Here is a 64,998-nt window from a genome sequence, read left to right as displayed (position 1 = left end):
TGCAATAAGATTTGTCTGGCATGATCTATTTTTGACAAACCCATGTTGGCTTTTAGTAATGACTTTGTTTGCCTCTAGGTGTTCGTTGATTCGTTGTTTGATTATCTTTTCCAGGATCTTCCCAGGTATTGAGGTCAGGCTGATAGGTCTGTAATTTCCTGGGTCCATTTTTTTTCCTTTTTTGAGGATGGGAACTACGATCTGGATGATTAGTACTGGTACATGTTTGGATCCTATTATTAAAAATAAGTGATGAAAGAGGGGAGCTTTGTAACAGTTTAAAAAATATGGACATTTAAAATAAATGTGTTTATTTAAATGCTTGTTTGTTTAAGAGGGAATAATATAGTACAGCTAGTCCTTGACATATGACCACAATTGAGCCCAAAACTTTTGTTGCTAAGTGAGACATTTGTTAAGTGAGTTTTGTCCAATTTTATGACATTTCTTGCCAAATTTGTTAAGTGAACCACTGCAGTTGTTAACTTAGTAACATAGTTATTAAATGAGCCTGGCTTCCCTATTGCCTTTGCTTGTCAGAAAGTTGCAAAATTCATAAATATGAGTCAGTTGCCAAGCATCTGAATTTTTTTTTGAAACAAATTTTATTGGTTTTCAAATTTTACATTGAGTATTCGGAAAGCAGCATGGTGACTGGGTAATCAGTGGTTCAATAACAAATTTTTAGTACATATTTCAGGTTACATCATCAGAAATTCCTTCTCTATTTCCCTTAACATTTGTTATATCACATTTAGGCTAATAGATTTTTAATTATAACAAAGTTAATTAAAACCTTTATCAATATATTTTTGCTTATACATACAGTATCCCTATCCTGTTTCTAAGTTTTACCTAATTTTTTATTTTTTATTACAATATTCCAATTTAACCTTTAATATCCATAGTGTTTGAATTTCGGGTAATCCAAATTTCCTTTATTTCACTACATAAAAGTTATCATATCTAGAATATACATATTACTTACTTAAATATATTCTTACCTTATTTCATAAACATTTTCTATTTCTCATCCTAATACATCATCACTTACTGATAGAGTGTCCTTTATTGTCTCAAGTCTACTACTATTGAGCAAGGTACCTCCTGTGCATTTGGTTTTTCTTGCCTAAATGTAGAACCTTACTTTTTTCACCATTGAATTTCATTTTGTTAGATAGCGCCCAGTGTTCAAGTCTGTCCAGATCCTCCTGTATCTTAAGCCTGTCTTCTGGAGTGTTGGCTATTCCTGTTGTCTGCAAATTTGATGATTTCCCCATCTATCCCCTCGTCCAAATAGTTGATGAAGATGTTGAAGAGCACTGGGCTCAGAACAGAGCCCTGGGGCACCCCACTACACACTTCCCTCCATGTAGATGCGGTTCCATTGAGGACCACACGCTGAGTACGGCTGGTCAGCCAGCTATGGATCCATCTGGTGGTGATGCTGTCTAACCCACATTTTTCTATCTTATCAAGTAGTAGGTTGTGATCTACTTTATCAAATGCCTTACTGAAGTCCAAGTAAATTATATCCACAGCATTCCTCTGATCCACTAATTTTGTAACTTGGTCAAAGAATGCAATAAGATTTGTCTGGCATGATCTGTTTTTGACAAACCCATGTTGGCTGTTAGTAATGACTTTGTTTGCCTCTAGGTGTTCGCTGATTCGTTGTTTGATTATCTTTTCCAGAATGTTCTCAGGTATTGAGGTCAGGCTGATAGGTCTGTAATTTCCTGTGTCCATTTTTTCCCCCTTTTTGAAGATGGGAACTACATCAGCTCTTTTCCAGTCTTCCGGTAGTTCCCCAGTGCTCCAGGATCTTTGAAAAATATAGTTCAATGGTTCTGAGATCACATCTGCCAGTTCCTTGAGAACCTTGGGGTGTAATCCATCTGATTCTGGTGATTTGAACTCATTTAGGGTGGACAGGTGCTCACTTACCATTTTCTTGCCTATCTAACTTGCGTTTCTATTCTGTTTTTTATGGCACTATTTTTGGTAGGTTGGTCTGTTTTTTCCCTTTGTATAAAGAAAGATGCAAAAAACGAGTTAAACAGTTCTGCTTTCTCCCTGTTGCTTGTCACCTTCTTGCCACTTTCACCCACTAGTGGACCAATCATTTCCTTCACTTTTTTCTTGTTTTTTTACATGTTGAAAGAAGCTTTTTTTTTTGTTATTTTTGACCTTGGTCGCAAGCCTTAGTTCCTGTGGCTTCAACACCTTCTATCATTTCATCTCTGTTAGTGAGAATTAGATCCAAAATGGCTAATCCCCTAGTTTCCTTCTCTACTTTTTGGGAGACAAAGTTGTCTGCTAGGTTTGCAAGGAATCTGTTTGATCTTCCACTTGATGCAGAGTTTGTCTCCCAGTTGATGTCAGGGTAGTTAAAGTCCCCCATTACTATTGTGATGTGCTTCCTACATACCTTAATTAGCTGACTAGCAAAAAGTTCATCTATTTCCTCTGGTTGGTTGGGTGGCTTGTAGTATACACCTATGGCAATGTCATTTCCCCCCCTTTTATATTGACCCAAATGTATTCAAGACAGTTTTCATCACTGTTGTGCTCTATTTCTGTAGAGATGTAGTTATTTCTTATATAGAGAGCAACTCCGCCTCCTCTTTTATTTGGTCTGTTTCTTTTAAATGATTTAAATCCCTCTAGCTGTGTGTTCCATTTGTGGGTTTCATCCCACCATGTTTCCGTAATTGCAACAATATCATATCTGCCCTCATTAACCTGAATTTCTAGTTCACCCTGTTTGCTGTTCATACTCTGTGCATTGGTGTATAGACATTTGAGTCATTTATGACTGACCCTGTGTTTACTTTCTACGTAACCTGTGTGGTGCCTGAATTCCCCTATTGTCTTACCACCTATTTGGTTAGTGCACTTTGTGTGGCACTCGCTATTAGAAGCTTGATTTTGCTTGACAGCAACGTTGATATTCTTGTCCACACACACATATCTATGTTACATGCACTGATAGTCCTATAATTTTTAGATTGCCGGGGACAGGGATGTTCTGTATCAATTAACTCACAGTCCCCGCTGTTTAGTTTAAATATTCCTCCAGAAAATCTGTGAATTTATAACCGAGTAACTCAGTCCCTTTCTTTGATGTGTGCAAACCATCTCTTTTGTACATTTTTTCATTGGACCAGCTATAGACATCGTGACTAATATATCCAAAGCCTTCCCCTTTACGCTACTCCTTTAGCCACATATTGAATTGTGCTATACGCTGGCCTTTTCCAGTTTGCTCCTTATATACTGGTAAATAGGCTGTTGTCCTGGTGGCTCCTTCAGTACAATTTGGTCATCTTGTTCCTCAGATTTCCTCTGGTTTAGGTAGAGAGTCACGTCCGGCTTTAAAGTTGTTATTTGGTTATCTAGGTTTTCAATATGCTGTATTTGTTGGTCTTTAACAGCCTCCATGTTGGTGTTGCTTTGTTCCACTTCTGTTGCTTTTTGGGTTGTAAGTTCTTTAGTTGCGGTCAGGGTTTGTCTGTCAAGGTTTTTAGTAAATTGTATTTGTTGATCTTTAAGTTCCTCTGTCTTGGTATTAATTTCTTCCGCCTCTATTGGTTTTTGGATTGTAGGTTCTTTCGTTGAATTCAGAGTTTCATTTTGTAGGTTTAAGCTGGCGCATTTATCTTTCAGTCTGGATTTAATTATCTCAGTAGCTTCAAGGATTTTTTCAAGTATGAGTTTATAGTTAAGTTGTTGATGGTCTTCCTCCATTTCTAACACAGTTATAGATAGTCCTTTAGTGAAGGCTATTTCTTGGATGAAATTCAGTAAATGTTCACCTCCACAATTCCTAAAAACCAATTTTACTGTCCAGCTGTTCTCCCAGCTTTTTATCTCTTTTAGATAGTTCCAAGGACAAATCTGGGTTGTAAGCAGGTCTCTTTAACAAGAGTATTTACTTGCTCTATCAAATTTCACCACAAGATATCCCTGACAGCTTTTAAAATCTTTTTCAAGACCAGGGATAGGTTTTATGCAGTTTAAGTTCTTGTTCATCTTTTTTAGAAGTAGATAAGGTGACAGATTCCCGTGAAAGTAGGAATTTTTGGGTCCCCAGATATCAAAGTAGTATAAATCCAGTTACTTAGCTGTATTTTTTTCAGGGCTTTGTTTTCCCTACGTAGTCAAAGACCGCCATTTTGGAGGGTGGGAAGAAAACATTTCCTTCTCTCTCCTCACAGGGGGAAGAAGTTTCAGAAGGCTTTTGACAGGAAAATACTTGGGATACAAGAAGGTAAAGTCTCACCTAGTTCCTCCGCGGTGCTTTCAGTGTGCTTGGTGGTAAATTTTGCCTCGGCACATAGCGGCTTAGTGATGGGCCATGAGAATGGCCGATCTTTCTCCGTCAGTCTGAAAACCTGCCCCGGATCAAACGGAAGGGCTGCTGCCCTTCTGTGATCAATCAGGAAGTCCTCTTCCTCGCTCGTCGCCCCTCCAAGGTGACTTTTGACCCCTTTCAGTGTTTCCCGGCAAGAGAAAACCGGATGGTGGAGGGAGCAATCTCTCCGCATATCCACCAGCGCCGCGATCCGGAACCAGAAGCCCCAAGCATCTGAATTTTGATCACATGATCATAGGGATGCTGCAACAGTCATAAGTGCGAAAAATGGTCATAAGACACTTTTTCAGTGCCTTTGTAACTTGGAATGGTCACTAAATAAACTGTTGTAAGTCAAGGACTACCTGTACTATAAAGCAGAACATTCCAAGACTTATTTTGTCTGCCTTTTAAAGTAGACCAGACTAGCACACCAGAGTTATGAATGATAATACTTTTATTATAAGATTATATTAATAGAACCTTGTAAGTCTGAGTGCACTTCCCCCCCATGTTCCCTTTATCTTTATGAGAACTAGGAAGGTTATGTCTGAGACACTTTCTGAAAATAATTTTCTGTCCCAGACAGAGATTTCATTTTTCTGACCATTGCCTTTGTTGCAGTTCTACATCTATTTCTCCAGATTATTACTATTACCCATTACATTATTCTGCCTTCAATGAGATTTAAGGAAAACTGTATTATTAGTAACTAATTAGTTACTTAATGGAAAATTTCCTATTACCTGAATTACATGGATGATTTTAATTGTACTTATGGCTTAAATTAAACTCGTGGTTTTTGGTAGTCATTTGCTGCATTTGATGCTACTATGTGAAGACATTTGTAACTTTTGCCAGCTTTATTTCATTGCTTATAATATATCTAACATTTGTTGGGTTTGGCAAGATAATTTTTTTGTTAAGCACTCAGGCTTAAGTAATTTTCTTTGAACCTGGAAGATGGGAGAAATCACAGAAAGATACACCAAATTAGGTTTTTACAGACTAGGATAGATTTATTCTTATTTTAACTTGTTCTATCAAACATTATATATTCAAAATATTTTATTATTTTTGGATTAAAATCTGTTAATATTTAGGTTGCTGTATCACTGCCCTTATCAGACAGATGCTTCAGAATTCAAGTATTCCCTTAACTATTGTTGGAAATGTTAAATTCAAGTACATTTTTGGGTGCCAATTTTTCTTCAGTATTCATATCACAGATTACAGTCGCTATTTCTGACTAAAGTATTTTTTTGAACAAAGGTATATTTGAAGACATTTATGCAACTTTGTGCTCAAGATGCATTCTATCTTCAAGTCATAAAACCATATAAAGTTTTATTTTAATGTTAATTTATTAACATGTTAATTAACATTTGATAACTTATTAATTTATTAAATTTAATATGTCTAAATCAGTGATGTTCAGTGTCTGTATCTCTTATTTTATAGCTTCCCTTCTACCAAGTCAGTAATGTAGTAAGCTATGTACTATACTTCTGCTGAATTGCCAAGACAATGAATGTTGAAATCTTGGATTTTTATCAGTGTTTCCTGATAAATATATTTGGATTAGTGGAATAACTCTGTACAGGCAAATATGTATAGCTTAATTCCAGTTAAAAACACACATTCCAGCATGTGCACCTTATCTTTTTTGCTCACTTGGTTTTTTATAGTGCTTGATTCAGTATCTGTATCTGAACTACGTTACTGTAACTCGTTCAAACCACTCTTTCCCTATTTTTATGAATTACAGCACCATCTGTGTTTTATATTGATCTTTCCTTGTTCTTTCTGTTACAGTGGTCTTTCAAGCTAATTTATCTGTAGAATAAATTTGTGAATGGCAGTTTTAAGATGCTCAGATTACTCGAGTGTTCCAAATAGCAATAGCACTTAGACTTATATACTGCTCCACAGTGCTTTACAGCATTCTCTAAGTGGTTTACAGTGTCAGCATATTACTCCCAACAATCTGGGTCCTCATTTAATGACCTCAGAAGGATGGAAGGCTGAGTCAATCTTGAGCCTGTCAGGATCGAACTGGATGTAGGCAGAGTTAGCCTGCAATACTGTGCCATCACGGTGCTAGAATTGCTAGAAAGATACATGGCATTAAAAATGTAGTTTTTCTGTTAAAATAATTAATTCAAAGACTTGGGTTAATTTCAATTCCTCCTACCTCCTCCAAACTAGTATATTTTTAATCTGAATACCAGAATTTCTTGAGCATTACATGCCATCAGTCTGAAATCCAGTGTTATTTTATTTAACAATCTGAAGCCACACTGAGAGCTTTTCCATTTATTTATTTACTGGACTGATCTCTCACCTTATATTCAAGAGCTCAAGATAGCATAAGACTACTATTTTTCTCAAACAGAATTGGAGGCAGGCTGGGCTGAGAGACAATTAGTAGCCCATAGTCACCCTGGGAGCTTATGTGACTGAGAGGGGATTGATTACAACCTGGTCATTCCGTTCCTCATTTAATCTCTTGTGTCATATTAAAATGCTTGCAAATAAATTTCTGTTGTAATAATTACAACTGGAATTGATTGCAGATAAAGTTTAAATAATTTTGTGTAGTTTAAGTCAGGATTTTTCTAATTGAATTTTTCATTAAGTAAAGCTAATGAAATTCAAAAGTAAAGCAAAATGTGCAAATGGATATATAAAAATAGTTACTAAAACAATACAGAGTTCTTTTTAAGCTAGTAAAAGGTTTTAATTTTACTTCCTATAGCAGTGATGGCGAACCTTTTAGAGACCGAGTGCCCAAAAACTGGCCCCGCCCCCATTCCACCCCCACCCCATCCTCCGCCCTGCCTGCCCGCAGGGCCACTCACCACCTCCAGGACCCGCCGCAGATCGCCCAGGCAGCCCAGCAGCGCCATGGCGGCCACACCCTTTGCCCGCACCCCGCAGCATCAACTGTGCGTGATGGGGCGTGAGGACAGTCTTGTCTACGCTGCCTGGCTGCCATGTCCTTGGCTGCGCTGCTCCGTGTGGGCCACGCTCGGGGCTGACTCTCCTCCAGGGGGGCTACTGGTGAGGTGGTCGTGGGGGGAGGCAAGGCTGGGGTAAAGGCACGTGTGCCCACAGAGAGGGCTCTGAGTGTTGACTCTGGCACGGGTGCCATAGGTTCGCCACCACTGTCCTATAGTTTACTCCATTAAATTAATTTTGTATCATTTTCATTTGCTTAAATATTGTTTCTTTTTCTCTAGTTCTATTGACAAGCCATCAGATTCTCTCAGTATAGGAAATTGTGACAACTCACAACAGGTAAGATCCTAACAAGAATGTTTCTGAATTCTATTAGTTGCATATTTTTGTAATTATAACTAATTTGTGGCAAAAAGAGCCCTGCTTTCATATAAAAGTATATACATTTATAATTTAAACTTGTTATAGTAAATACAGTAGCTTTTTTTCCTTAGCTGCCAAATTTTTGGAAATGATTTAAAAATTACCTATATACTTCTGAAACGCTTGGGCCTGTTTGATTGTTTGTAACCCTCAATTGGGCAAAATAGTGGATCATAGGATAATAATTTTTGAATGTACATACCTCAAATGGACTAACTTACAGAATACATCCAAAATCCAGGACTTTTTTGTGGTTTTGAAATTTGGCAAAGTTGTGGCTGCTTCAATGCATTTCCAATACTCCCTGCAGGTTTCCCAAGGAAAGTCAATGAGGAAGCGGGCAGGAAGTTCGAAGTCATTTATTTTGTTTTATTTTGTTTTTGTTTTGCCCACCCATGGTCATTCCGTTTCTCTGTTTAGGTAATATATCTGAAACAGTGATCCAATGGGTCATGGGTTATCTAGTAAGCTGATAAAATTATCTTCTTTTAAGATTTTTTTATTTTATGGTTGTAGCATATTTGCAAAACTGAATCTTATTTTACCTGACCTTTTCCTTTCAGATATCAAATAGCGACACACCATCACCACCTCCCGGTTTATCAAAATCCAATTCAGTCATCCCAATCAATTCATCCAATCACAGTGCACGTTCTCCATTTGAAGGAGCTGTAACAGAGTCACAGTCCCTCTTCTCAGACAACTTTCGGCATCCCAATCCAATTCCAAGTGGACTCCCCCCATTTCCTAGCTCTCCACAGACGTCCAGTGACTGGCCCATGGCACCAGAGCCACAGAGTCTCTTCACATCAGGTAATATAGAGTCGCTCTATGAGGGAGATCAGGGGGATGTTTATAAATATGATAAATAAATATAATATGTAGTATAAGAATAATTATTAATAAATATTTGCACATTGTAATTTGAAATAGTATTTTGCCTTAATTTCACTTTTTAAGTAAATCATGATTATTAAAAGCCATGGTAATACTTTTGTAAAGATTTTCTGTGTGGGTGATGATAAACTTTATTAAAGAAATGAAAATTCTATCTTAAATTAACATAACTTTCTTAAAATAAAATTTCACATATTGTGCTTGAATGTAGTATAATTTAACATCAGAATTAGGTAGAATATTTTCCTTATAATTACAAACAGTGATTTATTTAATTTATATATCATGGGCTTTGTTACCTGGCATTAATATATTTAAATATAAATGAGTAATCATGCTTCTATATGAACAACATTTCCAAATTGATATTATACATGCATGCATTTTATTAGTTTAGAGAGTTGATTTCAGGATATAGGAAGTCCTTGACTTGCAACCATTTGTTTAGTGACCGTTTGAGGTTACAGCAGCACTAAAAATTGACTTATGGCTTTTTTTCACACTTACGACCAATGCATCCCCATGGTCATATGATCAAAATTTGGCTGCTTGGCAACTGACATTGATGGTTGCAGTATTCTGGGGTCATGTGATCAGTTTTTGTGACCTTTGACAAGCAAAGTCAGTGGGGAAGCCAGATTCACTTAAAAACTGTATCACTAACTTAACTGCAATGATTCACTTAATAACTGTGGCAAGAAAGGTCATAAAATGGTGCAAAATTCACGTAACTGTCTTGCTTAGCAACAGAAATGTTGGGCTCAATTGTGGTTGTAAGTCGAGGACTGCTTGTACAACTTCAGCTGGTACAGATTGTTCAGATTGTTCCCTTGTTGAAAATTCATCCCCTAATACCATACAGTATTTCATTAGAGGCTAAAATAAACAATTTATTTTAACAAATTTAAGATATTTGTGTTTTATCATGAAAATAATAAAGAGTCTCATCCCAATTATCACCTAAACTTTGGTAGATCATAGTCAGTGAATGACATGGACAGTGTCCTATATAACAATAAATTGATTATTTTTTAAAGACTCTTTGTTTTAATCTCATTAAATATAATATCTAATATAATATCTAATAAGAAGCAGCTATGGTGATTTATTTGCTATGTAATTTACTGTTAGACTCTCTTATACATAACATGAAGTAGTAGTTTGTTTATTCTATATGTACGTGACAGGAAATAGAGATAGTCCTTGCTGGTTGATGGTAATTGGGACCCGGAACGCGATGTGACCATAAAGTGTGATATTACATGACCACATCAACTTATGGCAATTCTGGCAGTCCCAATTGCCATCATTAGGCAAATCTATGCTGTTGTAGCACTGCACATTATGTTATCACCATTTGCAACTTCCTGTTGACCATGCCTCTTGGAAGCCAGCAGTGAAAGTCAGAAAGGATGATCATAGGACTCTGTGACCTTGTAATTGTGAGCCAGTTGCTGACCACCCAAATTGCATCGGTCATAAATCCCCCTTTTACAGTTCCATTGTAACTTGGAATGGTTGCTGAATAAGTGGTAGTTAAATGACTACCTGTATAGCCATTTTCCTGCTCTCTGCATTTGTTTCTAAATATGTTACAAATATAATTCTATATACCATAAACTAAGTTCTGCTAGTGTCAATGGTATTTAATAAGTATGTTTTGTACTAAATATTTTATAGTTATCCAAATGACAAAAATGCTAAAGTTGTTTTCATTTTGGGGAGTTAACAAAAAGAAATTATGACTCCAAATTTAAAGATTTTCATGCACAATAGAGATGAGGGTAAGAAAACAAATACAAAACTTGTAAATAGTTTGATATAGGTGGTTTGAGAAGACATTTATCTCTCCTCTCCTCTCCCTTCCCCAGAAACCATCCCAGTATCCTCCTCTACAGACTGGCAGGCAGCATTTGGATTTGGTTCATCCAAACAGCAAGAAGATGACTTGGGATTTGATCCCTTTGATATCACCCGCAAAGCCTTAGCAGACCTGATTGAGAAGGAACTGTCAGTTCAAGATCAACCGTCTCTCTCACCAACATCTCTTCAGAATCCTTCCCCACACACTACAACTGCCAAAGGGTCAGGATCTGGATTTCTGCATCCTGCTACACCCGCAAATGCCAATTCTCTCAATAGCACATTTTCAGTCTTGCCACAGAGGTTCCCACAATTTCAACAGCATCGAGCAGTTTATAATTCCTTCAGTTTTCCAGGCCAAGCAACTCGCTATCCTTGGATGGCCTTTCCTCGCAATAACATCATGCACTTGAACCACGCAGCAAATCCCTCTTCAAATAGTAATTTCTTGGACTTGAATCTCCCACCTCAACACAGCACAGGTCTAGGAGGGATCCCCATAGCAGGTAAGTGCCTTGAGTCAGGCAATACATTTGAGTCATATCTTCAGCTTTTCTAAACCAGAGTAATAAAGAATAGGAGGGGAAATTTATTTATTTATTTATAATACTTGCTAGAGGACCCCAATTAGAAAGATTCTAGGTGGTGCACAACTTGGAGAAAATTGTTCATCAAGCCTATTAAAACATAAAGCCTATTAAAACATACAATCAGAGGGTCACCTGCAATTGCACTTTAAGTCAATCTCGCATCAAAATGAAATGATTTTCGGGATCTTCCAGAATACAAGGAGGCTTAAAACTAACTGTACTGCTGGGTTAAGTATGCTCCATAGTGTGGTGGGTACTACCAAGAAGGCCTGCCTTCCAGCCCATGCCTGGATGGTTGTTACTGAATAGTGGTATAACTGTCATACTGGGAACATGTCTTTTTGAATTTAGCCTTCTAATTATGAGCTTTATAAGAAAAGTGGAGTATTCCATGTCCAATAATTAATATTTCAGAAGTTTTATAATTTGCTTTGACTACTTAGTAGTGCTGTAGAATTGATTTTTATTTATAGTTTGGGGTATATTTCAACATCCAAACATTTGCCCTGACTACTCATTACACCTGGAGAACATAATAGCAAATCAGTAGTCATATCATTTACCTTTTTCATTATCTGAACAGTGAAATCTAATATTGTTGAGATGGTACAGACAAGTGAATAAGGTGGTACGAAATGCTTTATGAATATAATTATGCTATATAATGTCTCTACTGTTCAGTTTGACATTCAACCAGAAAATTAACCATCCTGATTTTTATTTATATATCTTTTCTATTCCAAATTGCACTGAAAATGTTGAAAGTAGAGAACATTCTAATTAACATACACAAAGAAATATGATTGGCAAATCATGATTTTGTTGAATTTAGAACAAAATTTGGTGTCTTCAAATCATAATTCATAATGTTTTTAAAAGATATTTTGTCAGTAGCAATTGCATCCTGACTTAGGAGTAATATGACTTGGAGATAACATTTTATTTTTCTAAGCTATTTATCATGAAAATCTTGGTTTTCTTTCTCTATAAATATTTTAAAATAACTAGGAAAACTAACATTTTTTACTTAATATCATTTTATTAGTAATTGAAACATTCTGAAAAGTTTCAATTTTCCAGTATCTTTGTCTTCACTTGCTTTGCCTACATGTTCTTTGGTACTTTAATTTCAGCTTTTAGATCGCCTCATTTTTAAAAATCAGTATCGACAGTGCATATAAAGTCTACACACTCCTGTTAAAATGCCAGGGTTTTGAGATGTAAAAAAAAAAACCCTACACCAAAATAAATCACTTCAGAACTTTTCCCATTTTTAACATATAAGTTGGACAATTCATTTGAAAAGCAAACAAAAACATTTTAGGAAAATAACAGCAACATGGTTTTACTGTATAAAGATGCTCACCCTTAAACTAATACTTTGTTGAAGCACCTTTTGATTTTATGACAGCATTCAATCTTTTGGGGTAAGAGCTGTCAGCATGGCACATCTTGCCTTGGGAATCTTTGCCAAAGTAAAGGTCAAAATCCTTGAAAAAGTGCTCCAAATCTGCCAGATTACATGGGCATATACTGTGCATAGCCCTCTTCGGGTCACCCACAGATTTTCAATTGGATTCCGGTCTGGGTTCTGGCTGGAAAAACTTCCAAAACTTTGATCTTCTTCTGGTGAAGCTATTCTTTGGTTGATTTGGAGGTAAGTGTTGGGTAGTTGTGTTGAAAGATGAAATTCCTCTTCACCTTCAGCATTTTAGCAGAGGCGTGAAGGTTTTGTACCAAAATTGACTACTACTTGGAAGTATTCATAATTCTCTCCACATTGATTAAAGCCCCAGTTCCAGCTGAAGAAAAGCAGCTCCAAAGCACAATGTTGCCCCTGCCATGCTTCATTGTGGGTACAATGTACTTTTGGTGATGCACAGTGGGGTTTTTTTGCATCAAATATACCTTTTGGAATTATGGCCAAAAAGTTCAACCTTGGTCTCTCCAGACAATAACACATTTTCCCACGTGCTTTTGTCAGACTGGATGTAGGTTTTGGAAAATGTAGCTGGGCTTGGATATTTTTCTTTGTAAGAAAAGGCTTCATCTTGTCAACCTACCCCACAGCCCAGACATATGAAGAATACGGGACATTGTTGTTACATGTAGGATATAACGAATACTTACCAGAATCAATGCAGCTCCTTTAATGCTATTATAGGCTTCTTGGCAGCCTGTTAAACCAGTTTTCTCCTTGTTTTTTCATCAATTTTGGAGAAACATTCAGTTCTTGGTAATGTCACTGTTGTGCCATATTTGCCCCACTTGTCGATGACTATCTTCACTGTGTTCCATGATATATCCAAAGCATTGGAAATTTTTTGTACTCTTTTCCTGACTGATTACATTCCAACAGTGAGATCCCCTTGATGCTTTGTAAGCTCTTTGCAGACCGCAGCTGTTGCTATAGAGGCAACTGAGAAAATGTCAGAAAACTCTTAATAGAACAGCTGAACTTTATGTGGGCTTGATCAGAGTCATTTTAACTGATGGCAGGTATGTACTAACTACTATTTAATATCAGTTTGAATATGATTAGTTAATTCTGAACACACTCACATCCCTATTTATAAGAATATGTGCAAACTTATGCAACCACGTTATTGTAACGTTTTCATTTCCCCCCCTGAAAGATTGTTTTTCAGTTGAATTGTATAAACATTTTTGAAGTGATTTATCTTGGTCTGATATTTTTTTTACATCTCAAGGACCTAGTATTTTAATGGGGTGTGTAGACTTTTTATATCTACTGTATTTTATTCCAGTATCCAGTCTATATAAACATAAAAAAAGAAATCATGTGTTACAGAGTGATTGCTGAGAACCCTGTCCTAATGAAATAAGATTTAGAAGGAAGGACTGTACCAGAAATAAACACCAACCTGAGTGGAATAGGCTGTGTAGAACCTGTCTCAGTGTCACCAATAGTATACTCAATCCTGAGTTGGGATATGATATATCACTTCCAGTAATATTAAAGGCAAAGTTAGGGGAAAGGTGTTCTTATGGGGCAATATTTTATATATTTGTTGATTCTCATTTGGACTTAACAAAATTTATTGGACCATTATTCCTCAAAATAAAAGTATTATATTTAAGAAGCTTGGATAATTCTAAATCCATTTGGCAAAAGAAATTTACATGTACTCTGTATTTTAAAACTGCTTTTTATATCCATTGTACAACCATACTTACTTTTATTTGCCATCTGCCCAGTATAATATATATGCGGTTTCCCCACACATTTAATCTTTCCCAAAATAAACTGCATGCAATTGTTTTCTGCAGTGCTATATGTTTTGTATTGTCAGCCTTGAATTGTCAAGAGTTGTATCCACGTCTGAATCAGGGTGTATTATAGCGTTTCAATAATATGTTGTTCTTTGCTCCTGTCTGGAGGACTCCAGACTTCTTTTACATGTGCATTCATTCCTTAATTTGTGTTTTATTGTTTAAAAAAACCAATAAAATGTGATGAAATAGATACAAATCATTTACATTTAAAAAGTATTTCAATCTCTTTGTTCTTCCCCTAGTGCAAAATGTTAGAGATGCAGGATTTTTAAAAATAGGCAAGCAAAGAATTGAAATTATTTTCTTCACTGTCACTCATTAAGAACTGTTCCTTTTAACCAAGATGAGAAAAAGATTCTCTTTTTCTTGTAGAATGTAAACTTTATTTTACAGATTTAAAGGTTTATGTCAAGATTATACAATCTTAAATTCCAGTTATAATTTAGCCATAATAGATTTGATTCTTGAAAAAAATATGAGGAAAAGTGCAATTCTGATCTCTAATATAATCTACTGTAATTTAATGCCATTAATGTATGTTTGACCACATTTATTCCAGGTTAGACATGGGTGTTTTTGTTCACCAGGGAATTCATTTCCCTTGGATTTATGCTGATTTCCACTAGAAAGAGTGAAGCTACGATGAATTGGACAATAGAACATTTAATTGCTATCTTTTTTATGGGCAGTCACATCACTATTTCTAGTTCAAGTTCACCATTAAAAAAAACCCCTAATGTTACATTTCACAATATATCTAGTATGACTCTGTGACAAATTCATCCGCTATGTTCATTTGATAATATATGCTTCATAAAGTTCATATTAAGGAGCATGAGACCTACAGTTCATCTTTTGTAATGATTCATTTACTGTGTGGGAAAATTTATTATATTGAAAGTAGCTTCTTTTCTAGAGGAAAAATATAAAGGATTTTACAAAATTCTTACAAAATATACGAGCTCCTAGCATGCTTTACTATTCTTTTACATAGTATTCATATTTCAGTTAAAGAAGTTTTCAAAGCAGTTTTGAAAAATAATAACAAATAATTCATATTAATTAACATAAGTTACATTTCACTAATTTTAGTAAGTGAATTAAACTTGGTTTTATTGATTTAAACTTTCAGTATTGTGTATTTCAGGTATATGGTTTTGTTGATCCATATAGTTCCAGATTCTTCACTCTTAGGAATGAATCTACATAAACAATACTTTTTCACTTTGAGGAATTGTTCTCCTACTTAATTAATCTGTGGATTTCCTTTTTTTCCTGTCTTTTTTCTTTCTTTGCCCATTTTATTTCCAAGACTTCTATTTTTCTTCAGTTCTCCTGTGAAATTTTTTTAAAGCTAAATAAAAGTACTATATGATCAAAATATTTCTGCAATGGTTTAGCAAAATCAATTTTTTCCCCTCCATTTTAATAGTATTGCCAAACGTGTCAGCACACCAGAAATCCTGTTTAGGGACATGAAAAAAAAAAGTAATCGCTAAGAATTGATACCAAATTGATGGGACATAATCAATAGCTATTTACATGGTAACTAAACAGACCCTTTAACAATGTTCAGAAGTGAAATCTGGCAGTTTTGTATTTCACACAAACAATGTTCAGAAGTGAAAAGTGGCAGTCTTGTACTTCACACAAATTTCCAAGACATCTATTAGAAATCTATGCTGCTGTCTTTAGTTCACACTTAGATTTTAAGGCAGATAGGAAGTAGTTTGTTTCTTTTTAAAAATAAATCATTAAAGTTTTACAAACCATGTAAAAACTAACACAAACTATTAAGGAGCAGAAGCAAAAGAGAAAAAAATACAGAAAAATCAAGAAAAAAATCAGGAAGAGGGAGCTTCCACTGTCCTTTGCAGCAAATATAAATATGATTACAAAATTATCTCTTACGCTGTAATTACAAAAGAACCTCGACTTCTTTATTATCTAATTTCTTTTCTAGTCATCAAAGCCACAAATTATAAGTGCATTTTTTTTCTGTTTCATGGAAAGTTTCATACAAAGGGTTTCCAGGCAACCATAAATGTAGGTACTGTTTTTTCTCTGATCAAAGCAGTTAATTTAGCAATCTCTGCAAATTCCACTATCTTCACTAACCATTCCTCTGTTGTAGGTAATGATGAGTCTTTCCACTTTTGAGCATATAATAATCTTGCTTCAGTTGTCATATATAAAACAATGTTTGGTGACATTTGTAGTTGTTTGTCCGTTTATTCCAAGAGAAAAGTCTCAAGTTTCAGTTGCATTTTAACTTCTGAAATCTTTTGAATTAATTCACACATTTGTAGCCAAAATGATGTCCACCAAACATGATAGAATGTTGTTCACATTTCCAGCGATTCAAAATATCTTTATTATATTATATATTATAGATAATACCACCAGTGACAGATATCAATGATACATTATTTTATAACACTAAATTTTGTAAAAATTCTCTTTAAGACTAGAACAAAATGTAAATCTCAATCCTTTCAACCACATATTTTTCCACTTGTGCATTTGTTTATTATAATCAAAATCTTTAGCCTATTTATTGTACATTCTTTCAGTTGTTTTTCTTGTCTCATATTTCAACTAAAATTTATACAATTTAGCAGTGACCTTTGCATCGTTAGTACATAATTCTTTTTCAAATTCAGAAGTAATTTGTTTCTGAGGAGGAGCTTGATGTTTTCATTCCATGCTGGTCTTTGAGCAATGCCTGAAAACTTATTTTATGCAACTGGAATTTTCCAAAAAAAACACTTGTCTTCTTTTAAATCTTCCTTTACTTGCCAAAAATTCATGACATTCTAGACCTTGGTTGGCTTCTGCACCAAATATAAGTAGGAGAGAAAAGGCAATAATTCAAATCCATACTGTAATCTTCAGCAACTTAATTATGTAAGTTGGAGAAATCATCAATATTTCATTAGCTCTTAGTTGTCATTGAGACTGGGATACATCTATTTGGCTATTAGCTATGTGCAGGTTTAAATGTTAGCAGATGTTGGGCAGCATCTAATTCATTACTTTATCATAAATGACTCTAAAAGAGGGGTGCTATCTTAACTGCTGGAGCTTAAGATGTCAGAAAGCAATTATGTTTCTAGTGTAGTTATTTAATATTCATGCCTAGTGTGTATTAGATACTACATTGACATAATGCTGAACATTATGTAATGTCATCACTAAATAGGGAAGTGTGCCAGAGTAAAGCATCAAACATGCATATTCATCTGCCCATTTTGTCTAGGCATAAGATGTTGACTAAATGTTATATAACTATCTAAATTTATGCTACAGTACTTAAAAAGTATATAATTTCACTAATTATTTTACAATTTCTAAAAACTAGCATTCAAACATTGCTCAGATACAGGCAAAATTCCAGTTCAAGAGCCAACACACATTTGTTCATTTTCTACCGTTCATCCTTAGGGCAAGTATTTATTTGCTGGATCGTATTGGTGGCCAATTGATGCATGTGACTCTAAATGTTAATAAGTCTTATTGCTCTGGAAAACTTGCATATCAATAGAAATATTAAAGTTCATTTAATAGGTTGACAACACAGTTATATCCAGTGCCTGCACAAGCTCTAAATGTAATTTATAGTATCCAAAAGATGAATATTTTTAATTTTTGTTTGTTTGTGAATGAACTAAAGCTGCCTGCTCTTACTTGCCTACAGAGTATATAGCCTTTACAATTTACAAATAATAAAATGCATATGAAATCATTCAGTTTGAATCAGGAGAAACAAAAACCACAAGGAGACTCAAGAGACAAAACAAAATCTTGACTTCAGATCCCTTACATTGTGTCAAGGTTCTTTCCTTTAACTGGTTTTATACTTGACACAGCTTATTAAGAATTCTTATTGCACACTAGATTAAAGCCATTTTTTATTTTTGATAGTTGATTGTCCTCTGTCCAAATAAGGATGAAGTTTCTTTTTATATTTTCTACAGATTAAACCTGGTGCTTTTTCTCCTACCTTATCCACAGGTTAATGAATACCTTGCTTTGTATTTTTCATACTTAGTGCTAAGTGGCATTAGTTATTGATATAGCAAGCATTCTGGCCCTGAGGAACACCAGCTTCCAATATATCTCCCACACCATTCTTTTAAAGCAAACATTAACTATTTTTAGATCATGGGTATCTCACATCTTTGTAATGGATGTAGCTTGAATTAAATAATACATTTTACCAGAATTTGCAGATAGCAATAGCAATAGCACTTAGACTTATATTCCGCTTCACAGTGCTTTACAGCCCTCTCTAAGCAGTTTACAGAGTCAGCATATTGGGTCCTCATTTTATATGCCTTGGAAGGATGGAAGGCTGAGTCAATCTTGAACCAGTGAGAATCGAACTGCTGAACTGCTAGCAGTCGACAGTCAGCAGAATTAGCCTACACTACTGCATTCTAACTACTGCCCAGCACAGCTCCGATAATGGATTTGAGAGTATTAAATACTAAAATTGTTGATTTTAGTGTCTTACAGTGGGAACCCATAATTGCATTAATATAAGCTATGCTGAGTGAATTGCTAAAAAAAAGGCCAATTTTATATGAATTTTAAGTGATATGTTAATCTTATCTTGGTGATGTCTTAACATCTTTATCACAAAAATGTACAATATAATTAAACATATGATAATGTTTCTCCCAATGCTTCATCCCCCCCCCCAAGCTCCATAGTGTTCAGCTTCGCTTCCTTTGATATTGGCAAGTACTGCTGGAGGGATGAAAAATATTGAATTTAGGCCTCATTTAAATCTAGGCCTCATACAGATAAAGCATTTGCTTCACCATATTAAGCTTCAGTTTCACATTAGTGTTGGTATGTTCAAGCTATCTATGAGAATTACTGCAAAGAGAGTTTAATTTAAAAAAATCTCCATGACTTTTTCTTCTGTAGCTCTTGGAATACTTGCTTTTAAGGATGCACCCCTTCAGATTCATTCTAGGTTTTAAAACACAAAGTTGATACAGATAAATAGCACTATCTATACATGCATATGCTAACTTTGGTGCCACTCAAATATATTGGACTGACCTCCTTAATTTTCACTCCACATCAGAAAAATACAGATAGCAATGTTCTTGATCATTTTAGATGTTGATGTCCTTTACCATTTACAGGTCCTTATCATTTTATTCAAATAGAGAATTCAAAGATTCGCATCATTATCCTGAAACATGTATATTTGCCTTCATTCGTAATTCAAAGACTGCCTGGGAAGTAACTCTTTTGTTATGTGTCCAAACAGTTCAGAAGCAAGTGAATGCAAATTATCAATGCATTAGGAAAGTTAAAAATAGCCATCACTGCTTGCTGCATGATCGCAACAATAGTGCAAAAATGTTTTAATATCAAAATAACTGGAAAATTGTGAGATGCGTTTATGTACATCTTTGATGAAATTGTTCATGATTTTATATTTGGTAAATGACCTTGGGATGAGAATGGAAATTGGGAATACTGAATACTTTTTAAAAAAATATATTTTTTAAAAGCCTTTTCAGAATACAGAAAAGATGGAGGCCTTCTAAGCACTGTTTTGATGTACTTGAAAAATATAACATATTAGCCTTATATTGCTGGTGCATTTATGGTAGCAACTTTCTTAATGCTGTGCTTCCCCCCCCCCCCCTTTACTTCTTTATGTCTGTAAAATTAAAGACTGTGAAAAAGATTTTCATCAGCTCTCCAAGATGAAATCCTTCTAACTGGAAATGTTGGGAACTGGAGTTTTAAATTCAGATGAGTGCTATAATTGAAACCTTCCACAGTTTTTTAAAATATAGAATCTAGGTCTCCCTGACATTATAAGTATTATTGATAGATTTTGCTCTTTCTCTGTCATTTGGACCAGTCATTTCCTTTAGCTCAAAGTGTGCCTGATGCAAAGGTGAGGATTGTGCCAAGCCCTACTAAAATTAAATAAAAACAGTTTTGAATGATTTTCTATCAGAGGTAATATGGGATTTCTGTATTAATGTATTGGGAAGTGACAATGTTAAATGAAACATAGCAGATAAATAAATTGCAGGATCCAATCTGGGTTGGTCACTGGGACCAGAAGTTTAGTCTTTCGAGCTTTTGGACTCGTGCTGGAGCTCATCCTCAGGGAGCTTCTCCCTAGCAGAGTTGGGCATACTTGTTGTTAAGTGAATCTGGCTTCCCCATTGACTTTGCTTATCAGAAGATTGCAAAAGATGATTACATGACCCTAGGATACTGCAACTTTCATAAATATGAGTCAAGTGCCAAGCGTCTGAATTTTGATCACATGGCCAAGAGGATACTGCAACCATTGTAAGTGTGAAAAATGGTGATAGGTCATTTTTTCCAGTGCCATTGTAATTTCAGATGGTCATTAAATGAATGGTTGTATGTAGAGGGCTACCTATAACAGAGGTAGTCCTTCTAGTCCAACCTCCTGCTTAAGCAGTAGACTGTATATCCATTTCAGACAAATTGTTGTCCAGTCTCTTCTTAAACATATTCAATGATGGAGCACCCACAACTTCTGAAGGCAAGCCGTTCCACTGATTAATTGTTCTAACTCAGGAAATTTCCCCTTATTTCTAGGTTGGTTCTCTCCATGATTAATTTCCATCCATTAGTTCTGATTTCAGATACTTTGGAGAATAGGTTGACCCCCTCTTTGTGGCAGCCCCTTAAATATTGGGATTGCTATCATGTCACCCACAGTCCTTTTTTTTCATTAAACTAGACATAACCAATCCCTGCATCCATTCTTCATATGTTTTAGCCTCTGGTCCCCTAATCATCTTTGTTGCTTTTCTCTGCACTCCTAGAGTCTCAACAAATATTATCATATTGGTAATTGTGTATAAAACAGAGGATAGCAGTGGGATCTTTGGTGCACTCTGAGTTTGGTTGTTTTCTTGCAGATGTTTCATTATCCAACTAGGTAACATCATTGGTGCTATAAGAATAATAAAGAATATAAAGAATTGCATTCAGCAGAATTAATTGATCCATTGTTATCATTCTTCTATTGCAGTTCTGCTTCATTTAAAAAAAACCTTAGCACTTTAAAATTGTTGTCATCTCTGCAGAATTTTTTCCAGAATGTTTTGTAAGATTCATTAAGAATCAGTTCATGTATTTTTCACTTGTACAGTAAACTCTGCTTATGGTCTAATTGCATAAACTGTGTTAGATAGTGCTGTGAGATGACAGATTTCTTTCTATGACTCAGATTTCTTTCTATGACCCTATCTGGGACAGCATAATCTATGATATTTTCCTTTGGCAGCACATTGCTAGTTGAATATTGTTTAGAGTTTTATTCTCCTTATTTATTATGTTTTTCTTTCTCCTAAGTTTACTTTTGTATGCCACAAAGGCCTTCTGGAGAGAGTGGCTTATAAAATTGGGTGGCCAGCCAGTTAGCTAGCAAGCTAGGCAGGCTGGCCACCTGGCAGGAAATATAGACTAATTTACATCAAGTTATCAGCAAACCTCAGCTGAAATTAATCAGGAATCATCATTTGTAGGAAAAATGTATTTTTCTTGCTTACCATAACATGAATGCATATTTTTTTAGCAATCAGAGATATCGACTGCATTTTTAGAACATACATAAAATTTAAAGCAATTATTTTTTCATATCAATTTAGTTAATTAGCATGTGATGTGATTAGATGCTGAGCTATCTTCAATTGATTTAATTGGAGTGGACATTGGAAGGTATTTTTGTCATTATTTGATATGTGCTAAGAGAACAACCAGTATTTCAAAATGTTACTCATTGCCTTTTTGTTTTGTCTTTGCTCTTTTAGTATTTATTCATCATATTTATATAGCTACTCATCTGACAAACATGACTCTCAGTCACACAATAAAAAGTATAAAAGCAATCAATAAAAATTAATGTTACGATTTTTAAAAGTCAAGGAGAGAGTCACAGATATTAACAACAGCGAGACCACCTCAACCACTCACCATTCCCTTGGGGCCACTGAACCTAATGGCACAGCTAAGTCTTGGGGAACTTGTGAAAAGTTAACAGGGATGAAGACAGCCTGACCTCAGAGGAATGATGTTCCATAAGGTAGGCACCATGCAAGAGAAGGTCCATATCCCGCATCCTGCCAGATATAGCTCTTTAGTAGACAGGACCTGCAATGTACCTCTTCTGCTGGGAATTGGGAATGATGTAATTGAGAAGAAGCAGTCCCTCAAATAACCAAGCCCCATGCCATTAAGAGCTTTAAAGATGAAAACCAGCACTTTGAATTGGACCTGGAAGAAAACTGGTGACTAAATGCAGCTCACAGAACAGAGATGTAACATATTCCATTCCATGAGCACACATAAGTTCCCAGGTCACTGCATTCTGTACCAGCTGAAATTTCTGGATACACTTCAAGGGGACCCCATGTAAAACACATTGCTATAATCCATTTGGGAGGTTACCAGGGCATGAGTGACTAAGCAGAACCTCCTGATCTAGGAACAAGAAGCAACTGGGTGCACAACATAAAGCTGTGTGAACATCCTATTAGCCATGGCTGCCATCTGCTCTTTGAGTAGGAATTGAGTCTAGAAGAACCCCCAAGTTATTAGTTTTAGTTATTAGATCTCTTAATTTAACCTTAATTCCATCTCATTAGCAGAATGGAAAAAAGCCAGATAATACATTAAAGCATTTCTTTCTAATATATGTTTTTCACTAAGTTTAAAAAAAATTAGATTATGAAATCTACTTTAAGAAAGACTGAAAATAACACATTTTTATATTCTGAAACCCTTCCCCCATGTAATGATAAAATCTTAAGATCATTACAGATCATTTGCTTAGATCATGTATGACTTGAAAATGTTTTTTTCTACTTTCTGGGAGAATCTTGTTTTCAGAAGAGAAGGGCAAATGAATATTTTCATTGCTGATGGGCTGTGTTTTCCTCTTTTGTAGAGGTTGGCTTGACTAACCTACACATGAGTGGTGGAGTTGGTAATTGTACATTTATACTTGCAGAATACTCTGAAAGCTACAAAGAGAGCAGATCATAAAATGAATTCCTATAGACTGCTTTATTGAAAACAATTTTGAATTTGATATTAAAATATGCCAAGAATTGTATTGATTATGGCAAGATACAAATATAAATGAATAAATTAAAAAATATTAATCCCAGATTTTACTGTATTAGTACTAATGTAACATAATTTTATAACGTGTAAATAATCTTGCTAATCTTAATCATTTGCAAATAAATCTACCAAAAGATACTTTTAAATTTTGTAAATTATAAATTATATTTATATAATTTATAAATATATAAATTATATATTTATATTTATAAATTATAATTTGTACAGAAATCAAGTTATAGGCAATCTTTTTCATCATAGGGTCTGCAGTTAAAAAAAATCTGGCATCTGAAGAGAGATTATGTCTGTTCTTCTAAGGAAAATGTTGCATTCTTTGGGGCTAGTTTAAGGTTGTATGTGTGTATACACACATTTGAATGTAACACATGCATAAAGAAATAACCAATTCAGAGCTGTGGCTAGATCACTGGACTAGGAATATGGAGACTCGGGTGCTAGTCCTTCTGTAATTGCAGAAGCTGATTGGATGCGTGATTTGGGGCCTGTTCTCTCTTAGTCTAGACTGGAAAGTTTAAAAAAAACCCTGGATACAGCACTGATCCACCTTGGTAAGCTACAATCTATAATCATCAGTGAGGAGGTTTCCATGCTATAGTGGGCTGATTCGAACTGATGATTTATTCACATATGTGTTTGTGTGTATGGCAATTACAAGCTACTCTGGGGGTTTCAGATTATAAATTGCCCAATCTGACTAAAGCAACACATTAGATAGTCAAGAATGCTAAAATATTTATTCATTATTTGTTAATCAAGTTTGTATAGCTGTTCATCTCACTAAAAGGAAATATCTTAAGTTTTAACTGGAATTGAAGCAAGCAGATTCCCTCAGACACAGAAGGAAGTTTATGTGACAATTTTGTTACTTATAACAATAATTTGAAACTTCTTATGTATTGAGCACAAAGAAAGAAAAAAACATGCCCGTGCAAGCTTCAACCTTTTGACTATAGAAAACTCTCTTCTTAAAAAAATGGTGTAACACATTTTGTGTTAAAGAATCACTTGGTATATATTTAACGAACTATCCATTTAATTTTCACCATTGTATTTTGTAGGAACCCTCTGTATGGTTTTGCTCATTTTGCCTAACTGTTCCAATATGTTGCTGGGGTCAATGGCTATTCTGAGTGTATGATGTATGTATGTAACATACAATCAATATATATTATAATTAATCATAACGATAAACCAATGCTTGGATCACATCACTTTTAATTGTTGGCACAAATGTTTGATGATCAATGATAAAAATCTTCCTTGTTGAGAAAGAATTTTATATATAGTAAATAAAAACTTAACTTTTCTTTCTGACACCTACTCCATGGGCAAAATTATTAGGCAAGTTGTATTTTGGAGGATTAATTTTCTTAAAGTTTTTTTTAAGTTTTATTATTTTTTTAACAGAGTTCAATAATAATTATTCAACAAAAGCGTGTTGTCTGAGTATCTTATTCACTAATACAAATTAAATTCCTAATCCCTAAATCTTTTCTCTAACCATTGATAAAATAGGTTCCAAGTTTGAAAATATTATGTTTCTTCTTTTTCTTTCAACCTTAAAGTAAGTCCATTTCCGCACAGTCTAATATTTGTTTGATTATTTCTTCTGGTGGTATTTCTTCGTTCTTCCAATATTGTCCAAATATAATTCTTGCTGCTGTTATCACATGTAAATTCAAATATGTACTTTGCTTATCAAGTTTTTCTGGCATTATACCTACTAAAAAAATTTCAGGTTTATAGTCTATGTCAGGCATGTCAAACTCGCGACGTCGTGCGACATATCGTGACTTTTTCCCCATTGCGGGCAATAGAGTGGATGCGGTTTTGGCGTGACGCATCCGGCCCGCAGGCCGGCAGTTTGACATGCCTGGTCTATGTGTTTCTCTAACATTTTTTTCTAACCAAGTGTGGATTATTGTCCAATATTCCCTTGCTTTAACACATGTCCACCACATATGATAATAAGTACTTGGTTTGTGTTTATATTTCCAACATTTCTCTGACATGTTTTTAAACATTTTTGCTAATCTTGGTGGCAAATGCCACCCACAAAACATTTTATATAAGTTTTCTTTGTATGAAGCTGACATTGTCAATTTATAGTTTCTTTCCCACAAAGTTTGCCACTTTTCTAAGTCTATATTATATCCAAAAATCTTTGCTATCATTGTCTCTTTTACTTGTTCATCTTCCATTTTGAAATTTAATAAGAAATTGTACATTTTTTATTAACTTTTCATCAGAAGTTAATAATGTCTGATCAAGCATACTCTGTTCTTTGTAAAATCCATACTGTTTAATATTTTTATCATATCTGATTTGCATTTGTAAATGTGACCACCATGTTAAATCGATGCCCTGATTTTCCATCTTTTACCTGGATTTTAAGTTTCCTTCAGAATTTAGAATATCTTTGTATGTCCATATTTTATCGACACTGATTAGATTTGGATGTACGCATGCTTCCATTGTTGAAAGCCATCCTGGAATTTTCAAATAAATTTTATGTTTTATTTTTTCCCAAGTTAATAATAATGCATTTCTAATGTAGTGGTTTTGGAAGTATTTATGTATTTTATTTTTTCCGTACCGTAGAAAAACATGCCAATCAAGTTGCAGCCCATGTCCCTCCAGATACAACAATTTTTTATTTTTAAGAGTTATCCATTCTTTTATCCATGTTAACACTGATGCTTGGCTTCTGGTTCCGGATCGCGGCTCTAGCGGACATGCGGAAAGAGCGCTTTCTCTGCCGCCCGGTTTCCCTTCATCGGGCGACCCTGAAAAGGATCATAAATTGCCCTGGAGGGGCAACGACCATGAGGAGGACCCTTGACCGATCGCAGAAGGGCAGTAGCCCTTCCATTTGATCTGAGGCAGCTCTTTTGGACCGACAGAGAAAAGATCGGCCATCAACATTGCTGATCACTAAGGCGTACCAGCCGAAAGCCAAAATCACCACCAAGCACAACGAAAGCACCGCGGAGGAATTGGGTGAGACCTTACCTTACCTTGTATCCCAACTACCTTCCTGTAAAGCCTTCTGAAACTTCTTCCCCGTTTTTAACATGGCGTCTGCCTACCTTGGGAAAATAAAGTTTTGAAAAGAAAAGAACAACTAATCTAAACAACTAAATAACTGGACTTATACCTTTTGGATATTTGGGATCCCAAAAAGTCCCTATTGTTACAGGCACCTATTACCCTATCTATTTGTTAAGTTGAATTTTTTTTAAAAAACTGGATAAAAGCCTAATGTCAACGCTGCAAATACTGTATATTTTTGCTTTGACAATATGCAGAACTGTCTGTTGCCTGATTTATAGTTAAATCAGGCAACAGGGAAAAGGGAGGAGAATAAGGATAGCCCAAACCGGAAGTAAATCACATCTTCCAAGTTAATTGGAAGATGTGAACCATGACCTCAAAATAGAGGCAGGGAAAAATGCTTGGAATGTATGCGTAACGGAAGAGAAGCCAGACCTAAGCATTTCCACCATGCTATACTGACGTCTCTGTAACCTTAATAAATGCTTTTAGGAGAAAATATGCCTGAAAGTCCTTTTAAGTGTTTCGTTAATCAGACACATGACACCTAACTTGTGTCTGGAAAAAGATTTTATATACTATTGGGGACATCTTGTGGCGAAGCCTGGTAGAGCGAGTGAATTTCTTTGACTGTGAGGCCTGCTTACTCTCTAGATTTGTCCTTCATACTATCTAAAAAAGATAAGAATTTGAAACAGCTGGGTGGTGAAAACATCTTCTAGGAATAGTGGAGGTGGACATCTGCTGACCTTTATGAAACATAGCCTCCACTAAAGGACTATCTCCAATCACCACAGAAATGGAGGAATTTTACCCACAACTTAACTATAAACTCATACTTGAAAAAATCATTGAAGCCACTGAGCTAATGAATTCCAGAGTGAAAGACAAAGATGTCACCTTAAAATTACAAATTGAAGCCCAGTTTTCAACTGATGAACTTACAATCCAAAAAACAACAGAAGAGGAACAAATTAATATCAAAGAGGATCCCACACAAGAAGTACAATTTATAGAGAACTTTGACAGTCAAACCTTGATTTCAATTAAAGAACCTGCAATTCAAAAAGCAACAGAAATTGAAGAAAGCAACACTAAGATGGAGGGTGCTAAAGATCAACAAACACAACATATTGAGAACCTAGATAACCTAGACAATCAAACAACAACTACAACACCAGACATGACCTCCTATTTTAGCCAGATGAAACTGGAAGAAGACCAGACCGAACTGATGATAAATATTTTAAATCAAACATGGAGATTTGAACTATTAGGGCAACAATCTAATGATAAAAAAGGGGCCAGTTCCTTTGAAAAATTGATAACTGGATGCTCTCCCTTGATTCAAATAACATATGTAGGAATGAAGGGAGATCCACCTGAGGATTTAAAGGCACTGATATGGAAGCCTGCTTGGCATAAAAAGAAAGCTAGAGTTAAACTTAAAAAATGGGAGTTTCTTTCTCTTCCTTTTTTCTCTTTTTTGTTGACTGATAATGGAAGAGCTTAAAATCTTACTTAATGGGCTAAGGAGATCTTTAAAGATATTGATTGATTTAATATTTAGGACTTAGATTTATAAGGGAAATAAAAATTAGCCATTAGATTATAGTTTTGAATTGTAATACGGAAGTTGGTTTGTGACAATAAAAGATATTTTATTAGTAAATGATGAGGCACTAGGATGAGAAATAGAATATACTTGTGAAATAAAGTAAGAATGTAATTAACTGAATAATATGTGTATTTTAGATATGACAACTATTTTGTAATGAAATAAGGAAAATTTGGGTTACCCGAGGTCTAAATATTATGGATATTAAAGGCTAAATTGGAGCACTGTAATTGAAATTAGGTAAAACTTAAAAACAGGACTTAGATATGTATAAGCAAAATTATATTGACAAATGTATTGATTGATTGAGCTGTAATTAGAAATGTATTAACTTGAATGTGATATAATAATTAAGGGAAATAGAGAGGGAACTTTTAATGACGTAATCTGAGATATGCACGAAAGATTTTGTTACTGGACTATTGATTACCCAATCACCACGCTGCTTCCTAAGCATTTGGATGTAAAATTGAAAAATTAATAAAACTTGTTTTTTTTTAAAAAAAACAACAACAACACTGATGCTTGATAATATAAAACCCAATCTGGCAAGCCAAAGCCTCCATTTCCCTTGGCTTCTTGTAACATTTTCAATTTAATTCTAGCTTTCTTTCCTTGCCAGATAAATTTTTGAATTAGAGAGTTTAAATCTTCAGAGAATTTTTTTCTCCAATTTTATAGGTATCGTTTGAAATAAAAATAATATTTTGGGTAATATATTCATTTTCACCGCAGCAATTCTTCCTAACATCGACAGTTGAAGATTCTTCCATTTTTCTAAATCAAACTTTATTTGGTTTAACAATTTAATGTAATTATCTTCTTTTATTGTTGAACATCTTGCTGTCAAATATATTCCCAAATATTTGACCTTTTTGACTATTTGCAAATCTATTTTTTCTGATAATTGCTTTTTTTGTTTATTTGTAAAAAATTTAACTATCACTTTAGTTTTTTCTCTATTTATCTTTAATCCTACCATCTCTCCAAATTGTTCTATCTTTTCCAACAGTTTAGGAATCGTCTCTAAAGGTTCCTCTAGAATGAATACCAAATCATCTGCAAATGCTTGCAGTTTGTAGGTTTCACCTTTTATTTTCAATCCTTTAATTTCTGGATCTTGCCTAATGTTTCTATTTAAAACTTCCAAGGTTAAGATAAATAGCAATGGGGATAATGGACATCCTTGTCTTGTGCTTTTTTGTATATCAAAATTCTCTGTGTAATTCCCATTTACAATTACTTTTGCTGATTGTTTCTGATATATCGTCTGAATCGTATTTATAAAGTTTTGACCAAAGTCCATTGTTTTCAGTTGTTGAATCATAAATTGCCAAGAAACATTATCAAATGCCTTTTGGGTGTCTAAAAAATACTAATGCCAGTTGTTTCCCTGGATGAAGTTCATAATATTCCAATGTATCCAGTATTACCCTCAAATTATTTTTTATTTGTCTCTTTGGCAAAAATACATTTTGATCTGGGTGTATAAAATCTTTTCAGCCTCTCAGCTATTATTGGTGAAGATTTTATAGTCCACATTCAATAGTGATATCGCTCTATAGTTTTTGATCTGGGTCAGATCTGAATCCTCTTTTGGTATCAAAGTAACATTAGCTTCTTCCAATAGAAGTTCATTACATACATTTTTCAATGGCGAACTTAATATGTCTTGTAAACATTTATAAAATTCTGCCAGGAGTCCATCTGGTCCCGGTGTTTTGTTTTGTTTTTTTTTGTCTTTTTATTGCCTCTGTCAATTCCATCATTGTTATTTTTTCATTTAACATAGTCTTAAAGTTTTCTGGAATTTTTGGTAGATTATTTTCTTCCATATATTGAGTCATTTTATCCCATGGATATTCTTCCTTTTCATATAGTTTCTCATAGTATTCTTTAATTATCTTTTTTCTTTCTTCATTTTTAAATTGTAAACAGCCTTTTTCATCTACTAAATTGTTTATCATTTTTTTCTCCTTCTGTTTCTTAAGTTTATAAGCTAACCATCTTCCTGGTTTGTTTGCATTTTCAAAAAAGTTTTGCTTTGCCCTTTTAATTTGTTGTGCCAATTTTTCTGATTCTATTAAATTTAATTTATGTTTTATTATTTCCATTTGTCTTTTCAATATTTTCTTTTGTGGGTTTATTTGTAGTTCAAGTTCTAATTTTTTTAATTCTTCTCTTAACAACTGACATTGGTGTCTCTTTTCTTTATTTTTCCCCGCCATGTATGTTATCGCTATGCCTCGAAAATATGCTTTGGCTGTATCCCATACATTTTGTAATGTTGTATCTTCTATTTCATTTTCTTTGAAGAAAAATTCCATTTCTTTTGTTGCTAAGTCTATAAATTCTTTCTCTTTTAATATAGATTGATTCAAAGTCCATCTTAATTTTTTCTGCATTCCTTTCCACACCATTTTTAAGGGGTTATGATCTGCCCAAGTACCTAATTCTATTTCAATTTCCTGCATATTAACCCTTTATATTCATATGCATATTAACCCATTTATATTCACTGAAAAAAATCCATTTTCCTTCTCCATTTTGGTTTACTTATATTTAGGTCTTGTTGATCTCGTAATCCTCTGCTCTTTTACTATTCCCTCATCCTCTTGATTCATCTTCTCTTTTTCCTCTTCCATTTGTATAATTGTTTCCTCTATTGTTTGTTCTGTCTGTTTCTGGCTTTTTCCATCCTCTTGTTGATATTGTGTTCTTTCTCCCAGAAATGCTCTATATCTTTCATCAAAATCCTCTGCCTTCCACACTGAGTCCAAACAATATCTTGTGTTATTCCAATTGATTAAAATCCCTTCTGGCATCAGCCATCTAAAATTTACTCCTTTTGCAATCAGCTTTGTAGTCAGGAAATGATATTGTCTTCGAGTATCCCTTATTCTCTTGGGAATCTGTTTCAGCACTACTCTTTATCTTTATATTGTAATGGATCATCTCTAACTCTTCTTAATATCTCATCCCTCATTGTTTTCTTCATAAATCTTACATGGACTTCTCTGGGCAATTTGTGTTTCCTTGCATAACTTGAATTCATTCTAAATATTTCATCCACTACTTGCTGCATCTCCGGTCTTTCCATTTCTAGGGCCTCTGCTAATAGATTAATAATCACTTCTGCTATATTGTCCTCTTTATCTTCGGGTATGTTCTGGAATCTCAAATAGTGTACCGCCCTTTCCATTTCCAAAGCAGCGACAGCTCCTTCTAGGTTTTGGTTTGCTTGTTCTAATCTTTCATTCTCTGTTATTAGTGCTTCAATTTTCCCCCCAGTATCTTCTGATTGATCTTCCACCTTCTGAATTCTTTGTTCATTTTTAAGGATCATTTGTTGGTGAACCTCAACTTGTGTCTTTATGTCAAGCATTTGTTCATTTAGCTTATCAAGGTTGCTTTTTGTTTCTTGATGATTCTTCTGCACATTTCTTGCATTAATTGTAAGGTTGCATGCATCTCTTTTTGGAGGTTGTTTGGCTTCTCTTGTTGTAACATTGCTTCAATAGATCCCTGACTTGCTGGACTGGATGTTCCAGAAGAGGGCGCAGAAGCAGGGTTTTTTGTAATTTTAGTGAGATTTTGTGCACTCATTGTACAATCAGGCAAATTTTGTAAATCCACAGTAAGAAGAGGGGGGGGGGAAGCCAACTGCTTTAGGCTATAATCCAACTTTAAAAAGGAGCCAACTATTTTAGGCTGTAATCCAAGTTTAAAAGGGAGCCAACTGCTTTAGGCTATAATCCAGGTTTAGAAAGGAGCCAACTGCTTTTTAGGCTAATCCAAGTGTTTTTTTTTTTTTTTTTTAAAGCCAACTACTTTAAAATGTTCCTTGTTGAGAAAGAATTTTATATATAATACATAAAAACTTAACTTTTCTTTCTGACACCTACTCCGTGGGCAAAATTATTAGGCAAGTTGTATTTTGGAGGATTGATTTTCTTATTGAACAACTGCAGTGCTCTCAGTCAATCCAAAATGTTAATAAATCTCAAACCTGAATATTTAAGAAAATAAAAATGAGGTTTTGGCTTTCTTAGGAGAATATCTATATGTGCACAATTATTAGGCAACTATTAGTGTACAGAATTATGGAACTAAATGAAAAATTAAAATTTGCCCATCTTTTATTTGCATCGGTTAAAGTGAGAATAACAAACAACTCAAAATGTATAAACATTTCTGACATTTCAAAAAAAAATCAGTGACCAATACAGCCACCCGTCTTTTCAATAACAGTCATAAGCCTTTCATTCATGGAGTCTGTCACTTCCTTGATCTGTTGACGATCAGCATTTTGTGCAGCAGCAACCACAACCTCCCAGACATTGTTCAGAGATGTATACTGTTTTCCTTCACCGTAAATCTCCCATTTAAGAAGGGCCCACAAGTTCTCAATAGGATTTAGGTCAGGTAAGGAAGGGGGCCATGTCATTACTCTTTCATCTTATTCTTTTCATGCCTTTACTGGCTAGCCATGCAGAGGAGTACTTTGATGCATGCGATGGAGCATTGTCCTGCAAGAAAATCATGGTCTTGAAAGATGCAGATTTCTTCCTGTACCACTGCTTGAAGAAAGTGTCTTCTAAAAACTGGCAGTAGGTTTCAGAGTTGATTTTGAGTCCGCCTTCAACCTGAAAAGGTCCAACTAGTTTATCTTTAATAATACCTTCCCTTGTACCCCATCTCCACCTTTCTGGCATCTGAGTCGAAGTGGAGCTCTGTACCCATTACTAATCCAACCACGGGCCCATCCATCTGGTCCATCAAGAGTCATTCTCATCTCATCAGTCCATAAAAATGGACTGTGAAATGGACTGTGAAAAATCTGTCTTCAGATATTTCTTGGCCCAGTCTTGCCGCTTCAACTTATGTGATGGTTAGGTTTAGTGATGGTTGCGTTTCAGCCTTCCTTACCTTGGCCATGTCTCTGAGACTGAACACCTTGTACTTCTGGGCACTCCATGTAGGTTGCATTTCTGGGATATGACAGCACTGGAGGATAATGGATTCCTGGTAGCTTCACTTTGGATTCTTCTCAAATCTTTGGCAGTTAATGTGCATCTCTATTTCTCAATGAACGAATGTATTAAAATCTAATTCTTTTATCTTAATGTTTATAGAACAACCGTGAAACATTATTTGTTATAAATTCATCTATCATAAGAATTAGTTTGCTTGTCTATTGTACTAGCCTTTCATTAATAATTTGTAGGAAAATATTCCTATAGTAAATTGTTAGATCACTTTATTAACACTACCGTTCTCAGCATATCTGAAAGAAAACCTTATTCGGATTTAGTTAGCATGTCAAAAATTGAGCTACGTTGTATTTAATTTTAGCAGATTAAGTTTTCAGTGCAGATTGTTTGCAAGATTTTTGTAGAAATGTAAAGAAAATTTAACTGTGCTTCATGTTTGTCAACTTATTGGCATAGGTTGTTCATATAAAAATAAATATAAATATGTTTCTACTAATGATAATTAATTTAATAAATCAATTTTTAAATGGTTGTTCTAGAATGAGAACTGTTTTTGATAAGCTCAAGGATTTAACTTAATAAATCATTTCATAATCTTATTCTACTATACTGATACTTTTTCCATCTTAAAAATATGCATTTTATTTAAATGTAGCATATTCAATTTAGAATATAGCAAAACATTTGCTATATTTACATTTTCCTTACTCATTTGCTTCCTAATAAAATTTTTTACCATTGAAGTGCTTTTTCTTGTCTCCACATTTCTATTTACAAAGAAAATGTTATATTGCTACTTAACTAGATATAACATACACCTTCAATTTCCAGTAGAGTAATAATAGTAGCCTAATTATTGTCAGTAGATTCACTGTTTATTTGTTTCAAGTGTGTTTCCTAACAGTTAACAGTTTCTTTAAAATGATTTTAAGACTAGACATATTTTATTTCTACTATTTTTGGATATAATAAACGTACCATTATAAGTCAAGAACAGCTTTTTTAATTAGTTAATACAGTAAATAACGACTACACAATTGTAATAGTAGTTGGGGACGAGAATATACTTTTATCAAGAGATCTTTAGAATTTCCAGAAATAATCACAATCCTAATAAATATATACGAAGTGCCAAAGAATCCAGACATAGTGACTTCTGACCCACTGGCATTTTTTTCTCAAAAAGCTTTGAATATTGTGTGTTCAGTGATAATTATAAAATATATTTTAGTACAGATTTGTCTCCTTCCTAACATTACAGTTTTTTACGTACTGGGTGGGGGACTACATGGTTGGTCATAGGTTACAATACAAATAATGATGATGATTTTAGAAAAAAAAATTCTCCTTTTTTAATGCTGTGGAAGCACGGCATTAAAAGGAGGTCATTCTAATTTCTATTGAAGTACTGAGGAGAAATGAGCAACACTTGAAAGAACTAATTTTTAAAAACAATATTGATTTCAAATTAACTGGGTTTCACTTAAGTACCTTTTATATGACTAAAAATTAAAAGGAATATCAATATAATATATTTGTAAACAAAAGCATATTAAACATTGTGCATGTTAATACATAAAATATGAATCATAGTTATTTAGAATTAAACTGAACAAACTATAAAAACATCAGCTATAATTTGTTGATTTAAGTGGATTTAATGCTACTGCAATTTCTGATTCTTTTCCCTCACTTCCCAATTTATAATAGTTGAAGAAAATGTATTCAGATGTTTAATAGCAGTGACTTACTGCAAAATATAACTATATGGTTTTGGTTCTCACTGTAAATTTGTGATAAAGATACAGCAGTGTTTTGGGGTGAGTATTAGCACAAATCTTAATTGAGGACATTTTAAGTCAGGCATGTCAAACTGCCGGCCCGCGGGCCAGATGCGTCATGCCAAAACAGCACCCACCCCATTGCCGGCAATAGGGAAAAAGTTGCAATACGAGTTTGACACACCTGTCTTAAGTAATTCAATTTCCTCTTGTTAAGGACAAGTTATACATGGATATGTAAACTGAACCCATTTTGAACAGAATCAGAAATCATTCTGCAGTGCTAATCTGATCTCTTTCTTTTCTAGTCCTTTTGGTCTGTACTTTTGAAATACAATAAGTGGAATTACATAACTCAGGTTTATATTGAATACGTTGAACACAGACCTATTGAATCAATCTCAGAATCTAATTCACTTATATTCATAGATTATATTTTCCTGATTGACTATTGTAACGATCTGCAAAACTTAACAGACTCCTTGGTATATAGTGCATGCTTAATAATGGCTAAATTTCCTTAAAAGCTTGGTCAAAATAAAAGGGTGATGTTTTGTTTTGTGAAGGACACAATAAAGAACATTGTTTAAGTTCTGTAAATGAAATATTTTGGTTGTCACTGGCTAGCTACATGATTCTTGAATGTTTGAGGTTTGTCTCCAAGAATACCTATGGAATTTTCCCCCCAAAAGGCATACTGCCTTAAGACTTACACATTCTATTAGTTTCATTATTGTGGAAAGGTATTTTTCCTATAACTATGGCAAATCCATTTTAAATACAATACTACTTAATCAAATGATTGTTGCCACATCTGACGAGGTATTTTCTAAATTGTATATTTGAGAGAAGTTCGGAGAATGTTGTATTGATAGGATTAAAAACCAAATTGTTGGAAGTTTCATGTTTCATTAAAATAGCCACTAAATTTGTCTTCCTTAAAACGTAGACTTGCTGCAGCTTTGCAGTTCAGTATGATAATACATTAGGATTTCCACTTTAGAGCTTGTTAATTCTTTCTTTAAAATGTTAGAATGTCCTTCTCTCTTTATTCTTTGAGTCAAAGCAGGCTGTTCTCACTTTCAGTATTTAGTACCTTTTTTTTTAAGTAGATTTGGAAGAATTTTATAGCTGTAATTCTGGTGAGGATTCTAATCTTGTTTGTATCTTCTTTGTGTAGGGAACTGTTAAATACCCCTACCATTCAGCAAAGCAGGCAAAATTATCAATAAGTAAGGCTGCTTTCATAGAAAAGATGTGATTATTTTCTTGCTAGTAATGGAAGAATCATTCTTTTGTTTAAGCGTTGAGTTTCTGCCCAGATTTAGTAGGGAAGGATTTAGTTTTTTTTCTCCACTAGACGTTTAAATAATTACATATTCTACAGCAGCTCAACACTGAAGCTTCATCTTTATCATCGTCCCATTCTCTTGATAGAAAAACAGTTGTAAATGCTTAGAGAGCCACCATCTTTCACTAAAAACAGCATCTGTTTCTAACTTCAGCTTTTTATTTTCTATCTTTCATTTTCTTTTTTCTTTTTTTGTTGATAAATCTCCCAGACAACAACAGTTCTGTAGAGAGTTTAAATATGAAGGAATGGCAGGACGGGCTAAGGGCACTTCTACCGAACATTAACATCAACTTTGGTGGACTGCCCAATGCTACTTCCCCCTCCAACGCCAACCACAGTGTACCAACGTCCAACACTGCCACAACCGACAGCCTGAATTGGGACAGCCCTGGGAGCTGGATGGACCCCGCAATCATCACAGGTAACAATTTCTCGCTCATTCAGCTCCATTGACAATTATCAAGTGCATATTTGGCACAAATTAATCAATACATCTTTTTTGGAAAAAAAAATGCGGTGGTCTCTTCCAGCTTCCATCTACCAACTTTCAAGAGGCCCAGAAATCTTAGAACAAATGAACATTAATACCCCACAATCTTTTCTTTTGCATGCCTAGCATCTTTCTTAGCATATTTGAGGTTTCTGTCGGTTCCCACATCAACTGATGGCATGCAATTCTGTGCAGTATAATTCATATGCTACTGAATTTTAACTGGATTATTTTTTTCATTAAAAAGGGACATACTCCACTGTTTATAAAGCTCTCTTTATAAGGCTGTTTTCCTTGTAATGGTTAATTAAGATTTGGAGAGGTAGAAAGGGAAGTAATCGTATATCATTATGGAAGAATGTCTGGGCAAGTGTGAAAAATCATCTTAAGGGACAAATGTTCTCCAGGAAAACTCAGCTTCAGTTGTGTTTGAAAAATTGTATTCATAATCATTTCATTTCTGCAAGCTAATAATTGTTTTTTCTGATCTTGCTACTGGTTAAATTACACTGTCCTACTTCATATGTGTAGTTCATGCTTGCTTTGAATAATCTATGTCTCCTGTGTTTCTCTTCTTCCTAGGTATCCCAGCCTCCACTGGAAACAGTTTAGACTCTCTTCAAGATGACAATCCACCACATTGGCTAAAGTCTCTTCAGGCTCTCACAGAGATGGATGGCCCCAGTGCTGCCCCAACACAGACCCCCCACAATAACCCCTTCAGCACACAAATTCCATTGCACAGAGCCAATTGGAACCCATATTCTCCTCCTTCAAACCCTGCCAGTTTCCACTCTCCTCCCCCAGGCTTTCAGACAGCTTTCAGACCCCCCAGTAAACCCCCCACAGATTTACTACAGAGCTCAGCGTTGGATCGTCATTAGGAAAAGTACAAAAACATTAGAAATGCAGGAATTGCTCCTCCCAGACTTCCTGTACTCACCTATGGCCCCTTTCATAATTTTCTTTCTGAAGAATCTGGTTCCTGATCAAAAATCTTTCCCAACCAGCTTCCAAATGCAATGCAATCACAGGGTCATAACTATTTTTTTTCTTATGTTTTGCTGAGTCGGTGTTTGAAATACACTGTTTAAAAACTATTTCTTTAAACACACTAAGAGAAAAATCAAAGTGCATAATATTTTCATGAAACCTTTGCACATAATTATTTTAGCCTAGCAGAAAAATGTCATGTTGACAATAGAGGAAAATAATACAAAATCCAGTGCAGAGATACATTGAGGAAAAGCAGTGGCCTAACTTTCATGTTGCATTCTGTGAGTTGATTATACAGGGAAATACTTTTTTTCTTTTTTCTCTTGAAGAGGTGGGAAAGTTTTGGCATAAAGTAGGTGAAAGACAATTTGCCTATAGAAATAACTGACATGTTGGTAAGAAATGATTTAACGGGGAATTTTTAAAAGTTTTGGCTTTAGATTTCAAATAAATATAATGTTTTAAAAGTATCACAGATTTAATACCTAGCATATACATAATATAAGCAGCTGAAACACGAGTGATATTCACTTCAATCTTTCTGTCTTCTTGTCAGTCTCTTTTTTTTAATCACCTGATTAAGACACTCTGAGATAGCACTGCATTGGGGCCACAAGATCATCATCAGGAGCGCAACCTTTGACGACCTCTGCCTGCAGCTTTTACCTAACCTTGTAGTTTCTGGACGTTTGTGCAGTATTGAAAGACAGGGAAGAAAAGAAACATAAAATTAAATGTGGTTATAACCTGACGCTAAAACTAAAAACAAGGAAATGTACCTCTTTCTTCAGAATTAAAACTAAAATCTTAAATAAAACAGAAAACTTGATGACACCTTTTTGTGAATTCTCTCTTTTTTCCCCCTGTTTTATGTATATATCAATTTCTGTGATAAAGTTTCCAAAAGATTCTTGAGGCTGTGTACTCCCCATGGAGCATTTGATGTCCTTACCTTAACACCATTATTTATATTTATGTCATGTCTCATTTTTATTTTCTCAAATAAATGTTATGCCTCCCTCCCTGACAATTCTTTCTCCTCTGCTTTTAAAGTCAATTTTTTTTAATTTAAACAGACCAAACTGTCTTACTAGATTATAACTGGTATTTTGTAGAATATTCCTAATAGTCATACGTTATTGGAAGTTGTAGCTTCATTTTAAACATCATGATTTAACTTAATATATTTAAAGATCATAAACCTTGGCAACTTTAAGTGGGGTGGACTTCAACTCCCAGAATTCCCCTGCTGGCTGGAGAATTCTGAGAGTTAAAATCCACCCCTCTTAAATTGGCCAAGATTGAGAAATACTGCACTACCTTAATTAGACTTCATATTTTAGAAATTAAAATGACTTGGTGAATTAAAAAACATTTTACCCAGGGAGGGAGTTTCGCAAGCTGAAAAGTGCATTTATTAACTTCATACAAATACAGAAGCCACAGAAATACAAAGAAGTAAGAAATTGGCATTTCCTTCAGAGAACAAATACTGGTATTTGCCTTTTTCCCCCTTCTGCATATCAGTGTGTACTATAGGAGATAATCAAGAAGTTTGAATCGTAAAGGCTTGGCTCAGATATATTTTTAGTCTGATAACCTCTGTGCAATATCATCCTAGGAACAAGCTGTATCTGAACTATCTTATCTTTCCAGCTTCATGTACTTCATGCATTCTACTTTTAACAAAGCTATCAATTTCTGAAACTAGTTTTCTGTGACATCTGAATCAGCAAATGCTGATTTTAAAGAATCCATCAGAATATAAAGTTGGGAGCATAGCAAGAGGTTGGAAGCTATTGTTAACTGGTCGTTAACTAGAAATTTTGGAAATTTTTCAGTCCTTCCTCCATGAAGTTGTTAGTGGGACTTTTTGGTTCTGGTATGCCATTACTCTTTACCAAATGAAGAAGTACTAGGATAGAATGGAATTACTAGGACTAGGACTATATGGAAACATAGTTTCTTCCTAGGCTGGATTAGGCTTCCTAGGCTAAATAAACCATGGTTCAGATCACTTGAAGATCTTCCCACATATGCAGTTATACAATAGCAAATTATTGCGTTGATTCTGAAACTTAATAAAATTTGGAAGTACATAGAGTATTGGCCATACAGGTAGTCCTTGACTTACAACAGTTTGTTTAGTGACCATTTGAAGTTATAACAGCACTGAAAAAAGTGATTTGTGACCATTTTTCACATGACCCTTTCAGCCTTCCTTTGTTCAGGTAATCAAAATTCAGACGTTTGGGAACTGACTCATATTTATGAGAGTTGCACTGTCCTGGAGCCATGTGATCACCTTTTGCGATCTTCTGACAAGCAAAGTCAATGGGGAAGCCAGATTCACTCAACTGCTGTGATTCACTTAACTGTGGCAAGAAAGGTCAAAACTTACTTAACTGTCTCACTTAGCAACAGAAATTTTGTGCTAAATTATGGTCATACATTGAGGATTACCTGTATATTCTGTATCAAAGAGTGTTCAATAAAAAACCTTCAGGGTGCAAGCTATTATTGTGCACAATAAAAATTTAGACTGGCTCAATGATGAGGTGATTTATTAGTTTGTGGCACTGCAGGAAACCTAACCAAATGTACAGTACAATTTTATAGGTTTCAGGTTGATGCATTTACTGCACAGAGTCTAAATAGCTTATGTTGGTGCACTTAGGCTTCTAAGTATCAAAACCTGTGAGTTAGTGACATTGCTTCTTTTAAACCTACAGGGTGTCACCCATCTTCATTTGTAACATTTCATAAATTGTTGACATTGTTCTTTGGGTTGGAAAGGGCAATTGATTGCTATTTTTTCATAATTAAATAACTAGATGCTGACTCCTTTATAGCCTTCTTATAAAAAAATAAGTAGGAGCTCTGTTAGCCAGGATAGATGGGGACCTATGTATAACTCAAACACTTCTACTTTGTGTCTTATTGTTGAAGTCTTATCCTCTGTTGCAATTTGAGCTTTTTTTCAAGGCTTTTGTTGGGTTGACATGTCCTCATTAAAGAATATTGGATATCCCAGTAAAGATACCCTCTATCAGAGTTGCATATTTCCCCCCCCCCCCAAAAAAATTGAAGGTTCTTGGTGACCACCTGGACTAGCCCCTTCAGTTTTCTTCTTGGCAAGATTTTTGGAAATGGTTTGCCATTGCCTCTCCTAAGGCTGAGAAATAGTGACTGGCCTAAGGTGACCAGCTGGGTTTATGCCTAAGAACTCAACAATTCTATTCAAGAGTGAATAATAACCAACAGTTTTCTGGTGGGGTCAGATATATTTCTTTTTGGAATGAAATCTGATTGATTAGACTGCATAATTTCCCCATAATTAAATTGAAAAGTTTGACTAGTAGTTTAGTATATTATTTATAATAAATATTATGGAGGGAGATAAGTCTGTAAGAAGATAATGCTAATGAATTGTTGTGTGATTTAGGAATTAAACGTATTTTAGAATTGCACTAGCAATGAGAAGAAAATTACCTTAATGACAAAAATTCTCATTTAATAATATTTTTAAATGCCTTGTAGAACTTACCTGTTAGAACCTGGGAATTTTCTACTTTCAATATTTTTTTTTAAAAAAACCTAAACTTCTAATTGTAAAAATGAGTCCAAGTTCTCAGCACCAGAAAATTTAGGTTATCTAATATTTTTTTTCTGTCATGAGGTTTTTAGAAGTTTTAGTTTGCAAACTAGAGTTGCCTTTAGTAAAGTGAATGGCACACAAGCTTGATAAATAAACTTTTAAATATTTTTTTTAGTATTTGTGATGATGTGACCGTTAGTATCATTTATTGCTTTTATATAGCACTTTCCTTTACCTTTTGGAAGCTTATTTGCCAATCATCTTGAGTTTTTATTGTCAAATACATAATATTTTTGATTTAAATATAAAAAATGAGCTAATAATTTGGACAGTTTCTAAATATTAAGCCTTTTCCTTTTCTTAATGCTTAGAATGTATATACTAATTAAGTCTGAATTTTATCCATATATTTTTTAAATTCTGAAGATAATTCCTGAAGATCCATTTTGGTTTAGTGGTTAGGACACCAGGCTGGAAAGTGGGAGACCATGAGTTCTAGTCTCACTTTAGCCATGAAAGCCAGCTGGGTGACTTTGGGCCAATCATTCTTTCAGCCCAACTCACCTCATAGGGTGGTCATGGGGAAAATAATAGGAGGAAGGTGTGTTGTATATGTTTGCTGCCTTGAATTATTTGTAAAAATAATGCAGGCAGGATACAAATAAATAATACATTCATTATTTATGTTGATTTCTTTTTTATTCTGCTCATTTATATTGTATTTTCACCTCTTACCTATTGGATTATCTCTATTTGGATTAATTTATTCAAAAAATATTTAAGGCACAAAAATAGTCTATCCTCAAATGTGATTGGTAACTCTTTGAATACTATGTAAAGCCCTTTGTGAGTGGATGCATTGTGCTCCAGAATTCGCTACATTTGTGCAGTTATATCAAACCTTTAGATGCTAAAAGTTGTCTTCTATTTTTCTTGATTATTTGTTCTGTCAGCTGTTGCACCTGCATTAATATTTAAATTAGTCCGTAGAACCAAATTCTCCTTGCCAAATTTATTTAAGGCTTTCATGAGTTTTTGTATAAACTTGATTGATTCTGACTTGGTAGGTAGGTAAATAGAGCCTAAGTTATAATTTTAGTATCAAATTTCCCTTTAACAAAAAACAATCTTCCCTGTATGTTTTTGAATTTTTTCTGCATAAGGTCTATATTAGCATAAAATGAGTTGGTTATCCTTGTTGACTTGGTTCTAAAATCTTTAATTTTTTTTGATGTATATATTTTCTGTAACATATAGATTGAAGGATCTTAAGTATTAATTGATTCTAGTCCTTTAATTGAATCACTTAGCCTCCAACATTTAAAAAACCTATCCTTGTCTTGCTTACTATTCTTATATCACTGAAACCTTCGCTACCTTACTAAGTAACACTCATATAATTAAATTTGTGAGGTTATTATGAATTTTCACACTAATTATCCTTTTTGCTCTCATACCGTTTTCCCCCACACATCCCCAGTTCTCTTCTTTATTTACTCCCCCCACCCTCATCTTCTCAGCCTGTTATTAGATCTAGCTAGTCTAATTTAGGGGATTGTTGAACGTCATCTCCTCCCTTTCCAGCTAGCCTTGTCTTTACATCAACTTTTAAACAAAGTTTGCCATTCTCCATGTTTTGTCTTTCTTCCTAACTAATAGGAAACAATATCAAACATGTAACCTATAACCAGCAGCTATTTTATGAGTCCAAATGCAAAGATTGTCAATTTTTTATAGAGTTATAAGAGTTTCTTAAACATTAAAGATTATTCTGTATTCTCTATGAAGGCATATGAAAACTGTCCATTTCTGGAATGTATACATAATATCTATTTTTGAGGGTTGAAGTATTAAGTTGAAAAGAAATCCTTATTTATATCTTCTTCCTTTTTTAAATCATTATTCTATCAGAGATTTGAAGCTTGTACTGTGGTAAGACTAATGTCTTGAAAAACTAACCCTTTGTCTCTACTAATTTATCTCTTAAGTCCACAAACTTTCTGTGGAATTTTCTTTCACCTGATAGTTTAAAATTTTATTAATATATTTCTTGGGGTTTGGATTTTGTTGAATTTAGGAGCAAATCTTCAAAACTGGAAATTTGTATTAGTAACTTTTTTAGATAAGTTAGCTATTTGCTGTATTTTCCCTAATTCCTCTAACTCTGAAATTATTTATCCTGTCCCAGTCCTGTGGCTCAGCAAAATACATTTTAACATCAGTAATATATTTGTGAACTTTTCCAATATCAAGCTCATTTTCACAGCAACTTCACATGCTTTTTCTTACAGTCTGGGTGATTTCTGAAACTTGAGAAGACAAGTGCCTAGTTGTGTATTAACTTGTTCAAACATACCTGCCAATCCCATTCAGTTTAAAGTAATTGATTTATCCAGTTCCTCTATTACACGGGTGTCAAACTCGCCACGTCACATGACGTGTCACGATGTATCATGACTTTTTTCACATTGCCGGAGCTGGGGTGGGTGCAGCCTCTGCATGATGCAATCAGCTGACGGGCCAGCAGTTTGACACCCCTGCTCTATTAGTTCTTTAGTTACTTAAGTAGATTTCCTGTTGAGACAACCTCTGGGTTTTTTAAGGGTAGCATTCAGGTTTTTCATCTTCCAAAGGGTCAATTGCTTTCACCATCTTTTCATTGAGTGAATTGTTGCCTCAGCCATCTTGACTCATCCATGTATGCCTTAGTTCCTCTGCCATGTTGGGAATTTTTCTTGGGCATTTTGCTATTGTTAGCCTTTCAATTAATCAAATCTTAAGTCAATAATAAACAGCAATAATGAACAAGAAAAATGGGTGGGGAAGAGAAAATGGAGCTCGATACAGTAGCATCTCTAATATCTAATTGCTCCTCTGAGATTGGTCTCTAGTTATGAATTTACTCTTTAACCAGATTGCTGTACCTCAGTCTCTACCTACTTATAACATGGGGTAATATGGAACAGTTAAAAGAATTAATAATATACTGAACCTTTGTTTGATGAAAATGCAAAGAAAGCATTTTACTCATGCTCATTTCCTATGTCTCATAGACATAAAGTCAGTGCCACACCATTTGTTAGAAGTAGTAATTGCAATATATTTGTACACAATGGTAAATCATTCCTATGACCATTCATATTATTTCCAGGAATTAGTTTTAGTAATATTTGTGCCAACTTTTTCTATGTGTAAAATAATTAAGTCTAAGTAATTTTTGTGATGCATATATCTTATGCAAACTGAAATAATATTCATTAGGAATTGGTAACTATGCATTATCCTTTAATATTAATTCACCTCTTTGCATTTCTTGAGCTTATATGCCAAGAGGTTTTCTATTTTACGTTATCCATAATTGATCTGGCCAATGGTAGAGTATGACTAGTTTCAATACTTCCTGAAATACAGTTTTTTAAATGAGAAATGTGAACTAAGAGCAAGGACATACAAATGCATGCACTGAAGAAAAAACTACAAGGCCACATAACAGGAAAAAAAGCGCTTTCAAAAATGTATATTGTAAACCTACAAAAAATAAACATGAGAAAAATGAACACCAGAAGGTGGATTTTTATAGAATTTTACTAAGATGAATTGATTAGAAAAATAAGAAACAAAGAATAAAGAAAATGTTCTAAAAACTCTACAAATTGAAAAAGGCCTTCTAAGTTCATATTGGTATGCTAAAGGATACCAGTGGACAGACAGTAAATGATAACAAAAAGGGAGGGAGCATATTGAAATTTGTACAATAGAAATACCAAATTCAAAAATAACTTGGAAGATATTCCCTATTTAATCTTTAATACTAGAAGATGAAGGTGAAGTTAGATGAGTGCTCTGGTCGTTACCAATTAACAATTCTGCAAGAATTGTTGGGATATCTATATAAGTATGAAAACAACAAAAGAATCAGTAAAGATTCTAAGCAAATTATACTAAGAAATGTGGAGAATGACATAATGCCCAACAGATTGGAAGAGGTCAGTCTACATACTAATTCCAAAAAAGGAGTCTTAACAGAATGTGCAAACTATTGCACAAGGTCCTTAATTTTACATGCTAGAAAAATAATGGTTAGGATTATCCAATGTATCATTGGGAAATGCCAGCATGGAAAGAGAGATGCCAGATGTTCAAACTGGCTTTAGAATAGGAGCAAGAGGTGTTATTGCTGATGCATGCTGGGTAAGTGAGAAAACCAAAGTTTAGCAGAAAAAAGTCAATGTGGTTCATTAGTTGTTTCAAATTATCGAGCTATGGAATGTGCAAAAGAAAAAGGAGAATTTCAAAACATCTCATTTTCTTCATGCGGAAGCTATATAGAAGACAGGAAGTCACATTCTAGATGGAACGTAGCAAAACTGACCTGCAAAGGAGTGAGCCAAGATTGCATATTATCCACTTATTTATCCAACCTATATACTTAATATATATTGAGTGAAGTTGAAATGGAAGAAGATGAGTAAAGTTTTAAAACTGGAAGAAGAAAAATCAATAATTACATTATATTGACAATAGTAATCTGAGAGCTAAAAATGCAAATCATTTGAAAGCTCTAGTAAAGCCAAGTCAAGAATAGCAGTAAAAAATGGGACTAAGGTTAATTATAAATAAGACCAAACTAATGAAAACAGATACAGCAAACCAGCCTTGGAATTTACCATGAAGATACAAGTAGTTCTTGACTTATGGCCACAATTGAGCCCCAAATTTCCATTGCTAAGCAAGGCAATTTTTAAGTGAGTCATGCTCCATTTTATGACCTTTTTTGCCATAATTGTTAAGTGAATCATTGCAGTTATTAAGTGAGTTATGCAACCATTAAGTGGATCTCAATTCCCCCATTGACATTGCTTGTCGGAAGCTAACAGGGAAGTTACAAATGGTAATCATGTGACCCTGGGATACCGCAACTCTCACAAATACATGCCATTTGCCAAGTGCCGGAATTTTGATCACTTGGCAATGGGGATGCTACATCAGTCATAAGTGTGAAAAATTTCCTTTTTCAGTGCTTGTAACTGTGAATGGACACTAAATGAATGATTATAAGTTGAGGACTACCTGTGCCAAAGGGGTGAATAGCTTCTGCTTTTTAAGATCAACCACTACTATTTATCCAAAGAGACTATTTGGTCTTTGTTGTAATTGTAGTTTCCTCTCTATCATTGGACGTATTTAATTCGCCCTGCCTCCACTGGAAGTTGAGGTTTTGGAACTTTAATGTTCGAGGGGGCTCTTGAGAATACTCTGGATAGTCAGGTAAACAAACAAGCCAGTTGGGTGACTCAGTCCTAGGAAGAAGGCAGTGGCAAACCACTTCTGAAAGTCTTGCCAAAATAAGGGCAGGGACTCACGGAGCAGTCACCATGAGTGAAGACTGACTTGGAGGCACCAAAATAAAAATAAAAATGCAAAGTCCCAATTCCACTGACAACCCATACAGGTAGTCCTCAACCTACGACCACAATTGAGCCCAACATTTCTGTTGCTAAGCGAGTCAGTTGTTGAGTGAGTTTTGCCCCATTTTACAATCTTTCTTGCCACATTTGTAAAGTGAATCACTGCAGTTTTTAAGTTCGGAACACGCTTGTTCAGTGAATCTGGCTTCCCCATTGACTTTGCTTGTCAGAAATCACAAAATGTGATCATCACATGACCCTGGGACACTGCAACTGTCATAAATATGAGTCAGTTGCCAAGTGTCTGAGTTTTGATCACGTGTTCCTGGGGATGCTGCAATGGTTGTACGTGTGAAAAATGGTCATAAGTCACTTTTTTCAGTGCTATTGTAATTTCAAACGGTCACTAAATGAATAGTTGTAAATCAAGGACTACTTGTAATGCTAGGAAAGATGAAAGAAAGAGGAAAAGAGAATAGCCAATAGGAATTGTAAATGTGGAAGTGTCCTAATATCCATCCAGTGCAGCATCTAATAGCCAACAGACAAATAGATTCCCTAGAAGTCCATAAGCACAGTCCATAGTCCAAATTTTGTTTTAGGAATCCTTTTTTAAATCCTCTATATTAATTCCCAATGACATAGAAGGAGCTGAAGAACCAAATTACCAGTCAACAACAATTTGATGGCACATATTCAAAGATGGTAAAAAGGTTTTTAAACAGTTTCAATTATGAAACACAACCTATACTTGAAAAATCAATATTTTCTCCTTTGCCCTTCTTTTATTTGGAGTTGTATATCTACATTTTTTAAAAAAAAATGTTTGAATTCAATGCATTTTAAAAAGAAGAAGAATTTATTACTATCTCCCTAATTTATTGGTTAAGATTGTAATATCATACCAACAAATGTTTTATGAAAGATGTTAGTACATCAGGAACTGGGTATTAGATTAGATTCAATTAAAAAAAACTGTACCTAGAAAAAAGTAATAAATATAAGGATTGTTGATTTTTATCCTAGACAGCTTTTGTTAAATGTGACATGATCTGTTTTTTCCACATGACGTACAATTTTCTTAAATTATGTTCTGTAACTTGCACTCTATAAAGATAGATGATCCTGTTTGGCCAGTTAAGGTTCTTTCTTATTTAAAGGAGGTCTAATAATTATTGTATTGTGCATTAACAATACATACAGTTCCTGTAATTAATATTAAGACATCATGTAGCTCTTTATAGATTTTAGTTTTATATTGATTATTTCTATATTATTAGTAATTTTATTCTTCCAGAAATTTTTCATAGTCTGTAGGCATACAGTATGTAGTTTCATATGGAGGGACTGTAAAATTGTATAGTTTTAATGTTACATATGCTGGTCAATGACCAACATAAAATCATATGAAATGAACAAAATGAATATGTGAGGTTCTCTACTCTTTTGACACAAATGTAGACATTCTCTCTGCTCCCTACTATTGAGTTAATTTGTGTGCTTGTTTTCAAACTCTTTCACCAATAGAGATGATTTGAATTGCCCATACCAAATCTTAACTTGCACTGAATATACCTCAATTTGTTCTGTTTTGCTACAATTTTAATCTCTAATGTTTTCTTGATTTCCATAGTTGACAGTCATAATTGGAGAAAAGTGCCATTAGTTTATTGTCCCTATTACAGAGGCAGTGCAGCTCCCACAATGCCACCAAATGTCATCCATAGAACACCCAGGATAGGTCCAGGACTCCTCTAGATTTTTGCTTCAGTTGTTAAGTCAGCTTCCTCAAGGACAGGGCCATACCTGTACTGTTTGTGTTTTATAATATTTTATTTTTAATGAAATAACCACTTTGGTCTAATGATTAAGGCACCAGGCTAGAAATAAGCAGACCCTGAATTCAAATCCTGTCTTAGCTATGAAAGCCAGCTGGGTGACTTTGGACCAGTTACTCTTTCTCAATCCAACTCACCTCATAGAATTGTTGTGGGGAGGATAGGAGGAGGAAGGTGTGTTGGCTATATTCTCCACCTTGAGTTATTTGTAAAAATAATAAAAGCAGGATAAAATAAATGAATAATATGTAATGCAACATATAACAACTTGCAAAAACATTTTTAAATCACAAAATTATTGTGGGAATATTTGGGGTTTTAAATGTATGTCTTGTTATGACTATAATTATCATATTAAAAGGTGAGCTCATTACTTTTTGTACTGGTATAATGGTTCCTATAATTCCAAAAGTTCTTAAATCTTTTAAATCTTCCATGACAAAAGGGTAGATTTTGGAAAGATTTAGCTAGATGGTTGATTGGTTGGTCATTTATATGACACCCATTTCATTGATAAGGGAGCATGTGGATATGGAGGCATAAACATAAAGTCAAATAGCTAGTGTCTGCAAAACATTGTTTTTCACTCTACAAAATCTCTTTCTACAAGTTCTCTTAGAGATTGAACATTCACCTTGTTCTAAATAAAATATGCTATAACTGAAGGATAATTGAAACATGGATTATGTGCTGTAAAGTACAGTCACCTAACATATTTGCAACCGTATTCATCATGTTGTTTGGACATTTAAGGGCAATCCTATTAGTGAAAAAAATGTATGTACAGATAATCCTCACTTAACAACCAGTCACTTAATGTCTGTTTAAATTTATGATGTATCCTCCCAAAAGTTACTTACAAACCATTCTCAAAATTGTGACTCAAAATTCTGTGCTTAATTATGTTGTTACTTGAGGACTACTGCATTGTAGGTTATTTCTTGATTATCCATATACACTACCAGTAGTCTTTGACTTACAACCACAGTTGGGAGAGAAATGTCAATCACTAAGCGATGAGGTTATTAAGTGTGTTATGTTCTATTTTATGAATTTTTTCCATGATTGTTGCCTCATTGACTTTGCTCATCAGAAGCCCCCCATGAAAGTTGTGCATGACCCCAGGATTTGGCTGAGACTGATTGACCTGAGAGGGATGACCAATGGTGGAAAAGGGCAAAAGAACATGGATAAGGAACTTTGTACATTTAATATATGGCAGGGCTGGTTTAAGAATGAATTTTCTATAGTGCAATCATCATAGTGCAAATTAGATGCCCTTCTTTACTAATTCTGCATTTTCTTCCATAAACTGCTGGAAATATCTAAAATACCCATACAAAAATGTAAAAAGTATAAAGGAAAAAATGATAGCCTGAAGTAGCCTGGCTTCTTAAATAGATCTAGTTAGGGAAATCTATGGCAGACAATTATATTATATTGCGACCTGCTCTTTGGTTTATGCCATTATAATTTTTCTTTTTCATTCCACATGTCCATTAATGATCACTTTTCACTTTATCATTTTGCCTGAATAATTTAGACATGCATACTGTTTCATAATGCAAAGTTGGATTAATAAAGACATTATCTGAATTATTATTTTTTCTAGCCAACATTGCCATAAGAAATCAGTTCTTTCATATATGTCAGAATATTTCCCATTTGATTCTTTGACCTGCAGGAGGCAGCATTAGCTAAACAATTTGCTTGATAATTTATGAAGGATGTGATAGATAACCTTTCAACAAAAATATTTAAAATGGAAAAAAAACCCATTGTAAGATACACTGAATATTACAACTAAAGGGAAAACAAAAGTCAAAACAATGTCATTTGACTTATTTGATATGTATTGGTGAGCAAATGATGGAAGTGCAAAAGAAGCCAGATTTTTCTGCACATTAGATTCACAGCAAATGGTAGCACGTGTCTCACCATGTCTGAAATAAAAAAAAACCCTCACAGCTGGACTTTGAAAAAGAAAACATCAGAAAATCTCAGGACAAGTAAACTAGACTGGGATGCCCCAAAACGTCCTAAGGAAACAACTTCTAAATGAACTATGCAACACCGTGGAGACAAGATTGATTCAAAGGAGTCTTTATTAATGTTGGAGCAGGCAAAATAAAGCAGATTTCACACAAAGGTTTTTCTACCTGAGATTTTAAGCTGTCATTTCAACTAATGGGAAATCTTTGTAAACATTTCTTTATTGGTGTTAAAACAGATAGTGAAGATATAATACATTTTAATAAATAAATTTCATATTATGTTTAAGTCTTCATTGAAGAACACATGCATATGAGAAAATTCATTGTATATTTGTCAATTTAGAAGGTGTATACCATAAAGTGAACAGATTAGATTCTGGAATTTTTGCACACAGGTATAGAATGATACATCATGGAAACCAAAATGTGTGAAAATAAATGGAATGCTTAGTTTAGTCAGTTTAACACTGACCAGAAAGCAAGGCAAAGATGTGCAATGCTCCCTTGATTGTTTATTATATTTATGGATAAATGTACAGTGAATGCTATAATAATGGTAAAAGTGCATTAGTTAGGGATGGAAACTAGAAATACTTTTGTGTGCTGTTTATGCTGTCATTTGGCTAAAACCCCAAATTATCAGCATCTGACAGCCCTTCAAAGTAGGCCAGCTCAGGAAACAAACTCCACAAGGACTAATTGAATTCTGCTTTATTGTTGTAGGATATCACAACAGAATCATGAAAGCTTGCCAAAGTTCCCTTTTGTCCCTTCTTATAGTAAACAGAATCAAGGCAGAGTTATCTTTCTGCTTCATCTCTTGTTCCTTCCCAGAACTAAGCTGACATTTAATTAACATTCTTGCATTCTTTCATGAATGTTATTTTTATACTCCTCTTGCACAGTGAATGCTAGATAGATTGTATGATGCAACGAGCAGTATGGTTCTGAAAATTAATGCAGTGAAATCAAGATAAAGGAATTCCTTGATTTAACAGAGCTCAGTTTAGAAATCTTCATGGCAGTAGGCAAAGTCCATACATCTTTTGGGCATGTATCCCAATTGCCGTTTTTTTGACTTTCAGAGCTCCCTTTGACTAAAATTATATTTAAAAAAATGGGCACTATGTTTTCTGACTAGTTTGATGCGGGAAATTCTCCAAAATGTAATATAAATCTTAAAAGAGACTTAACTAATACTGGTATAACTGGTTGCCTGAATTTTGCAACCCTCCCATAAAAGACGTTTCCTCATTGTGTCTTCCCTTGGAATATAATAAAGAAAACTGATAATGAGAGGCATTGCAAACCATTGGAGAAATAATGGAAAATAAAAGCCATTTATTTCCCATCAACTATAAGGAAGAATGTCAAAGTCATAAATTTCCATAACGTTATATGTAACTTAAGAGGTATGCTTCTGTGACACCCTATAATTATAAATTTAATTTAATCAAACTTACTTCCTCCAACCAAGTTCCATTTTAAAGTAAAGAAAGAAAACCTAAGCCTGTAAAGATTTTAAAAGCTTCTTAGCAGAAAAGGAAAAACTTTGAATTTTCTTTCTCGTGCCATTTATCCTTCTAATGCTTCCATTATAGTGATGACAAGACAAATATCTGGAATATCAAAAGTCTAAGGAAGTATATGAGATGAAATAAGAAAATATTCTTTTATCAGTAGCAAATGATTTTTTATTTTTTTATTTATTCATTGCAGTGGAAATTAAGCATGATTCAGTGATCACAGGACAATTAGCAAATTCCTTCAGAACCCAAGCTCAGCCCTTTGTGTTTGGAAGCCAGATTTAAAATAGTAAGTATGAATTTTGCCTCCAAGATAATTGCATCAATTCTTTCCTTTATACTATTCAAGATAAATCCAGCTTCCAACTAAAAGTGTATAGAATTACAGCCTAAAACAGTATCAAAAGGAAATTGTCTGACTTTGAAAATTTAGATTTCATTTCAGCAATTCTTATTAGACAAAACAAATTCCTAATTGTTAGGTCAGTGTTTCCCACACTGGTGTCTACTATTATTTTATTAATCTTACTATTCTAATGGATCCAGTCAGGGCCATGGATGGAATTGCTTTGTTCAAGTCCACTCAATATTTTGTCTCTCAGACAGCACAATTTAAAGGTGCTCAGAAGAGTAAAAATGATAAATCTGCCAATAAGAGAGGCAATTTTTCTGCCAAATAATCTTCTGCCAAATGAGAGACATGAATTGTTAAATAAAGTATAAAAAAGGAAACTTATGCATAAGCCACTTCACCTATCCAGAAACTTGCTTTTTTGCTGTTGTTACTGTTGCTGTTCATATAGACTGGGAAATAACTACTTTACAAGGGAATGGTTTGAAGATAAGCCATTAATGATAATCAGAAAGCTTCAGAAAGAGTGGAGCAGTTTCCACAGGTTATTCAAATGTATATCCACAACATTTGTTTTTTAAAATTGTTTCTGGTATTAAGTTAGTGGAAAACAGAAGACATGCTTCTTTCAGTTAAAATCTACAATGCACAGCCTGGATTGAGATCTATCACATGTTCAGAGGTCACCAGATCACACTATTATAGCTAATATTGAGTGACACAAGTTGCTTTTAGTTTTAATAGGCTTTATTTAGTTCAGTGGGAGTGGCTTAGAAATACCAATACTAGAAGAGTTATATAATGTTGTCATAACAATTTCATGTAAATATTCTTAGAAAGAAAAGGAAAAATGTAACTTGCTTAGGAAAGTGGAATAGCTGGTTGAGTACTCTCATTTTAATTTTAATCAGGAAATGTGGTAGCATGACAGTTCATAATTAGTTCGGCATGTTAGCAAAACAGAGAAAACAAAAAGGTCTTACCTAATTAACTGAAACTAGATGAACAGTACTGATTACAATCCCAGGTTGGATCCAGTTCCATGAGTACAGAGCCAAGCATTTTTGTCTAATAAATTTATTTTCATTTAAACATCTTATATCCTTTCTAGAAAGCTCAGATTTCCAGAGTTCATATAATACTATTTATATAGCCAAAATGAAATGACACATGGACAAGAAAAATGTATGCTCAGGCTTGATGGAAACCAAGATGTCCACAAATTTCTATTATTGTTTTAGTTTAAGGGAAAAAAATAAGTTGCCAGGTATTGGGAAAGGAAACAACAATATAGAAAGGATAAGAGGAGAAGGACATTGTGAAAAAGGATATGGTGATCAAGAGCATACTTATTCTGCCTGAATTAACACATCATAAACTGTTAGGAGTGAAGCACAGAAATAAGGAGTTAGCAGATATAAGTAAACCATTAAAAAACCTCCCTTTTTACGACCTTAATTTGGGGTAGACTAGGGGCGACTGGATGGAACTGAGCATTTACTGGCTGGATGCCATTCCTGATGTCACATGGGGTTCGCAGCAGTTATTTTTTCTTTGTGCCCTGGGAGAGAAATATCTGCTGCTACCTAAGATTGAACTCTTAACCTTCTAAATATATCAAGAAATCTCAACTGCCTTCATGGCCTTAAAAAAAATAGTGAATTATCCCTTAATTTAGAAAGTCAGAAGGAAAAAACTCAAGATTAAATCTTGAACATAGACCAATATACAAGTTTTGACTGTTATAACAATAATAATCTTTATTGATTAGCCCTTGGGCCATATCAAAGTGCAAAGTTCCAACAATAAATTATTACTAAAGTTTGATAAAAGCAATTTAAAATGAAATTTGATAAATACAGTTTAAAATGGAACTAGAGTAAAACACGACTTAAAATGAAATTGGAGTAAAATACTGTTATATACTACAGTTGATAGATCTTCTCTTATCGTTGGGTTAATTGTTCTCTGCAAGAAAATATTTACTCTTTCCGAGGCATTTCCAAGAATATTCGGTGGAATAAACAATTTCACAACAACCTCACACTGTGTTTAAGTTTGTTTTGTTTTATCTGCTTATGATTTATAGCATTTTTGCTTTGGTTTTAATTGTTTGCTGACTAGTGTCAGTATATTGTGAAATGGGCAGCTATATAAATAGTATGAATAAATAAGTTGAGAATATGGAGAGGCCAGATTCACTCATAAGGACCAAAGTGGGACAAAAATCCATTACATGCCTGAACATGTTATGCTAACATAGCCTGTATTCATATAATAACGATAGGGATTTTGCAGTAATGCAAAAAGACAAAATAAACATGATGCAAATCCTGGCCTTTCATACTTGCATTCCCACAACACACAAATACAGTGAATATTTCACATCACACATAAATCCCCCCAAATAAAATGATTAAAATTATAGAGAAATCTGATCAAATCTGGCCATCTGAGATTTTTATATTTAACTTTTAAAAATTTACTTTTTTATGTGTTCTGTTTGTTTCTTGAGCCATTGATTAAAATGTTAAGAGTAATTCATGTCTGTGCTGTGGATGTCAATTAAAGAAAAAACTTAATATGACAAAGGATCCAAGATTCGATTTTTACCATCTATTGTTGAAGATATTGTAGAGCAACAAGCCTAGGAAATATCTCTGCATGGATGTGTGAGAAAATTTTAGATAAACAGGCAATACTGAATGAATAAACCAAGTCTAGACATGTGCCAGGCCTTCTGTCATAAACCCCTTTGGAAATGTTTTTTTTTCCTATTTTTAGTGATAGCTCTACTAAATCTCCTTGGACTCAAGGTGTGGATGTCGCTGCAGAACATGATACATTCACTCAATAAATTTATACTGTGAGTCAAAACTTGGATAACCCTGGTGTGAAAATTTCAGGTGAATTTTGGGAGAAGTTATAGGCAAGCGTGTTATTAATATCCTAAATCAATTTATTGCAAACCAGGTTTTTAAACTAACTGCTGAGTAAATTGTAAGAAGAGGGATTGCCTAAAATTGCAAAATGGCAATACAGTTTAACCTTCTTTTGATTTCACAGTTTTGTCCAGGTATGCTTAATAGTATCTCAAACTTACGAATTGCTCTCAGCACTGGAATAACAAAAAATTCAGCATATGATGAATTAGTCATATCTAATTCAACAAAATATATAAATAATGATTGTTGCTTCGACTTTGCTTTAGTAGAAACTCTGCTTTAACTTTGTGGGGGTCCTCTACCCTTTATCTAACGTAATCTTTCACACCCTGGCATTTTCCAGATCTTTTAAGACTGCATGCTGATTCCAATGAGTAGGAATTCCAGATACTGCCGTTCCTGCATGCCTGGAGAGCACCAAGTTGGGGAGCACTGTTTTCACTGATATCTAAGGAAAGGCATATTTATTTTATTGCAGGGTGGAATGTATATAAATCTACACCAGCTCATTCCAATAATAAACAAGATGGAATATGTAATTATTTAACACTGGTTTAAAGCTCTCTCCTTTTTTGTCTCAGTGCCATCCACACCCACATACAGATCACCTGGTTTTGACATCCTGGCAGCTCTTCAATTTATTCTTGTGCTCCAGCTCAGCACTCAGTGACTCTAAGAAGCTATTCAACCTGAAGGAAATCAACTGCTACTGTATCTTGGGGGGGAAAGTACAGTTGGACTGAGAAGCTAAGGTACCTCTTCTTAACTTCCTTAAATAGAAAATTAAAGATTAAAAAATACCTAGAAACCAAAAAGCCCTCTGAAAAATAGACACTTCTTGCTACACAATTGGTAATCTAATCGATAAAATGTGAAACAATCAAACAATAATCAGTGGTTATTGCAGGTGTGGCCTAAAAAGCAGAGATATAGCTTAGAAACAATATCCACTATGATAATTAAATCTATAGAATTATAGATAAAACCTGAACAATGAAATTAATTTTATAGTAGGAAAAGGTAGATGGTTTCTGATGCATTACTACAACCAAATGTCAAAATGTTTCTTGAATTCTTTTTTTTTACCATAATGCTAAATACAATCCTTAGTAATACACTCCGATCTAGATAGCAGGAAATAATATCTTCAGATATGGTGATTGGTAAGATGACTTACAGTAATGCTAGATATGTTAAAAAACTAAATTGGTATATAATCAGCATAGATAATAGAGTAGATTTGAATCTAGGAAACTTTCCATCTTATCTATAGAATTATAGAAGAACTTTGTCAATTCTTAAGATTAATTCTAATATTATAAGAACTAATATGCAGCATAATTTGGAAGGCATGGACTCTATATTTTGCTTGGTGTACTAAATTTTGGGGCAGTGTCATTATTCTGAAATAATGTTTTGGCATTTGAGATAGAAGATACTTTAACGACTACACTAAGGGAGAAATATATTACAGAACATGAATTAAACTAATTAAAATTGGAAGTATTTTTGAAAATCTGCTACTAGGGAATTCTTTACCTTATGCCCATTATACATTTTTCTTCCTTTTCACAAGTCACCAAACCAGCAGGAAAAAGCAACTTCACTCAAAATCTTTCACAATGTACTTTGTTGTTTAAAGATATTTCATTTAAAACTTTGTTGTTAAAAGAGTAGCCTATTGCAAAGTGTTTTCTCTTGTGGTTTGTAGAATCTTTACATAATCTATACTCTGCTTTTAGGAATCAAGAAAAGATAGAGAAAAGAACATAGCAACATTTGGGATATACAAAATGATTATGATTTTGAAACTGAACAAAGAAATGGTTAAGAGGTTTATAAAATTACATAGTGATGTGATCCCAAAGATGTTTTTTCACAAGGCAACTGGACTTTCTTGGTTTTTTTGAAGACGTTTCACTTCTCATCCAAGAAGCTTCTTCAGCTCTGCTGCTGAAGAGCTGAAGAAGCTTCTTGGATGAGAAGCGAAACGTCTTCAAAGAAAAACAAGAAAGTCCAGTTGCCTCGTGAAAAAGCATCTTTGGGATAACTATGACCTAGATGACTGAGAATCTCCACAGACATAGTGATGGTGAGACTTCAGTTTTCTGCTCTCATCACCCTCTTGCTTTCCTAATTTTCCAATCTTATCTTTCACCCAAAACTGTTGCCTGCATTTTTGCTAGTTTGATTTACAATCTTCCAACACAGGATTGTTGAGAATTCATAATGGTAAAGTTCAGTAAATTGAAAAACATGGATGAACAACTGTGAATGTTCCTCCTCAAAGTATGAAATCTAGAACTAGCAAGTTAAACATCAACTTTACACAAAGTTAGTATATGGTTTGAATAACCATATACTAATGAAATAGGTTTATTTTCATCATCTGTGCAATAGGATGTCTTTGTCCTGAATAATAGAAATCATACTCTTATTAAAAGAAACATGTATCTGTTCACAATTCTTCACACATAGACGTGTGATGGCCAACCCTACCTACAAAGTACTATCCACATTTCATCATCATCCATGTTATGTTGTTGATTACTTTGAAAATAGATGGTTGCAATAAATTGCTAATTCAGGAACTGGGGAAGATGAAAGGGAATAGATAGACTCAGTAATAAACTGCTATTTTTTTAATTGAGGAACTTTTATTGCACAAGCAGGATTTGAAACAATTTATTTCTGATATTTTTATATTCTATATTTTTAAAAACTCCGTGCCTGTCTTTCACCAGTTTTGATCCAACAATAGTTAGAATTCTTTGGAAAACTTCAAAGGCAACGAGAGCCTGTTATTTTTTAACTTTAAAAGATATGATCTTTTTGCTCAATAATGTGACAATTATATGTGCTAGCTACATGAGGTAATCTGCTGGTTTTTAATTGATTATTATATACTGTATGAAATCAGCTATAGTACCCAAACAAAAAGAAAATGCTGTGGTATTAATTAAATTTACTTGACAAGTACTTTCGTGGTTGAGCCATAAGGCAAATACTGTGCCTGTTTATACACTGTTCCTAAGCCTCGCATAATTATTTTGAAAGATTTATGGTTTGAGATATAAAATGTAACTGTCCAGTTCAGTAGGAAGAACAAAGTTTAGCAGTACCATAAGAAGTTTAATTTCTTTTTGGACAACAGATACTAAAGACTTCAACCATATTGTCTACATAAACAATACATTCTGAAAAAATAAGCAAAGTTTAGAAGCAGGTAGGCACACATCTGAAAGATACATTTTTATTAAATCTATTAGATTTCCTCAGAGTTGAATTGTAGGCTATTTCGCGACACTTAGACTTTTTGGTTCAAATTACATTGTGCTAAAATGCTTCCCTTTTTTATTCTCTTCTCAATTTCAAAATTGTTGCCTTCTCCCCTGTGCTATATGTCTCTTCTGTTATACACTATTTCCCCTGAAGATGCATATTGGAGGAAATTATTAATCAGAATTCAGTAAGTTTGTATAGTTGCTTTAATGATTAAACCTGCATATTGTTGAAAATAGAGAAAAGGTAGGGAAAAGAGAATTTTTGTCCAGATTAGCATTTTGATCAATGAACTTCAGTAATTAATTACTGAAATATTGATTTTTAAAAATTACCATTTGCAGCTTTAAAATAGTTTACATATTGTATCTTTGGAGTTACTTATGTGTTTTTGCTCATTTTCCCCCAGCATTTTCATTTTCACTTGTAAAAGAAGGCAGCAGATAAGTGACATAAGTTTGCAATCTAAAAGATGTATAGAAAAAATGGTGCCAGGGAAATTGGGGATAACTGCACTATTGAAAGTTGGTTTGCTGGAAATAGCTCAGGCAGAGGAATAGGTTTTTCAGCAGAAAGAGTGATCAGTGTAATTGGTTTATGACAGAGATTATAATACCATTTGAGATTTCTTTGATTTATTTTACTATTAATACAATTTGTTCTGAAATAGGAAACTTTATTATCCAATGTTCAAAACTTTTACCCTGTTTTTAAAAGACTTGGTTTAAATATAGCACAGCAAAATTCTATTCAGAATGTTCTGAACATGCGTTTATACTCCAGCCAATCCTGGATTTTCCCCAAACTTGTGGACACTTCCTTTTCAAACATGGATGGGGCTTCTCTGACTAATGAAGGAGAGGCTCTGATTGGACTGGTTTGCTTTTATTTATATAATGAGGCAAAGATAGACAAGCAAAATGGGGCAAACAAGGAACATTGTTATTTCATGCAATAAGTTGTTGTTCTGGTTAGCCAAGAAGTAAGGGTTTTATAGAGTATGATGCCATTTCACTGGCTTGGAAAGTCGGTTGAGACCTTGAAGATCAGCTCTATAGCAGGGGTGGCAATATTTCAGTAGCTAGAATAGGAATTTTTTTAAAAAAAGTTTCCAAGGCCCATAATGAGGAAAGGATAAGTAATACAGGTAGTCCTCGAGTTATGACCATCATTGAGCACAAAATCTCTGTTGCTAAGTGAAACATTTTACAACTTTTCTTGCCACAGTTGTTAACTGAATCTCTGCAGTTATAAAGTTAGTAACCCGGTTGTTAAGTGAATCTGGCTTCCCCATTGGCTTTGCTTGTCAGAAGGTCACAAAGGCTGATCACATGACCCCAGGATGCTGCAACTGTCATAAATATGAACCAGTTGCCAAGCATGTGAATTTTGATCATGTGACCATGGGGATTCTGCAATGGTTGTAAATGTGAATAAAGGTCATAAGTCACTTTTTTCAGTGCCATTGTAACTTTGAATGGTCACTAAATGAATTATTGTAAGTCAAGGACTACCTGTAATAGCAATAGCAATAGCACTTAGACTTATATACCGCTTCATAGTGCTTTACAGCCCTCTCTAAGTGGTTTACAGAGTCAGCATATTGTCCCAACAATCTGGGTCCTCAGTATTGACCTCAGAAGGATGGAAGGCTGAGTCAGTCTTGAGCAGGTAACACTCATTTGGCAGTCAGCAGAATTAGCCTTCAATACTGCATTCTAACCACTGCGCCACCACTATAATGTTACCAGAAGGATAAACATTGGGATTTTAAATATACTTGCCCTCCTAACAAAGACTTAAAGCAACGCTTCTATCTGGAAATCAATGGGAAATTATGACACTCTTATTCAGTAGTTTGCTGGCAACCTTAAACTGCCAAATAGGAAGTATGAATGCACTATATAGAACTTGGGTTTCCCAGTGCTTTCTAAGAAATGGCTGGTTGAAGACACAAGATATTGATGTTAAAAGTCCTGATACCATCCCCCCAAAGCATCATATTCAAGACCTAAGAATAGGTGCTGAATATAATCACTGTCTCCCAGTTTCAAGGGATTCAAATACTGGAGTTCAAAGCTCACTTTGCAGCAACTGGATTTATTTAGTGCTAGATAAAATATTGCCTGAAATGCAGCATATTTCACCTTAAAGTTGCTGGAATAAACATACATTCATAGATAGAATAGAACAAAATAATTAGTGTTCTCCCAAGTTTTAGATCCTGCGCTTTACACCTTAATTCCCGACAGCCACACAGAACTGAAATCACAAATTATGAGGTGGGAAGTTTCTGTTGACTCTCCATCTAGTGCTTAGGTGGAGAAATGTATATAATATCCATCTGAATATTTGAACAAGAAGCTCAGATAAGATCTTATCTACTTTATTAGGTAAATGCCACAACAAACTAAAACTGAAGGAGGTTTATAAACTTCACCCATTGAATCAGAAGTAAAAATGAACATACAAATAAGAAATTGAAGTTTTTCTGTCCTAAGTGAGGGATTTAATGATTTCTAGGATCTCTTCACTATTATAATTCTGTGAAAGCAGTCAAAGGTCACACCTGTGGCTGATGTCATACTTTAACCCAGATTAACTACCATTGGAGGCTGACCCAAATAATACCCATGAATGAGGACCTCACTAATCTTAAAAATATCTGATGTTCCAAGTGAAGTAATGCTTTTCTATATATTGACCACATTCTTCACAAGGTTTGTGGCTTTAGCCAGTAAATATAAAGTTAAACATTCTAAATACTACTTTAAAGCAAAGGTGTGCAATTTATTTCTATCCAAGGCTTTACTTGGCGTTTGGATGTCATGCCATCTGGCCACACTGCAAAAAGTAGGAATAGCAGGAGAAAAGGTGTTGTTCCCCTAAATAATAACCTCTGAGTTGGGGATTGTCTTATATTCACTGTTAAGAATAACAAAACAGAGGAAGGAAACAGAGATATAAATAACTGCAGAACTCTCACTGCTGCCCAGCACCTGAAACTTGGCCATTACTTGAAAGGGGCTACTTGGTAGAAACCTTTGAAAACAGTCTCCAGGCTTTATCAGAGACTTATTTGAGGGCTGGGCAAGGTGGCCTTGGGCTGTGCTTTAAATGGTGACTCTCTTCATCACTGGTCTATAAAAGAATATGCAAGCAATGCCAGTCTTAGTTTTACGAGTGATAATGAAACCTTATCATATTACTTCCAAGGTGTATCTCTAGTTCTGTAGTTGTAACCTTTGCATTTTGTCTCATTGTTGGCACATTTCTATTATATTCTAGTGTTCATTTTTGCTTGTTACCATTATTAATTTGACTCCAATTATCACATAATCTGCTCTTTTCACTATTGGTAATTTCTTATGCAATCTTATTGTATAAAATAATCTTTCTTCCTCATAATCATGATTAGAATGCAACAAAATTATCAGAATTTGTTAAACTTTAACTCCCCCCCCCAGTTATTTTAATTTTCTTCCTGTTCATAGCGTACAAACTGACTTTAGTGATATTGGAGCAACAGTTTTAATACAGAAAGCAAAGAATTTTCAGAAGTCTGAAGCTCATCATCGGTAAGTTGTACCATGGGATTGATGGTTTAAGCAGCTGAGCTAGCATAAATTTATTCTAGGTCTGTGTGTCTTGTTTTGATTATTCTAGTTTGGATGTTTCTGTAGTCATTGATGTAGTTTTACAATCATTTTCTTTTGTTCCACTATGTTATATATTTCTTATAGTGAGGATAAAATGTGAGCTGAATTCCTCTAAGGAGTGTGCATGTAAGTGCAAAAATAGCTTAGTAATTAGATTAGTGGAAGCAGGAGACCCGGGTTATAATTCACACAGACTGACTGGGGCAGGCAGTCTCTTTTAGTCAACCTACCTCAAAGGGCTGTTATTCTGAGGGAAAATACTGTAGATGTTTGTAAATATGTTCCTATACAAAAGGTGGAACACAAATCATATATGCACACATACTTTCTTTCAGTGAAAGGCCTCAGTCTGATTGTTATTGAAAGATAGCTGCCAAAATAAACCCAAGAACCCTGAACTGAATAGCCTGAAGGATAACTACATGTGCTATATTTACCTAGGATTTCTGTGGAAGGATCTGTTGGCCTTTTTCCTTGAAATGTGCATTTGTAGTGTTTGACAGTTTTTGACATATTGAGTATTTATCTCTATAAGAATATTCATTTATTAGAAGTTCTTTAGAAGTGTAAAATCAAAGTATAGTGTGGTGGAGGCTTTGCATAAGTTTGGCAATCTAGTGAATCATAACTTCACTATAACCAATACATATGAAGCAGCTATTAAACAGATATACATTATATTTTATTTTAGTCAAACTGTATTTGAAGGTGAGATTTTATTGTTTTCTGTAGACCACTGAGTAGGTCCATATAGTTATACTTCTATTGCTGAAGAATAAATCTTTTAGAAATTAATAGGGCATGTTGATCCACTGTTGTTCTCGAAATACAGCAAGAACATACTTAAAAAGAGTATGTACAGCTGAAAATGTTAAAGCCTGTCTCACACTTAGGAGACTGCATGTAACAACTTTCTTCCAAAAACAGAAAAACTATATCACTGTACAAATATGTATTTAAATACAGCATTACTGTAATTTTATTGCATCTCAAATAAAATATCAGTTTATTGAAGTCTGTTGTTATATATATAATTTTATATAAACACAGTGGAGTCCAATTTGAAATGTTCTTTTTGGTTTTGAATGAAACATAATGTAAGAACTATTGAAGATTTGGGTTTGGTGTTAAATATCACTTCTCATTGTCTTGGCAAAATACAAATCTAAGTATTTATTCTCTTCAAACATTAAGGTCCCATCATGAAATGTATTCACTACCAGCAGAATTTTATGAAGAATAATTGTAGGAATTTTTGTGGTTGTAGGATTTAATAATTGCCTGTAATAGATTAGATGCTTCCAGGGTTGAAAATGCTGCACCTCCAAACTGAGATATCACTAAAAATGTTAATGTAACGACTCTAAATTCAGCTACTGATCCCACTTAATAGATATCTTTCAGTGGAAAAAATGATTTTAAAATCATCATTTTCATCTAATGATTTATTCTAAATTTTTACCTCCAAACTATATTTTTTTGCAAAGAAATGAGAAAGAGTTTGGTCTAGGTTATTTCCAAGGTTTCTTTCAGTTCTATTTCTAAGTTATAGCTAACAATCCTTGCAGAAAACCATAGCCGCCTTCGGTTAGTAACTAAATTGTATGTCCAGTTTCTTTGATGATGTTTCACTAAATAGACATGAACAACCATTGAATTAGTGATGTATTGATCTGGGCTATCCTAATATTCTGTGTGCCTTTGTCAACCAAGGAAAGGTTCCTCACCATTTTTCATGACTGCTACATGACATTCTACTGCTTATCATCACCGAGCTTAAACCAAGTTCCTCCTCATAAGTTAGATGAACCTTCATAATAATTAAGTATTATTCTTTTTTTGCATGACTACCAATATTTGTTACATTAGGGAATAGATGTCACTAAAATGTATAAGGCCAAGATATTTATGATCAGCAATTTTACTGGATCAGAGGACACTCTGCAGTCTAGACATAGATAAAGAAACTAATGTTAATACTCCCAAGAGCCGTTACAAGTGTCCATTCACGCCCTCTTGGAAACTTGTTATGTACGATATACTCTCTGCCTTTGTGCATTCTACATTGTGCTTTTTCCTAATATTCCCTAGGCACATTTTGTCACTTCACTCAAGATTGCACCTATAATTTTGCCATTCTAACAGTATTATGACTATTTTTTTCTTTTCCTTTGGTTACCAAAATGGTAAGCCAGCCAAGTACTTTGGGATTAAGTGGACCTTTGTCTATAACCAAGCAATTATCAGTTAGTAACTGTTTTACATTTATGATACATTTTAAACTCAGGCTGGGTCTTGCTCAATAAATTACTCAGTTATAATTATATTGGCCACCTGTGGCTTCTTCACCTCCCCAACAAGTAATATTGTAATGGTTTCTTTTGAGTACTGTAACTGCTGCCTCAATGACTGGAAAATAACTGAAAAGCTCAAGGTCTGTTGCTTATCAGAGAACACAGATTTTTATATACACATATTATCTGTCAATATGTAGAAACTAGGGTATGGATTATCATTATCTTCATATTAATATTGCTTGATGTACCGCTTTTA

General features: G+C 34.3%; 2 protein-coding genes across 2 annotated transcripts in view; both read left to right on the top strand.

The window, feature by feature from the left end:
* Positions 1-4,366: 4,366 nt before the first annotated feature.
* On the top strand, positions 4,367-37,958 carry CNOT4 (CCR4-NOT transcription complex subunit 4). Its single transcript, XM_015814445.1, has 6 exons — positions 4,367-4,383; positions 7,600-7,657; positions 8,305-8,554; positions 10,510-11,007; positions 36,566-36,778; positions 37,430-37,958. Exons 1-6 carry the CDS (start codon positions 4,367-4,369, stop codon positions 37,729-37,731), a joined length of 1,338 nt encoding a protein of 445 aa, XP_015669931.1. The 3' UTR covers positions 37,732-37,958.
* A 24,393-nt stretch (positions 37,959-62,351) lies between these two features.
* LOC107286151 (solute carrier family 23 member 1-like) overlaps positions 62,352-64,998 on the top strand; it is a 34,481-nt gene continuing 31,834 nt past the window's right edge. The window contains exon 1 of the mRNA XM_015814450.1: positions 62,352-62,364. The gene's annotated coding sequence lies outside the window, so the exon portion shown is untranslated. The remainder of the gene's footprint in view (positions 62,365-64,998) is intronic.

Source organism: Protobothrops mucrosquamatus, unplaced genomic scaffold, assembly GCF_001527695.2.
Source record: "Protobothrops mucrosquamatus isolate PMUCROS unplaced genomic scaffold, P.Mucros_1.0 scaffold251, whole genome shotgun sequence".
NCBI lineage: Eukaryota > Metazoa > Chordata > Lepidosauria > Squamata > Viperidae > Protobothrops > Protobothrops mucrosquamatus.
The sequence above is the reverse complement of the archived record's forward strand: the minus strand, read 5'-3'. Positions and strand labels throughout refer to the sequence as shown.

Excerpts from the sequence above, each read along its gene's own strand:
- CNOT4 (XM_015814445.1), top strand. Across the intron at positions 7,658-8,304 it reads ATTGTGACAACTCACAACAG|ATATCAAATAGCGACACACC; the intron begins GTAAGATCCTAA and ends TTTTCCTTTCAG. Across the intron at positions 8,555-10,509 it reads ACAGAGTCTCTTCACATCAG|AAACCATCCCAGTATCCTCC; the intron begins GTAATATAGAGT and ends TCCCTTCCCCAG.